This window comes from Mustela putorius, unplaced genomic scaffold, assembly GCF_011764305.1.
Source record: "Mustela putorius furo isolate JIRA1106 unplaced genomic scaffold, ASM1176430v1.1 tig00003983_pilon_pilon_pilon, whole genome shotgun sequence".
Taxonomy (NCBI): Eukaryota; Metazoa; Chordata; class Mammalia; order Carnivora; family Mustelidae; genus Mustela; species Mustela putorius.
This window is the reverse complement of record NW_025422123.1, coordinates 14,046,972-14,119,060: the sequence shown is the minus strand read 5'-3', so window position 1 is coordinate 14,119,060 and position 72,089 is coordinate 14,046,972. Positions and strand designations below refer to the sequence as shown.

At 39.4% G+C, this 72,089-nt stretch overlaps 1 protein-coding gene and 1 non-coding gene across 2 annotated transcripts; one reads left to right on the top strand and one right to left on the bottom strand.

The window, feature by feature from the left end:
- Positions 1 to 36,550: 36,550 nt before the first annotated feature.
- Positions 36,551 to 64,696, bottom strand: OPN5 (opsin 5). The gene is made up of 6 exons (XM_045071221.1): positions 64,567 to 64,696; positions 60,542 to 60,661; positions 56,722 to 56,892; positions 52,816 to 53,150; positions 41,469 to 41,710; positions 36,551 to 38,269 (listed from the first exon to the last, which is right to left on the bottom strand). Exons 1-6 carry the CDS (start codon positions 64,694 to 64,696, stop codon positions 38,206 to 38,208), a joined length of 1,062 nt encoding a protein of 353 aa, XP_044927156.1. The 3' UTR covers positions 36,551 to 38,205.
- Positions 42,831 to 42,937, top strand: LOC123389539. The gene has a single exon (XR_006604154.1). It is a non-coding gene; the product is annotated as a U6 spliceosomal RNA (small nuclear RNA).
- Positions 64,697 to 72,089: the final 7,393 nt, after the last annotated feature.

The window sequence follows — 72,089 nt, the reverse complement described above, 5'->3', positions numbered from 1 at the left end:
CACGCTACCCAGACTCCTCGTTATTGTTTGGACATGAGAACTACTCTTTTATCTTGCCAAAAGGCAATCAGAAGTCAGTGTGATGCTGTCTTGCTCCAGGACAGAAGTTTTAAGAAGTAAGGTATTTTTAAATGATGTAGTATTGCAGGACACAGGTTAGCCCTCACAGGAACTTCACATTCAGGTAAAACTGTATTGTCAGTGTGTTTCTGTTCTTACGAGTCTGGGGGAGAAAAAGGGATTTACAGTTTCCTGTTGATCACATCCCATTTCCTATAGGCAGCACAATACACCAGCACCTGGTTAGCACTACTCTGGTACAAAACTATTGAAAGAAGAGAAAAAGTCATTGTTCTGGAAACAGATGAAATAACACCGATCATATGGGATTTTTTTTCAGGTGGGGCAATACTACAATCATGCAAATTCTTGTGTCTAGAATTTGAGTCCAGAAGACTAAAAAGTTCCCTAAGCAACTTTGATCATAAATTTTGTCATGCTTCAGCTTTTGGCAGTTTTGTTTCATCACTGATTACTAAGATCATTATTGAAATATGAATATTGTCCCTTCTCATTATGAAAAACCATTACAAACATGTATGGATTTATATAAAGGTTGATGACTATATGCTTTTTTATATTAGAAAACCATGTGAAAACAAAATTAATCAGATGAATGCTGTTAATTATTTTAACTTTTTTATTAGGTATAAAAATGTTCATAAAATTATTCTCTATATAACTTACCAAGATTTATCAGCTTGTGTAATTTTTATAATCAGAGGAGTCTGGTTTTCTAATTAAAGTTTTGTCAAAGAAAATGAATTATATGGCTCTTTCCTTCTTTGGAGGCATATTATTAAAATGCCAAAAATATTGTCCAGGTTTCTCTCCTCCACGGTGTGGTATGCAAATGAAACTGTATGCAGCCAACACACCCAACTTAGGACTATTTTAAATTCCCATTACAGGGAAAAACAAACCAAAATACTCTCATGCATATCCGAATACCATCAGAAAAAGCTAAAGCCGGAAAGTCCATGCAATTCAAAGGCAATCCTATCCAAGGCCTGACCACATTAATTTACAAGTCACTTTTTCCTATCTACTTCCAGCTTGGAGAAAGAGCTAACACGTTGTCTTAAACATTATCACCCTTCCCTCAAATAAAATGGGCAAATTTCTACATTTTTAAGCTTTAATTATTCCATTCCCAACCCCAAATGAAGAAATCCACTGTAATTAGAAATACAATTACTGCATCTCAAATCCCTGTTAGTCCAAGAAATAATAAGAGCAACTAAACTGTAAGAAAAGACAAGCATGACATCACACACATCAGCATTGTCATTGCCAAACTTCCCATGAAACAGATCACTAAAAAGGAAAATATTATCAGATAGAGCTTTCAGGTGAAAACTTTCTCCTCCAAGGAGTCTGCCTTACTGAGTTGTTGGAAGCAAATTGTATGAGATAAGTCATAGGGCAGGCAACCAAGAAAACCATCTCCAAAATTATCAATTTCAGGACCAGGTACCATTGTAATGTCACATCTTTGACCTTTGATCTTGAAAACTTACCACTTTAGGAGTTCCCCATGCAAAAGTCTCTGGAGAAAGTGATATTGTAGCTCAGTAGTGATCTACAATAACATACAATAACAGCTTGGTTATCCCTTTACTCATTAGCACCTTAGCAGGGGTCAGCAAAAGTGGGAGTTACTTTTTTTTTTTTTTAAATATTTGAGGGATGATGTGTTACAGTTCTAACTGGAAGAAAAAGAAAACTTACAGAGAGTCACAGTTCACTCCCCTCCTTTGTTTACCAAAGTCTGGAATTCCTTTTTTTTTAAGTCAATTATATTTTCAATACAAGTTATCTGTCTCAAATAACCAGGTCTGCTTGATTATATGCCACAGTGGACCACAAGGTAATTATCTGAATACAGAAAACACTACTCAAGCTATTAGCCGACTACTACCTACCTTACATAAAAACTGAGTTAGTTGTTCTTCCAGGCTTCTATTCTCAGTGTATAACCTCTAGGTCCATACATCATTCCTTATACACTAAACAGCCCATACATCACCCGCAGTGAGTGCTTAGTTAGGCTAAACTGGGCTCACTGTAATCTCTATTCAGGACCAGTGGAATTCCTCCTTGGAGAGCTGGTAGCCCAGGGGAAAAATTGACTTACTGGTCAAAAAAGATCTTGGTAATTGCTATTTGGTAAAGTAGCTATTAAAGCTTGGTGAAATATAAATCTAGTAATAAAGATAAAATTAATAAATATCTAAGCTATCTCAAAAAAGAGCCGTGAGGGGTCAGGGGGATGGTCTAAAGGGGTAAGGGAGAGTGAGCGGCACAGGCTTCCAGTTATGGGTTGCATAAGTCATGAGGATAAAAGACACAGCATGGGGAATACAGTCAACGGTATTGTAATAGCATGTATGGTGACTGATTGGAGCTACACTTGTGAGCATAGCGTACACATAGACTTGTCAAACCATTATGCTGTGCAACTGAAGGTAATGTAACACTGTGTGGTAACTACACTTCAATATTAACTAATTAATAATAAAATGGTAAGCTGTGGGGACCACGCATTGATAAAAATGATTAAAATCAGGATGAAAGAGAAAATGAATGTATAAGCAATGTGCCCCTATAGTCAGACTTGCAGAAAACATTTTAGATAACATTCCCCAAATCTTACTTGCAAATTGCTTGGGCTCAGCACATTCCCATGGTTGGAAGCCTGACAGTGTCAACAAATGAACAGAAATGAATCTTGCTGAAGTGAGGTATCATCTGCAGCCCCTAGAGTCAAGCATTGTTTTACATCTTCATTATTGATTCAGAACAACTGATAAATCGAATCTGCAACTGATAATAAAGTAGTCAGTGTTCCTGAATCTCATGAGGGAAGAAAGTCAAGAAATAGAGACATAAAGATGTTAAAGATACAAGCATTAAAGAGCTCAGATGACTTTAGTGGAGAAACACACAGGGAAATTCACCTGAAACTTGAGTTTGGAGGTGGGTTTGGAGAAACATTAAAGAGAGAGAGAGAGAGAAACCAACAGAGATAAATCAACACAGGTATGAGAAAGCAAAATGAGACTACATGTGTAGTATTTATAAAAAATAAAATAAAATAAATAGGCCAGTGCTATTTGAAATGACATGCAGTATGAAATTGAGAGATGAAAATAGTTTTTACATACCACTGAAATGGGAGGATTGGCCATTTTTCAATCCCCAAAAAAGATTAGGACCAATTGGAAGGATCAGTAGTGAGAGGAAAGATTGGAAGCAATTAGAGGAACACTTACTGAAATAAGCTGTGGCTCAGGAAAAATACAGCAGTGACACACAGTGGTGATGGAAATTGGGAGGAAAATAATAGATCTGAGCCAGTAAGCCCAAAATATGTCCCACTTGTTCACTCTCGGGCAGTTCTCATGGTGACAGTTGCTTAAAAAAGCAACTGATGGTGTTTCTAAAGGCAGAGAGTGATTTTATTATCTCTACTATGAGAACTGGGGGAGAAAGAAGACACTATTTGGCAACAACCAAGGTTTCTGAATTTTTAGTTGTGGAATCCTCTCTTCCAAGATCAGTGCAAACACACATTCCTAGAGCAGATGAGTAGAGCAGCTCTGAAGCCAGGAGCCTGTCACACATTCCACTCTGCTTCTAAGCCCTCAGGTCTACTGGTAAAACTTTGAAGGCCATGGCTAGATGAAAACACAGAGACCTTCCTTTAGCTCTGCCTCATGTGGTCAAGACAACATGTGATCATGAGGTCTAGCCTCATCTACAAAAGGAGTGCATTACATTAATTTTATCTAGGGCACCTTCCATTTTAGGTCCCTATGGGTATGGCCTTTGCACATTTGGCAAATGGACATCATCCTATTCTACCTTAACTCTTACTGACTGAACTATGCCAAAAACAGAGACATTTTTCTTCAACCTGCACTCTGCACTAGCCTCTCTACACTCTCTATTGTGTGACTTCCTACCCAAACTTAACAATCCTTTCTCCAAACATCTAGCCTTTGTTCACACACTTCTTAAAATGGCTCCCTTGTAAGCCAATACCTTCTATCTTTTGATAATTATTAGAAAGCTTCTCTTTATACTGATCTGTTATCTGTGTCCACCTTTTGGCCCAATCAGAATAAATCCAGCCAATCTTTCATATAACAGATCCTCAAATATTTGGAGAGATCTTCTTTGTTCCCCTACGGACTCTCACCTTCCAGAAAAATAAGATGAAATACCCAGCCCTTCAAGTACTGCTCTTATGACATGATTTGCCACATGGTGGCTTCCCTATTTGAACATGTCCTTGTTCATCTGTAACTGGACACAGAATTCAGCTGCAGTGTGAGAGACCATTTATTAATATATGGTAAAAGGGACCATATATTATTACCTCATGCATGCTGCCTAAGGTTACATTAGCTGCCTCAGTAGCCACACCACACTATTGGCACAGGCATGGCACCTTATCATATGAGCAGAGCACTATTCTCAAAGCTCTTCAGTGACCCTCTTACAATAATTAGATTCTGGGAACCCACTCCTCTGTGATTTACTGTTAGGAAATGGGACAGGGAAAGCCCCAGGTGGCCATGCTGTGGTGAGGTCCTAATTTCTGGAGAAGCCAACTCCAGCCACAGGAGAGAAACTATTCCCTGCCAGCTTCCCTGACTCAGAGCCTATGTAACGTCCTTCAGAGATTCAGCTCAGAGCAGTTGCAGTGCCCACAGCTCTATCAGGAGTGAGTCATTCATTTATTGAGGCAGCCAACATTTATTGGACATCCCCACCCACATTCCACATTTGGAGTGTTAATTCCTGATTTGAACAAATACTTTCATAATTTCTATATAGAAGAAAATGAGCACTAGAAAAGTCCCCCCTTCTGTTTCTATTATATGTTTACAATATCACAGTACATCCAACCAGTTCTCTTTAAAGCAGTACTATATGTTCCCCTTGCTATCTTGTTAATGGGAATAGTCATTACATATCATGCCTGCTGCATCTAAAACATAAAATGTAGGTTCTGAAGTATTTGTTATGAGATACTGAAAGAAGTCATCTCCTATCTCATATGTGAAAAGCTTCTCATTACAGACTTAGTCCATAATGGTGTCAGCTTTCTAGAAGGTATTGGCCTTCTGATTCTCCCAGACCTTGGGGCATATCCTAACTCTATACTTTGCAAGTCATGGGATAGATGGCTAGTTGCCTAATCTCTCTGAATTTCTTTTACTTCACACATAAAAATGGGTTTTTAATAATTATATACCTAGAACTTAGTATTCTTTGATTTCTTTCTCCTTTCTGCTCCCTGGAATTTTATTTCTCAGTGAAGTTTAACCAGGTGATGTACCTACCTCATTATGGGCTTCAAAACCTAAAGACACAATATCTCACTTTCAAACATTCCCATCACAACCGTGCTGCAGCTTCTCCTGGACAGGGCGGGCTGTAGGGTGTGTAGAAACCCTACAACCATCAGTAGGCCAACTTCCAGAACTGCTCCTTCTTCCCTTGGTCCATGGAGCTACCATACCAAAATGTTTGTTTAATCTTTTATCCAGCCATTACACCCACCAGTCATTAATTGAGAACCTACTTCATCATAGGTGAAGATGATGAAGCACCAAAGATATGAAGACTCTGCCCTAAGTAGCATACATGTTAACAGGAGGAGTCTAATGTGCTAAAAGGAATAATATATTATTTGGTTGAAGTCTGCACAAAACTATGGAAGAGTACTAAGGAAAAAATGTTCAGTTCTACCCGATTGGAAGTGGGGTATGACAAGGACTTCATAGACAATGATTCTAGACTAGACCATATATTCTGTGGAGAGAGATCCTATTTGTCCCATTTGCTCTTTTCTCCCTGGAACCTAGCAGAACTTTCAGGTACCAAAGAAGATTGAGACATAGATTTTTTTCTACAGTTCCAGGCAAAGTTATAAGGAAAGAGAAACAGAGGCTTACCAGAAGACACAGAGTTTGCAAATCTTTTCATAAGGAGAATCTGGGAAATTTTCTACAGTCAGGCTCTAGTTAGAATAACCCTTCTGTAGCTACTGACACCAATCCTACTCTCAACCCTCACCACCTTGCCCCTTGGCAAGGGATACCTCCAGAAAACAAGTTTTCTTTGGTAAGTTTGGATACAGAGGTAAGGAAATTATGTGGCCTGAGGGATATTTCCCTCAGGTTATGATAAAATCTAGTTGGCCATCATCTGCCACTCAACGTAGAACCGAGTACTACCTGGGTGTCAGCCGCCCCTGCATGTGTCCTTTGTTCTCTCTCAGACCAAGCCCCAAGTAGGATCGGCACATCTTTCCATTCCTCAGAAGAAACAAAATCTGCTCACATCTAAAACATTATTGAGTAGTAGGATCAAGGGGAGATTTAGAAAAGGGTATGAAGATTTTTTTTACACTCAAACCACCATAGCACAGGACTCTGTGATGCTCTGAGCAATATTTGTGCTGTTCACCTGGAGTTTTTTCCTCAGCCATTCCCCAAGGAGCCCCCTCCCAAATTGTGGTCTTCTCTCAGGCCTTTTCAACACTTTGCTTCTTTTTTCAGAGAGCAATGATTTATCTCTATGCCATGTCCTCCAGATTCACCTGCTCTTACTCAAGCATGGACCCATAAGGAACCTCTTGGCTACCTGGGCCTACCTACGTCAGAAGGAGGTTTGGGTTTTTTTGTTTTTTTTTTTTTTTATTTTTTTTTTTTTATAAACATATATTTTTATCCCCAGGGGTACAAAGGAGGTTTATAAATAACATTCGCAAGAAATTGTGTTTCCTTTATTGTATGCTGCTGAATAACACTGAAAATTTGTCTGATGGAAGTTTCTTTTTTCAGCATTCCTCATTTCCATATTTCCAATATTTACTCTTCTTACACCACTGCATTATGTCCTTCTGAGGCATATGATTAGGTATATGAAGTTAAGAATTTGAAATACAGGTTTCCCCTGCTATCTGGAAGTAGAACATTCCTTTGAAAGCTTTCTGAAACCAAAATGGTGTAAAATAAAGAAGCGATCACCATTAATATGTATGGAAAATTCTTTTAGCATTCTCAGACCTCAAAAATAACATCTCTTGGGTTTCTTTGATGCTTTAGGACACACCTTGCTAAAGGCTGCACAAAATAAATGGAGATAACGCAAAGACGTTTCCAGACACAGTCCAAAGCTATGGTGCCTTGATGCTGAGATGCTGAGTGTGGTTCCTGGGAAAGGAGCTTTGTGGTGCCATTCCCACCACTTGGGGTACACACTGCCTCTACAAAGGCTTTTAATGCAAAACCAATGCTGAATACCATTTTCACTTTCTGCACTTTTTTGAAGAAACAAAAGTCCTGTTAAAGATTTCTTTCAGATAGTGAAAACAGGTATTATTTTAGGTCTTTCATAAAAGCAAAGTGGCATAAAGGGAAAAAAAAAAAAAAGCAAGTGGCTTTTTTTTTGGATAACACAAACACTCACAAAGTGGACATACCTCTATCTGGATTCATTTCAAATCTTGCATCAGCCGTTCACCTACTTGAGTGTAACCTTGGGAGAGATATTTAACCTCCCCTGCTTTGGTTTCCTAGTCTCTTAAAATGCAAATGCATTATTTCAACAAATATATATTAAGAGATTAATATCTACTATTTGTTTTTTTACTTATTCATCAACAATGTATTCCCTATATTCTTACTGATATTCATAAGTTTATTTGGCATAATTAATGCAAAAGTTTTAATACAGAGTTTATCATATAACTGTTGAATAAGCCATTGCTGTTATTACTATAGGGTTTATAAAAATTTCCATTACTTTGAAAATTCATTCTTGTTGATCTTTGAACTTGTATTCACTCAATCAATTTGCCTTCTGTTTTTCCTCTTCTGTTCATCACAGGATCAACCTTGAAAAAACCAGGTATATCGAACTTTATGACTCCTTGTATTTGTTAACTCATATTTTCAGAGTTAGGAGATAATGACCTTCATTTAATATCAATGCTCCACTAATTATAGAGTAATTTTTCTTCAGTACCTTGAAGTCATAAGCCAAAATCCAAATATCACTGTGTTGTGGAGATATGGGAGTTGAAGTATCTCATTGATTATACTACAGACTGACTGATTTTATTGTCCATTAATTATCAGGAAATAAAATATTTTAGCAACTCATGTGATGGGTAATGATTTAAGTAATAATCCCAAAAGGTCACTCAGAATTTTCCTTTCTTTCAACTTCATCTTTTCATTACACCTATTGAGCCAGCCCAGATAATGCAGCTGGAGCCAAAAATTAACTTTCTCCATGGATGCAAGCCCAGATGGCAGATTCCTGAGGGGGAAAAAAAATTATTGTTTTTTTAAACCACTAAGTTTTGGACTGGTTGCTATGCAGTAATAAATAACCAGCATACCATTAAACTGTAATATCTAAAATCATATAAGGCAGAGCACCAGTATTGAAAAACACTCTGGAGGCTATCTGGGTAGACTTTTGCTTTTTAGAAATAGAATTATCAGGCCCAAAGAAATTGAGTGACTTGCCTATTGTTAAGACAATAGAAATTACTCAATTAGAACATACAATTTTTATTTCCTTTCCATGATTTAGGACCTTTTCTTTGGCTGTCTCCATTCTTTTCCTCTCTAGTATTCTGTAATGGTTTTCACTTATTTAATATCTCCTTCTTAAAATAATTCAAGGTATGTTTTGATTCTAGTTAAACATTTATAAAAGGGAGAACATTTGTTATACACGTATTTGGGTTTTCTTTTTTTAACCTCAGTGATCCACAGCTACAACCTGTTCTGTACCACCTATAATAAAGCCAAATCTGGCAGAAGTTATTTTCACATGATTTCAAGTCAATACTTTTTCATCCTTAAGGCAAAGCCATGAAGCTTAATGTTCCCAAGAAAGAATTATGACAAAGGGAAAACACCCTGTCAGAAAGTGAGAAGCAGGGAAATCCTGCTCTTTCTAGGCTAATTGAAGTGTGAAGAGAAGCAAAAGTTGAAGAAGGTCATAGAAATATGTATCTCAATTTCCCTTCTTTGTACCAGTATCCCAATTGGGGAAAGCATTTTATATAGGCTTAGGGAAAACTGAAAGCAAAGGAGTTTTTTCTGCTCTACTTTGAAACCTTGGGAAGAGTTTGCAGGGATGATTGACTCAAAGCCAGAATGAGGCACTATAGCACAACAGAGCACCTCAGGGAAATGACTAGAGAAATATATTCCTTGTTCCCCACAGCCTGCACAGGGCACGTGGAGACAGTGAAGCTCTTGATTATCTTGAGAATGGAGGAAGGAGCCATTGAAAGAACCAGTAGTAGTCTGATGGAAACTGATGTTCTGATGGAACCAACTAGGTCCAAATAACTAGAGAATTCACTATTTATAGCAAATGGCCAGGACCACAGCCTTCAGCAATTGGTATCAGATGGGACAACTTGCACCACACCAGTCACTAGTCCAAGAGCCAAACCAGACCAGCTGCAACTAGCAAGGATTCAAGAAGATCCAAGGATGCTGTATGAGTCCATAGTCCCCTCTCTCATCATATATTCTGAGGCCACATTGCCAGGAAGGAGAAAGAAACACTCAACACTGAGCATTTAACCAAAAGAAACCAAATGATCCCAAAGAGATTTTTCAAATCTCACTGATAAGGAGTTATATTTAAATTACTAGACATTTGACCCCAATAGGCTACATCAATCATAAAAGGCTGACTTATTGAGTCAATGTATTCTGCTTTATAGTGAAACATGAACTCAAAAAAGATCAGGGATGGCCTGGGTGACTCAGTTAGTTAAGCATCCAACTCTTGATTTCAGCACAGGTCATGATCCTTGTACATGAGGCACACACATGCACTCTCTCCAAAAAAAAAGAAAGAAAGAAAGAAAGAAAGAAAGAAAGAAAGAAAGAATCAGATACAATGAAAGATCATACTTCAGAATAAGCAAAACATGTGGTTTATACTGGTTTATACTGACATATAAATTATTCTTCATGAAACCTAAAAGCCTAAAATCAAATTAAGAAGACATTTAAGATAAAAAGAAGGCATATATCCATAAGGGCAAGTAGGACCAGACAGATAACAATAACAGATAAGAATGTCAACAAAATTTTGGAAGCTTAAAAACAGATGGAAATTTGATAGCTGATTTAGGAGACACAGTAAGATGGGAAACCAAGACTGTAAGGAAGACCACTAAGAAGAGGCACACTGATTTTTGCCATGGAACTCCAGACAGTTTAAGGATTGAAGGAGTAGATAATCCAAGCTGGTGTTGTGAGTGGGTCAAAAATGAAAGTTGAGCTAGTCATCCATACCCAGTCATTCTCCAGTAGCCTAGTGCTTCCTTTCCCCAGCATGGGGCCAGCTGGAGCTGAAACCAGTAAGACCTGAGTCTGCAGACCCCAGACCAGATTGAAAGGGTATTTGGTCTTGTGGGAAGGAAGGCTATGGGAGGTAAGAAGAAATGGGAAGGTGGGAACAGAGATAAAAGAAAGAACTGTAAGGAAGCCATGAGGACTGGGAAGTACACAGAGAGAGGGAAGGATGGAGTATCCTTGTGGGACACCCTCCCAAGACACTGACACTGTTCTGTGGTATGGAAAAAAAAAATAAGTTAAATGTACAAGACATCCCTAGGCTTTTGATTTTGTAGTGTTTCAAGATACTAGCTTGAATCATTTGGTAAAATGATTTCTCAAACTTCTACTGCATCCATTTGCACAGATAAGAGCTGCTCATTAATCCCCAACTCTGTAGCTCTCACACAGACACTGATGCATCCACCACAAATTAATAGGAAAGCGGTAGGACTGGAAAGCAAAAACACCAAGTTTGAGACCTCTAATCTAATTATTTTTTACTATCCCTACTCCAAAAAACGCTAACAACTGTTCCTGCAGATCAGAAAGAGTCTCTGATCCAAGAATTACATTATATTAAAATTATTATAGTTTTGTATTTCAAAGCAAGCATGGAGGTTGAAATCCTTAAAACTAGTTTTAATGTCAACTCTGATACCACCTACTTCTTCATTCATTTGCTCAGTAAACATTTAATGAGTACTTACTATGTGTCAGATACTGTGCCAGACACTTGGGATGTAGCAGTGAAAAGGTAAACAAGGTCCCTCCCTTCATCAAGCTTAGACTCAAAGAGAGAAAGAGAGAGAGACACAATAAGTGAGGACATGTAATAAGTGAGGATCATCATCATCATCATAATGGAAATTGAGTGGTGTGAGAGAGGAATTTAGGAACTGGGAAAGTCCTCTTTATAAAGATGGCAATTGACCTGGCCCCTGAGGGAACCAGTCTCACAAAATATTAGGGAAGAGAGTTGCAAGGAAAGAGTACAGCAGAGGCAAAGGCTGTGGGGGAGGAAAATGCCAGAAAAGACACCAGCATTGCTGGAGTACAGTGAGCAGAAGAAAAGTGGTATCAGAAATTCAGGAATGTTGAGGAAGCAGATACCATAAGGAATGTGGATATTATTCTTCTAAATACGGTAGAAATCCACCAACAAGTTTTATGTTGATGATTAACATACTCCTTTTTAAAAAATATTAAATAACTGGGCAAAGGAGGAATTGCCAGAAAAGGAAAATGTAAAGGGATGGTCCAGGAGATGTGTGGAAAGTGAAAAGAGCAAGGTGACCAAAGACAAAGCCAAGGGAAGAAAGAGAATTTATTTTTGGGTGTAATGCAGTTAAAAATCTTGAATGGAATGAAGACATAAACATGTTTATTGCAAGATTTGGCAAAAGCAAAGTCACTGGAAGATATGAAAACAACTCCTTGAGTGGATTGGGGGGAAGAAACCAGATGGCACTGGAGTTGACCAGTGACTGGGAAGTAAGGAAGTGACAGCAATCAAGGGAGACAAGCCTTTCAAAATCTTTGACTGTAACAAAGAGCAGAGAAACGAGGCAGTAGCTCCAAGAGGGATGGATTCTGGGAAGAAGGACATATAAGTACCAAATTTCTTGCTGGTGGGGAATTTCCAGTAGAGAGGGAGAAGGTGATGATGCTCAAGAAGAGTGAGTACAACTCCAATGACGTATCATTGAGAAGAAAATAGACACAGAGGCATTTCACACATTGTAAAATTGAAGGAACAACTAAGAATATGTGCACAGAAATATGTAAGTGTAGACCTGGCTTAAAATATAAGGAAGTTTCTCTTTTGGTTTACATTTCCTCTGTGAAGAACGTACAGAAAGAGATGAGAAATGGAAAGTTCGAGGGGAAGAAAATATGAAGCTGTCATTTTAAAGAGTAGAAAAGTGAATAATGTGGGTACAAATCTCATCTCACAGCATTGTTGTAGAGGAAATGCAACTTCCTATAATCTTCTACAGTGGAATTTAATCTCTGACCTAGGACCCCACTCCACTAGGTGAAAGGACCTCACTATCAGTTCTGGTTCTTAATCTTTTCCTGATGCTTACATTTGATTTCTCAGATGGGCCGGGATTTAAATAGTGAGGGGGCATGAAGGGTGTGAATAGTAATGGAAACCATTCTGGCATCCACCAAGATGTTTCTATTTCTGTTTTTAAGTGTTGAGTTCACACAAATCACTATAACATTGTCCCAGACCTCTAGCTACAAAGCTTTTTCATGGCTGGATCATCATTAACTTTCTCCCAACATGAAGCAAAGAATTATTCTGCAGCTGAAAGTGAGGATTTTAAGAGTGTTGATGCCAAGGATTGGGAGGTGGGATGGAAGAAATGATCACTGGGTGTATGGACACTAAAGAACTGATAGCTCAGGGTGTGACTGGTTCATTTATATGGATCTCATGTTATCATAATTGTTGACGGGATAAGATAAAAATGAGGAATTGAAGGTTCCATGGGAAAAGATGAGAGACAGGGAGACCAGTAGTCAGCAGCAAGGATAAGAAAAGAGATAGAATATTGAATGCCCTTAATTTCAAAGGAACTGGGTTTTTGGTTTGGGGCGGGGGTATTGTTAGTTTCTTCTGAGGAAAGAAAGAAGAGATATGGCTTGGAAGCAGCAGTCAGGGATACATCTACACCATTTTCTGGCCTTGAGGTAGGATGTGAGAGAGAACTGGAGTATTTATTGAGAGTGCCACAGGAGGAACTCTGTGATCACAGAAAAGCCAGGTTAGAGAAAAAGCAGGGATGTGGAAGGAGCATTCAGAGAACAATCTGAATATAAGAGAAATCAGCAAGTCACAGACCAGTGAAGAGAGGAGGCTAAAGGTAGGATCAGTTTGGGGGCTGAAGAGAGTAGCAGGAGATGAGCATCCAGTCGATAACTGATGACAGAGAAGGCATAAGGGCATGACCTTCCCAGACCACTTAAACTCCCTGAGCCTGAATTACTTCTGTGGAAAGTGGAATGTATATATGCACTCCATTACACATGGAGATGTGAAAATTAAATGAAACTTACATGAGGGGTAGCATAGAAGCAGATATGGGCACCCTAATCACCCAAATCAAAACAATTTGAGACAAATGTTAAGATAGAATCAAGTTTCAAATTCAACAACAATGTCCAAGGGCCAAGGACCTTCAGAGAAAAGAGAAGGCAAGAAGAGCTTTGGTGTCTTCTGTGTGATGGTTTTCACATGAGGTAAAAACTGACCCAGGGCCAGAAAACAGGGAGAGATTAATATAGCGAGAAAGAAGAAAGAACATTCCCTGTAAACTAATCTGCAAATTTCTTTATTCTCTTTGCTACTCACTTTTTGAGGACTAATGATGAACTTTTGAGCCCTCTTACATGTGGTTCTTTCATCTGAGTGCCTTGGAAGGATGCTCTCTTTTATGATTTCCACCTTTTCTCTACATCTAATCTTCAGATCTAATTAGTTCAGCACTTCAAAACCAAAAAGGCTTTACTCTGTGCTGTCTTTGAACATCCGAACATCTACCAAGAAAGTTCTTTCTCACACATCATTCTTTTTATCCATAGCCCCTCTTTTCATTTATTTCTTTTTAGATATACATTTTCTAGTCATGTATTAATAGGGTTTGGTGCTATACTTATTACAGACAGACACTTGGTTTCAAACTCTAAAACAATCAGAGGCTATAAAAGCCCCCCAAAATCTGCAAATATTTCTTTCTAAAACTTGAGAATCTCTTTTCATCTTGCTCTCTTTGGAGCTCATGATTAAATTAAAGTAACTGTCTCTCTCCTTCAATCTCACCCTGTGCCAGGCACTGGGTAAAATGCTTTCCACGTCCCATCTCATTTAATCTCCAGAAACAAGTCACCAAGTAAATACTACTCTTACTCTCATTTTCCTGGTCAAGAAATTGAGGTTCACAGAAGTTAAGTAACTTTTCCCAAGATCACACAGCTGGGAACGTTTGGAGCTGAGTCTTGAACCCAGAGCTGATGACCGAACCTATCCTCTTAACCACACTCTATGGTTTGAGAATCAGTACCAGTTGTGAAAATGTGAGTCCCTGCCTGACACTTATGAGTGAAGGTGAATGCATGAACATGCTTGGGAAACTAAGGCAATCCAGATCAATTTTCCAGATCTTCCAGGCTTTGACTAACAGATCAGAACAGGGGACTGGGATGATTGAAGGGAAGTTGATGGAGAAGCCCCTTGGGCTTTTGAATATATGCCGTAAGGTGTCACTCAGCAACTGTCACCAGCTGAAGAGCACTGACCTCTCTCATAATTTTGCTAATATATTCTAAAGCCATTTGGAAAGTAACACCTAAAATAAAATTAGAGAATCCTAGGAAGAACAATTGTGCTCTGCCTCTGAGATCATACTTTCCAAAGCATTACTCTTCGTGCATCAGTCTCATTCTTGTTAGTGGGAAAGAAAGAGAAATCTGGCCATGACGGGCCCTGAAACTTTTGGATCTCCTACCTGGCAGGCAATTTTGCTTTCTTAAGCAATTTGATAAGTTAACTTTGCTCTCCTGCCAAAAGGCTTCTGCTGAGAACACCCAGTTATTAGTACAAATCTAAGGAGCTATCACCATGTCCTATTTTCAGTTGAACTTGACCTTGAAGAAATATTGAGGATGACTTGTTTAGAGGGGAGGAGAAAAGAATCACTTCATTCTCCTGCCTCTGTCAGCTCTTCTTAATCAGAAGAATTTCACACCAAGAGGAACCTGTGACATAATGGATTACTAAAGTGTACAATCCTCCAGAGGTGTGCTGCTGCTTCACTGTTATGGGGCTGAAGATGTACTACTGTAAATAGATTTTCATAAGCCATCCCCTGTCACTTCTCCTAGTGAGATGAAGTAATTTCCCTATCACTGAATCTCTAGATTGGACAAAGAAAGAAAAAGAGAAAATGCTTGGATCTTTTTTATAAGGGAAGCTTGTTATTCGATTTCACCTTCCACTTGATCTTCAAATTATGTGAAATCCATATTACCGACATTTTATAATAAAAAAATAAGAAGGTGGCAATTTTATTGACTACAGACAGTTCTAAATTTTTAAACTAATATTTTCATTTGATATTTGCCAAACTCTATCAAAACTCCCTCTGTGGAGAGCTATATGTTTCTGATTATCTTTCAGAATCCCCCACATTTCACTCATATCAACCCCACTTCAAATTCGCCTTCTTTTTGCTTTGTCACCAAGGACAACATCTCAGTGTCATTGAGTTTAAAGCCATCTTTAGTCAGCATTTCCAGCCAGTCCCTGGTCCTCTCCTATGTTTTTTGTTTGTTTGTTTTGTTTTTAAGATTTTATTTGACAGACAGAGATCACAAGTAGGCAGAGAGGCAGAGAGAGAGAGAGAGAGGAGGAAAAGGAAGCAGGCTCCCCGCTGAGCAGAGATCCCGACAAGGAACTCGATCCCAGGACCCTGAGGCAGAGGCAGAGGCCCAACCCACTGAGCACCCTCTCTCCTATGTTTTTAAATATGTTCCACACATACCCCTCTCTTCCTTTTCCAGTACCATCACCCGTCTCCTCATGTGGCTCTACACTTTTATACAAGACAACTCTGCCCCTCTGAGCCTCTAGTACCCCAACACAAACAATATAAGGGCCAATGCCTCAAAATCACTTACAAAGCCCCTAGTCTGGCCTCCTCATGTTCCAGCTCCAGCTCCTAATTCTCCCATCCCCCAGATTCTATCCTTATCTTACACAATTCTGAATGTTATTTTTAATTATTGACATATATGGAGCAGCAAATCACTAATTTTTTCTCTCCCTGATACATCTCAAGTCTTCCACCCCAGACTCCCATCCCCCGCCCAGCTGCTCTCGCTGTGCACTCTCCACACTCCTGGGTTTGAGGCTGCTCGTTTGTGCCCCTGAAGCCAGAGATTCTGGACTGTGTTGCTGCGGACTTGCTCACTGTTCCCCCAGTAGAGTCTAAGGTCCATAAGAAAAAGAAACCGGGTTGTTTGTTTGTTTTATTTTCCAGACATTTATCCTTGGAGCCTGACTCAACCTCAAATATACAACAGGCTCACAATATGTATTTCCTAAATAAATAAATGTGTGAATGAACTAAATAACTTCATTATCTAATACTTAACTTAAAAATGCTATCCCCTGCCAGTTCTCTCTCCCCATCTCCTGGTATCTGTGATAGGCAGAATCATGGCCCCTAAAGATGTCCATGTCTTGGAACCTGTGCATATGACACATTATATAGCAAGGGAGAATTAATATTACAGATGGAATTAAGCTTGTGAATCAGCGGACCTTAAGGTAATTATCCCAAATGATCCCTATGACCCCAATATAATAACATGGAGATTAAATAGGGAAGAGGGAGACAAGAAGGTCAGAACTGGAGAGAGGGCATCCTGAGAAATAGTCAACCATCCATTGCTAGCTTTGAAGATGGAAGACAAGGTCCAAGAGCCAAGGACTGTGGTCAGCACTGGAAGTTGGAAAAGGCAAGAAAACAGATTTTCCCTTACAGCTTCTAGAAAGTAATGCAGCCTAGGTGACATCCTGATTTTAGCCTGATGAGACCGATTTCAGACTGTCAACCTCTGGAATTATGAAATAACTTTGTGCTGTTTTAAGGCACTAGGTTTGTGGTAACTAATTACATCAGCAACAGGAACCTAATTCAGTCTCCTAACAAATTTTCATCTTGGCTTGACTTTCCATTATGTGGAAATGTTTAGCCACCTCCTTAGTCTGTTGCAAGGCTTCAGACTGTTTTATATGTAGTGTCTGTGTGTATGTGTGTTGGATTGACACCTTGGAGTTGAAGAATATACATCAGATACACCCTGGAAGCTCTTTCAAAATCCATCATGTTTAAACCAGGCAGTGTTAGAACAGTGTGTCAGAAACTGTGTTGGTGATATTTTCCAAACTACGCAAATGCCCCCACAAAACTCCCCTCCCTCCACCGCCACACACACACATGTTTATACACAACAGGGGACCTTTGCTTCAGGGTCTGTGACTAATGACCATCTTGTCCTGGGATTGAGACCATTTCCTCCTTTCAGAGAAGGGAGTGCACTATAGTTCCCTATCTGATAAGGACTTTTAGGAATGAAGCTCAAAGTCAGGTTGGGAGAGGAAAATGCCCTGTCTCCTAGATTGTGGGGTCAGGGGGCAGGGCTTGTAGTGAAGAGTAGGGGTCGGCTTAAATGACACGAACTACTTTGGAACACAGTATAAATGCAAGAGATTATGTACTTTTCTACTTTAACGAACAAGAGATTTTTTTAAATTAACATATAATGTAATATTTGCTTCAGGGGTACGGGTCTGTGATTCATCAGTCTTACACAATACACAGCAGTCACCATTGCTCATACCCTTCCCAATGTCCATCACCCAGCCTCCCCATCCTTCCCACTCCCCTCCCCTCCAGCAACCCTCAGTTTGTTTCCTGAGATTAAGAGTCTCTTACGGTCTAACAAGAGATTTTTTTTTTTAATTTTATTTATTTATTTGTCAGAGACAGAAGGAGAGAGAGTGAGCGAGCACAGGCAGACAGAGAGGCAGGCAGAGAGGCAGGCAGAAGCAGAGGGAGAAGCAGGCTCCCGGCCGAGCAAGGAACCCGATGTGGGACTCAATCCGAGGACCCTGGGATCATGACCTGAGCCGAAGGCAGCCGCTTAACCAACTGAGCCACCCAGGCGTCCCAAGAGATTTTTTGAAAAGACATAAACATTGATGAGAATTCAAACATTCCTAGAAATGGCAACTGCTAATTCACTTCACTGGCTGTTGGTACTGAATAGGTCAGGTCTCTCAGAAACCACTGAGTCCACACAACTCCATTTTGGTCAATGGAAAGTGGAGGGAAGTGATATATAACACTTCCTGGCATCCCATATAACATCTCACCACTTGAGTTTCCACTCTCACTTCCTCCTTTTGTAGGGATGTTGGAGACAGCCCTTGAAGATGGAGATGCCACCAAATGGAAGGAGCCTGACTCTGAAGGACTGTGTGGAGCAGGGTTCCTCTGCCCATTGGCCCTGAGTTGTGCCATGAAAGAAATGTGCATTATGTTAAACTACTGAGGGGGTGGGGGGTGTTTGGGATTTTTTTTTGCTTTGTTTGGGTTTGTTCAGGTGTGTCATTACTAGGACATAGCATAGGTTTTGTTTTAATAAAACTTAGCAGCAATACTTTCGAAGATTTTAAAATGGGGCTGTCACTACATAAGAGCTGATTAATGTCTGTCTGTGTTAATCCCTCTTATTTGTGTACACATCTCTTTCTGTCCCCTAGACTCTATACCCTTTCTCTCTCTCTCTCTCTCTCTCATGCACCTGCTCTTTTTTCCTTTTCTTCAATATTCTTTCCCATGTTTTTTGTTTCTTTCTTAAATAGCCATAACATAGGACTGAGATGTTTGCTATAGTATTGAGTTTATTGGATAGTATGTCTTTCCAAACTTCAGGGACCCCTCTTGCAATATGCAATCACCTCTCTACTTCTCCAGAAAAGCTGGAGAACCAGCTTTTCTAAACTAGACAATGCTGCTTCCCAAGATGAAGGTAGAAAAGTTACAACAGAATATTTACTCATTGTTCCAATTTTAAGAGGATGATCTTGGGGGATTTACTTTTGTTTAGGTGAGGAAATCACTGATATAATCCCCAGAGATCGTCTAAGTTGCTTAGATAACTGCTAGAAGAGGAAATCACTGATATAATTCCCAGAAAAAATCTAAGTTGCTTAGATAACTTCTGGGTGAGGAAATCACTGATACAACTCTTGGAGATAATCTAAGTTGCTTAGATAACTGCCAGTGCTACCAAATGTTTAGAAAAATTCCTAACCAGTAAGCATTTTTACTTAAATTTTGTAGTTTTAGAAAAGTTCACACAAATCACCATAATGGGCACATAGAAAGTTACTGAACAGTCCAATTCAGCTGGTCCCTTTAAGGTGAGGTAACTTTATTTCAGTTCTGTCAAAGCCTCTCAATTATTACCTACTGTGCTACTGAATCTTTAGATTTAAAATAAACAATACCAATAAAACCAAAATGATTCAGAGTGTCAGTGCAGTATATTTTCTTTATTGAAAAAAATACACTTGACTAACACAGCTGTGGCTTAAAAAGAAAAGAGAGAAATTATTTTAAATGTGTGGATAAAGATAAAATGACAGAGATGAGAAGAATTAACCCATTTTTTTTTTTTAAGTGCAGGAGCCAAAAGTGCTCTTCAATTCAACACACAACTGGGTTAGAGATAATGAAACAGAAACTAAAACATCTTCTGAATATTCTCACAGAGAGCACTTACAAATGCTTTGTACAAGTTGACTTGACAGATTATGCTTCTAGAATATTCCAGATAATATTCAGATTTCTAACCATCTAAAGAAAGAAATAATTGGTGGTTTCAAGGACATCTTTACAATAATAAATGCATCAAGAAGCTCAACTGCTGTCACAATGAATGAAAAGCTTAAGTTACCCATTGCCTTCCCATTCCTTAGAATGTCCTTTCCCCCTTGGGTCATTATTTTTTCGTCATCTCTGGATATTGAAGAAGAGCACGTAACAATATATGATACATACTGATGATTCAACTTCAGTAACAACACTTCAGTTGGCATTTGCCATGTATTATCTCAAGCTTAAAAATAAATGCAAATAACACACTAAATACTTTTTAGAATTTCAAAAAAATATATATTAGAACTTGATACTCTTCCTGAAACTCTGGTGAACAGGTGTAGGCTACTTTGGTCTCAGAACATAGCTTCTTGTTTCTTGTTACAGTCATTATTATTACCAGGACTCCTTCCCTCAAGATCACAAGTACTAGTAAATTTGTACCTGCTCTGTTTAGAGGATGACAACATTTTTGAGATGCAATGAATCCATTGATTTTATCATCTATTCAAAAGATTTCCATGTCTATTCACAGAGAACAGAACAATATGGACACCATAGTCCGTGAGCCATACTTTCTGAGGCCAGAATCTTGTTTATCTATTTATTTACATACATCTCAGTAATGAATACTGGGGTAAAGATGGTGTGTTGTTTGATATTTTACAAACAAGCTCATTTAATGCCTGCCTAGGTAAATTTAGGTAGGTCCTGAGGATGAAACCCCAACAGGAGAGAGAAATAAATCTCCAAGGGTAATTTCTGAACCCCATTGAATTTATAGCCAGAATAGCCTATTGTATTGTGTCCCACTAACAAATGTGTGGGCCACATTTAAAATAGAAATGACTGTTAAATTTTCTGTAAATAAAACCAACTGTCACAATTGTAAGAAATATGCAACTTTTCCATTTCAAAGAAATCCAGAAATAATGCAATTATTACTCACCACAATGTCCTTACAAAAAAATTTGTATGAGATAAAGGCTTATTGGATGCAGGTGTACATATTTGTATATAAAGATGTATATACATACACAGGGTTATATAAATAGATGAATGAAAAGGAGGAAGGAAGGAAGGAAAGAGAGAGAAGAAAGGAAGAAAGAAAAAAGGGAGGGAGGAAGAGAAAGGTTGTTTCCTCAAATTCTACCATGGAGTAGACAGATACATTTTGTAGCTTTAATGGTATTTCTCATCTCACAATTTGGATAGCACATTGAAAGTCAAAAGCCCCAAATAACTCAGGCGTAATGGAATTATACTCCATTGGATTCAGATTAAAATTTATCTCTGCATGAGAAATTAGTTTTCATTCCAGCACTTCCCTGTGTCAAATCACTAGGCAGAGGTAGCTACATGTCTGGAATTGAGGCAGCCATTCCTCTCCAGGCTCAGATGATAAGATGCACACCTCATGTGTTCCCCGGGACTTCCAATGATACTCCACTTCTTTTTAATTTGGAAAGATGATATAGGCGACCTTTTTATCTAGGATTCAGTTCCTGAAGATTTTATCATTTCTTTTACCAAAGCTCCACAAATCCCTTGAAAAGTTACTCTCAGCATATCCCAGCATGTACACATGCTTGCAATGTTTTAAGGTCTCTTTTCTTTAACAATATTATTTTTGCAAAGTAACCACCATGCTCAGGATATTGTACAAAACACACATTTAACTTCCAATAGGTAAAGCAGGTGGAAAAACCCTGATTCACGAAGGCTTTTCTAGCTCTATCACTAGCTTCCTGTGCCTTCAAAGTAATCTCTGGGGCTCTCTGAGTCTCAATGGCTCGAGGAGTGAAGCATGGATGGCTGGCTGACTTTGAGGGCAACTGGGTGCTTTAAACATGCACTGATTTGAAAGTTTGGTGTTAGCAGGGAACTCCCTAAGAGCACAGGATGGAGAGTTTTCATTCGGATTATTGCAACCTAATTAAACCAACCAGAAAATAAATAAGATTTATACTCTCACGTCACATTAACCACTGACTACTGTTATGCATTCTTGGAATTAGGAACAAGACAGCCAGGATAAAAAAAGCAGCTTTTTATCATCTTTGTATCACAGGTCCCAAAGTCAATGCTTACTACTTCTTGTAGGTTGGTACTATGTGATTGGCTCTTCTGTTAGTCTCTGGCTTATTGCTCTAGGACTGGCTGACCTTCCTCTCACTGATGAAATTGGAGGCAGCCTAATGGGCTCCTGTTTCAGAAGAGTGGGTCTCCTGCTTGCATACTCCCAGATAATACACCTTTTAAAGGGGGCTCTGTTGTCATTTTCTGCTGCCTTTCTCTTCTGGCTTTATTTCTCCATTTTTTAACCATTATTATTAGTAGTAATTAGTTTCAGAATTTGTAGGTCTATATATCATAGTATTTGATCCCAGGAAAAACATGTTAAGAGTTTATTATTATATTCATTTTCAAATAAGCAACCAAGACTCAAACAAATGAAATGATTTTCCTAAGGCCATATTGTCAAAGAATTGATTCTTTAAAGTGGGTTGTCTAATCCAGGGACCAAAGCTTTTTTGCTGTTGTTAAATCATGATGTCTCCATATTTTAATAAATTTTAAATTTATACCTTCCTTAATCATGAGAGGGGAATATAATGGACAATGAGATCATGGTTCTTTACTCTGTATCTCTCCCCTTTTAATCTGTCCAGAGACATATATTTTACTTACCAGCAGTGAATAATTGTTTGTTATTTTATAGTCTAGATAGATACAGGACTAAAATGTACTGAATCACCCTTGGTAATTATAGCATGGGAGAAAAACCTCTCGACCAACATTTGCTCGACCTACTTTAACGAGGTGATAATGTTCAATATTAGCAGCCACACATCCAAATTCCCTATCTCCATGTAGGTATGTCTTAGCCAGAATAAATGTCCAGATAATCAGAGGTGTTTTAGTTTATCTCAGTAAAGTTCAAATAATGTTGGTGCTTAATTTTGTGTAACCATTACACAACTGTCCTATTTCCCATGATACATTTGAAAACAATCACATAATTTTTAAATTTCTCTGCATAATTTTGTACTCAGGGAAGAATATACAAAACATATACTCTAGAAGACAATACTTTGATCTTGATGAGGAAAGTGAGATCGATGAAAAGTAGCTGCTCTCCCAGCTATACTGTGGACACCTCTGTGAAGGAAATGCTATGGTTCCAAAGAGTCTCTCCCATCACTGACAAGACATTGGCCAGAGTTTCCAATACAGGCTGGGGTCAGAGGAGTGAGGGTAGCACAAGGAGCACTGGCGGAGTTCTCCTCGCTCTAAAGGAACAAAGGGTTTTGATAGTCATAGGTTTTCCTAAGAAAACTAAATCTTTAGATTCCTCCTTCCCTACTCTAAAACAAGAAAACTATGATCTAGATACTGAGGGAAGCACCAGACCTTGCCTGTAGAGTATTTTGAAAATAGCATTATCACTAATTCACTCTTCTCCCTCAAGTAATTCTGGATTGAGGCAGTCTCCCCAGATACCCCATTCCTTTGCCTCCACAGTTTAAACCAACTAGAACAAGCCAAGAGCCAGGGTCATACATACTCCAAGTGTCAATGCAATATTTGTGGTGCAGTCAAAATAAAATTTCCTGGACATAATATCTAGGATCTAATTCCAACTCTGTAATGAATCTGCAACATTGGCCAATACATGGACCTTCTCTGTTCATCATTGGCTGAAGAGGAATAACACTAATACTACCCTATTTGCAAGGTATTGGGAAGTTTTTATAGGACAACAGATGTGTGAATAATCTAAAAGTACAAAGCACAATGGAAATAGAAAATATTAAACAGCCTAGTGATTCTGACCAAATACATTTTTCCCATACTTTGTTTCCCTTGTCACTACAAGAGAAGAACAGGAACATATCAATGCTGCTAGAGGATGTTCCCATCATCAGTCGTAACTGTCACTTCTTCTTCAAGTGTATATGTAACACAGGGGTTGAGAGCTCAGGTTCCAGGGGTCACACAGGATTAGGAGTAAATTCAGCCCTGTCTCTTCCTTACTGTGTGACCACTGTCAAGTTATTTCATATTTCTGAGCTTTAATTTCTTTGACTGAAAATGGGGTAATATATTCAGCTACAAATCTTATTTCAAAGAAATATTATAAAGATTAAATAGAGGAATGCATATAAAAATATTTTACAGAAAACTTGGCACATAGCAAGTGTCTAGGAAATGTAAATATTATCTCTTAACATTTCTTCCATATGATGTAAATAGGATCTGCTGGAAATAAGAGTTCTAGACTCAAACAAGTTTGGAAGATACTGGCTTAAATGAGTTCTAACAGAACAATTACTGTGTTAATGTATGCAGGACAGGATTTTTATAGATCATGTCTTGGGAAATTTTGTTCTCAAAAATCAGATACTCATAAAATTGTGGTGAAATCCTAGGGTGTTAGTTGCTCCAAGCAGAGAGGGGAGGGAAGGAAGTGGATATGGGTGTACGTGATACAAGATGAGCCATGTACTGATCAGTATTGAAAATGGGGGAGATGGATACATAGTTGATCAACACTATTCTTTCTCTTCCATCTATGTATGAAAAATTCCATAAAATTTTTGAAAAGCTATTAAGAAACCCCTTCAAAATATGTATATACATACACAAAGTCTAAGAGGAATGGTTAATCTTCTGAGGTTCCACAGATTCACTCAAGCAAAAGTAAGTTCTTTGCTTCTCTCACTTACTTGGAGGTGAAGCTCTTTATGTACCTGATACAAATCAGGGAGGTCACCTATGTCGACAGTAGTCAAGGAGAATCTAGCTAGCTTAATCTTTACTCTCCTATGCCTACAAGAAGTGCTATAATCAGCCCCCAGATGACAGAGAATTGAATATATCAAACATTCAATTGACCTGGTACAATCATTCCTAGGCTTGACTTACAGACTCATGAGCATCTCTCATTGTCACAAAAGCTGTCTTTTGGGAATACCAAGGTTTATAGCTGCCAGGGAATTTCAAGTGACCAAGAGTTGGCCTAGCACCTGTTTCACTTGCCAAAGTCCCCAGTTTTTTATATTAGGATAATTATCTCTACTGATAACAATGAAACCACCAAGCAACTATCACTTTTTTTTGGCTTTCTAGACAAATTTTCCCTAATTGTTCTCTTGTTCTAAATGTCATTATTTTAAACCTACCCCATTATTTTTAGTCATGCTCAATTAAAGGTACTTGACTATTTGCATCATGCAGTTAATGGTTCAAGTTCACTTTGGGGCATTAACAAAATCCTATTATTGTTCATTTAACCTTTAGAGAGTCCACAGATAGCTGCCCCACCTGTCACCAAGATTTGTGTTTATGCATTAGTCATTTCCCAACTAGACCATTTCACAGCCTCCTGGCAGGCCTTTTTATTCATCTCTTCTGTGTTTACAGTCCATTCAAAATTTATAAGGTGCTTAAATTTGTTTCTATCCTCTAAATTTCCTGTTTCCGCTCTTCTTCTGGTCAGGCATAATGACTTTCCTTCTTACCTAAGAGTTACCTTTGAACTTAAGGATAACTATTCTTATTTTGTTTCTATTGTGTAGTCCAAAGAGAGAGAGAGGAAGAAAAGAAACAAAAAACAAAAGCTATCCTACTGAGTTATCAGAATAAGGGACCTCCATTTTGCTCTTTACCAAAAAATTGATTCAGGTTACCCTGGTTTCATTTCTTACCCTCCAAAGAGTTCTAACTAGAGACATTCCCAAGATCCTTAAGCAGGAAAAAAAAGAGCAGAAAGGAATTCAGTTGTAAGAATCAGACCATTTTTGCCTACATGGGATCCACATTTTGAAAACTGCAGCTGGGACAGGGCACTAACCTACACAGAAACTATAATGAGTAGGCACACTATGAGCATAGGAGGCCCACGCTATTCTCACTGAAAATGGAGTTGGTCCAAAGCCCCAGAGAGGTGAGCAGATACTGTGGTAAATCATCAGGGCCTAAAATGATCAGGACCACATTCTGCCTCTCTAATCTGGTGACCCTTCCTATCAACAGAAGAGCCTTCGCACTGCTTTTTCATTTACAAAGATATTTTTTTCACCACTCTACACTCACTTCTGCCCAGCACCTCATCTGCAAGAGAACAAGTCAAATTACAGGTGTGGAGTGAAGCTGCTCCAGGTAGAGGTTCAAACCAACCTCCTCTAACCTGCACCATATCCTGACCAGCTGCTTTCCCAAGCTCCAGTTCAGTAGGAAATGAGTCCCTTACAGACTAAACTGATGTGAGCATCAGAGGACGTTGGAAGCACAAGTTTCCAGCACTCTGAAGCTGATGACTCTGCCATAGAATGGGATCATTCAGCTAATATATTTGACTTCAGTATTCATAGGGTGCATCGTTAATTGAGTATTCCTTGTAGGGACGCCTGGGTGGCTCAGTTGGTTAAGCGGCTGCCTTCGGCTCAGGTCATGACCCCAGTGTCCTGGGATCGAGTCCCACATCGGGCTCCTTGCTCGGCAGGGAGGCTGCTTCTCTCTCTCTCTCTCTGCCTGCCTCTCTGTCTGCTTGTGCTCGCATTCTCTCTCTCTCTCTCTCTCTCTGAGTATTCCTTGTTAATTAATTTCTCCTGACAAGGTAAATAGAGTGGGACTGGGAGGCCAGAGAGCTAACATTTGTAAGCGAACCTCTCTGTAAGTGCCAGACCATATAAGAGCACATTAGATGCACTTTTCATATCCAGAAAGTGTGTAATTCTCTTGTAGAGAAGAAAATATTGAGTTTCAGAGAGAAGCATACACTGGTAAGTGGACAGATTCCAAAACTAAATTCAGACCCTAATCATACCCATTCCCCCTGCCCCCACTCACATACACACACGAGGACAAAGATTGGGGATTATCATCAAGAACAGCTACTCAGTGCACTCCATTCCCCTTCCTCCAAGACGCAATTAATACTGGACATTCGTGCTTTCTGGATGCATATCATCCTGTTCCCTTCCTGGACATTCTATTTTAGTTCTGGCCCTTTTTCTTATCCATCCACCTCCATAGTCTCCCAACTCATTTCCTTGCATTCTACTGCTACACATCACCTAGACTGAAATGCAACATCCCAAGACTAACCCAGGAGGCCCTCTAGGATGTGCTCCCTAATCACTTGCACAACCTAATTTTCTCCAACACCCTCTCTGATCCAACTAATACAAACTATTCTCTATCCTCCAGGCATGCCTCTGCAGGGACCAGCCCCTCTACCTCCTCTTGGGTCTGAACAACTAATCTAACCTCTAAGTTTATGTTCAAACTATACTTCCTCCTTGAAGCCAAATTGTCTACCCATCCCCTGATTCTGCTTTTCCTGTTAGAAAATAAGTTCCTTGAGGGTTGAATTCATATGTTATTCAACATCACTACCCTGCTTGTGCTGGACCAAGATCTTGCAATTAACTGGAGGAGACCCTAGTTCTTGCAATGTTCTTTCTAATAAGCATGTTGCTTGGGAGCTTTGCTGGAAACATGTGCTATTCTCTTATGCTATTCAGAACAACCAAAGCAAACTACACCTTGGAAAGTGTCTTCCTCACATACATAGGAGAGATTTCTTATATCACTTCTGGATTATCTATGGCAGATCAGCTTGTGGATTTGTGAAGTTTGGGAATTTCATTTGGAGGATCTGATCAATAGAAGTGTGGGGTGATAAAAACCATCAATCAAAATTTTCTCCAAAAAAAGAAAGAAAGAAAGAAAAAAGCTAGTATGATGTTAGTTTATAAACAAGCCTTCACTAGTTCTCTTGGGGCCCATCTGCCCACAGATCAGACTCCTTAATTTGATTAAACCACTCTTCTTGCCAGGCTCCACATCCTTCACATTAGCATGACAACTACAAAAAATAGAACATATTATGTATCAGGATCTCCATTCCGATAAATAGACATTCCAACTTCCAATAATTCAACATTGGATTATTATTATTCCAATAACCCAATTATTGGATCTCCATTCCAATAAATACACATACAACTAACTACTCTGGACATAGTTTTGTGTTTGGGGAAATTAAATTGAGTGCTCATATCCAGACATTCTGGCTCATTTTCAGAGTGAAAAAGAGTAAAGCTGCTAAGCAAGTATCAGAATTGACTAGGAAGAAAAGGCAGAAGGAGGTGCAAATTTAGGTGGGAGAAAAATATTCTCTGTCTCATTTTAATTACTTAAGTCAGAATTTTTTAATCAGGAAGGACATTTCCTTTGCCTTTGCCACCTATTATCCACATCCAATTTATTAGCAACACTTGCTATTTTTCAATTTCAAAATACTTCTAAAATCCATCTGTTTCTTTGCAACCCAGGTACAACTACTCAGACCCTCTTCAGCCCTCAACTAGATTAATTTTCCCCCTACTCCCCTTAAAACCACCCTTCAATACTTCTCAAACTGTGGAGTGTATAACATTCACCAGGGGGTGAATTTATTTAAATTTGCATTTAAATAAACACCACTCCATCTAAACATCGCACAGTTTTAAATAGGTACCATCCCATAGAGATTCTGGTGTGGGAGGTATGGAGTAGGGCCAGGTGATTTACATTTTAAACAAGCATCCAAGGCAACTCTGATATAGGTACTCCAACTGCTGGGTTTTGATGAGAACAAAGACCACATTGACCTCAAAGTACATGGTCCAAAATGGAACTCTGAAAACAACCTTCATGTACCAAAAACACAAGTTTCCCACAGTCAACTGGAAAAAAAAAGAAGCTATTGTCCTTGATGTCATGACTTTACAACCCCTTCCCTATCTCTACCCAATTTCTTAGAGCCTCTGCAATATATCACACCTTTACATAGAGTGTATTTTTCCTCACAAAGTTCTGTGAAGTTTTGGCAGAATCCAGCAATTTCTTCTGACCAACTCCTGTCAGAATTTTCCCCTTCCAGTACAGGTCTCATCCCTTCCCACACTAATCTGAATTAGGAGAGCCCTCCTATGCTCATACAGCTCACTCTGCTGCCTCTCTCACTGTACTCCCTACAAGGCAATCATCCTTTACTCATCTGTTTTTCCCACAGACCATGACCTCTTTTCATAAAAGAGCATGCATTCTTTTTTGCATAGCTTCCTAGGTAGTAAATGCTCATCAAATAATGTTTCCTTGAGTTTATCCTCACCTGTTATCACCTTAACGCACCCACATACCACTGATTTCCTTATAATATAAACACAGTCATGACTTGCACTTGTTCTGGGACATCCTGACTCTATAAAAAGGAATGGAATGGAAAAGGAATGAGAATTGGTTGAGGGAATGGAATGGAAATTGTTTTTGTTTTTTAATTACCCATTACTTTTGTAAATTGAGCAAGGAAGTAAAATTATTATAAAAAAAAACCTAGAGTAGGATTTTAAAGCAAGCAAGACGGAAAGAAAAATTTTAAATACAGAACAAATCTCTGTCAGCCCCTATAGTAGTAAAAGAAACAGTTCTGGAGGCAGCCTGAGAGAGCTGGAATCCCATCTCTTCCACTGACTATGTGATTTTGAGCAGGTTGCTAAAATTCTCTATACATCAGTTTCCTCATAGGGAACAAAGAACATTCCCTGGAGTTTTTAAGACATGTAGAAGAGTAAAGCAGATTTGGGTAGATTTTTTTCTGAGAAGTAGATTTTTTCATATCATAGGCTCTTCAAGACAATCTCTCAACACCCCAAAATGGATGGGAAGCAACTATAAACAATATGTAAACAAAAGAGTGGTTGTGTTCCAATAAAACTTTATTTACAAAAATAGGCGGTGGGCCAGATTTGACATGAGGGCTGTAGTTTGCTGACCTTTGCACTAGAGCAATGCTTGTGACATGTTAAACTTAATGATATTTTGGCTGTTATTATTTCCTTTGGAGAAATTTACTTCCCGGTAAATAACTTGAATTTTAACGTTTTATATGACCCTTAATTGTGTAGCTTCCACTATAATGAATACACATTTCATCTATTTGTATTAATTGGAATCAACACAAAATGTATGCCACCTGAGACTCACAAGCCTCGATGATTTCCCACCACTGCTCATTTGTTTTGGTCAACAAGAAAAAAAAGAACCAGAAGAGTATTTTCTGGGAGAATATAGCTGCCCCTGCAATTTCAACCATCCTGAAACACAGAACTTAATTTGAAAAAAACTCATAAGACACTATAACAGGAAACATGCAGCAATAGTAGCAGCCTGACAGATTTGAATGATTTTGCTCATTTGGAAATCACTTATATTGAGTGATAAACTATTTTAATTAATAGTTGCACTAAATTAAATCAAGACAACATTGAATATGGAAAATATAACTCCCTTTCTGCACTCCAGTATCAGATTTATACTTATAGTGCCAAAAATATACATGTCCCTAACCTTCAGATTTATTCAATTATTTCCAAATAGCAAGCCATGGCATTGATGCCACTACCTAGAGAATGTAGAGTACCCAAGGGGTGAGGCCAACAGGAGATGTTCTAGTTGGAGTCTTGTGTAACTAAATTGTGAATACAGTGATTAACCAGTGATTTAACACATCTGATATTTTCTTTAGGAGCTAAAAATAAAAAAAGAAAAAATAATAATGAATTTAAAGGGGTGCCTGGGTGGCTCAGTGGGTTAAAGCCTCTGCCTTCAGCTCAGGTCATGATCTCAGGATCCTGGAATTAAGCCCTGCATTGGGCTCTCTGCTGGGTAGGGAGCATGCTTCCCCCTGCCACCTCTCTGCCTACCTCTCTGCTTACTTGTGATCTCTCTCTGTCAAATAAATAAAATAAATATTTTTTTAAAAAATGAATTTATGAATTTAAAGAAGCCACATCTGCCTATTTTCTATATCAACTTTTGTGAGAAAATGTTTTACAGAGTTTGCCTAGAAGCTGTTGCTCTGTGCCCACATAGTCATCAGCTAATTAGATCTTCTAAGAGGTTGTGTCCACCTACAAGTCCTGAGATAGGAAATTCCCCTTCTGATCCACTCTCTCAGTGTACCTCCACTCTCTCCCTCTCATTTCTGCCTTTCCCACTCAACCCATCACACTTCAGGGGCTTTGAGTCTTGCCACAAACAACTTTGAGCCAGTTACTTCTTACTGAGGTGCCTACCAAGTCTTCTGGCTCCCAGGCTAACCTGACTACTGACTTCCAGAACTGTCATTCTACCAGCCCACCCACTTCCACTGCAGGCTCTTCATTGATGCATGCCCAGCTACCTCGGCTAAAAATAGCAATAAAAGGCTCAAAGAGGTGGCTGGTGTCTTTTCTCTTACACTGAACCATCTTCTCCTTCAGAGAGGTATCATCTTTGGAGAATGCCTGGTTTCATCCCCATCCTGAGTCAAGGAATTCACATATGCCCCCACATTCAGACTCAACTGCAAAATTGGATTATCTTTTGGATGGTTGCCCTGCCAGTTCCCCTCTGGCAGAAAGTTCCTGCAAAACACTAGTTTGGATGCACTTGTATAATCTCCAGGCCTGGTCCTATATTTAGAGAAGGGTGCCAGTTTCTCCACTCGCTGGGAGTATTTAGAGTGACTTGCTGCTTTAATACTATTATTCCTCACTTTCAATGCTTTAAAGCTTTTTGTCAGTCTGGGCTCATGCATGGCTTTGCTTCTACATGGATGGAGTGTCAAAATTTGTAGATTCAAATATAATTCTAGGCAGTTTGGATAAATCCCACATGCTTGCTGCCAAACTTGGCTCATTTTTCAAGTGGATCAGATGCTTTTCTTTTCCTCTAACAAAATTAGATTTTGTTCATTTGGGTGTGTGTGTATGTGGGAAGGGTGGGTGTTACAAGTGGATGACTCTTTTAAAATAGATAATACCAAAGTATAACTCCTGGTATTAAGAAAAAAATACCCTTCTCTGTGAACAAGTTAGCTCTGGGTAGCTAATCCCTACTAATACTGCTGTATGTGAGGAATATGCTGACTCACACAACAGCCTCTTATTCTTCTCCCCTAGTTTCTTGGGGAGAAGAATGGGAGCCTTGTACTCAGCATTTCACAGAGGGCTGTTGTCTTAGATTTCTTCCTCCAAGACACCTGGTACTATAGTATATCCTTATTCTGAGAATAGAACACAGATTAGAGCATGTCCTTCTCACAGAAGATTCCTAACCCCAGTGTCCAGTGATACTTTCAAGATCCCAGTTCCCTGCTCTCACACCAGCGGCCCATTGGCCTTCAAGTTCTGATTGTTACCATGTACAGTGGGGAAAGACTCATAACCACATTGTTAGTCTTAACCTTAACACTGACTTCAACTTTAATGGACATGCAAATCACCTTGTTAAATTGCAGATTCTGACTCCATAGATTAGGGTTTAGGCCTAAGTTTTGTGTATCTAACCAGCCCCCCCAAAATACTCGGGCTCTGGTCTGAAAACTACACTCTGGGCAACAAGGATTTAGACCACACTATAAACAAATCATACATAGATATTAGTAGGTTAAAAATCCCAAGTAAGCTTTCAAATACATTCTCTAGCTAGAAACCAAGGGTCTGGTAACTATTTGAGAATTTCTATAACTAGCTCAAACCCCAGAATTTCTGACCCTGACTCTTTCCCACAAAGAAACACAGTGGAAAATTATAGTGTTCTCACCTCAGTGAAGTATCTACAAAAGGCTAGTCATCTTGTCCATGAGAGGTATTCTGGCTCCCTTATTCCAAGATGACTCCCATTGGAATAGAGCAAACCTCTACTCTCTTGGTCTAAACCACTACCTGCTGCCCCCAACCATGGCTCAGATAGGCCAGCATCTTTCCAAGATGACAATTCTTAACATTAGCAGCTCCCTGTACCAGAGATACCAGAGGCCCCTCCCACAGAATCTTGGTGTCATGTTTTTCACTTTCTCAAATAGCCTGAACATCTTCCACATCTACAGTGACCAGACATGTCGAAGAACACATTTGTATTACCTTTAGAAAAGAGTTTACGGCTATCACTACAGAACTCACTAGGAATACTTATATGGTTCTTCAATTGGTGCTGATAATAATAGTTTCCATCAATGGGTCAAAACTATCCTAAGAATCTTACAGACTTTATTCAAATTACTCACAACAAATCCTAATTAGGGTAAGACTATCCTTATTTTACAGCTTGGGCGATTGAAGACACTGAGAGATCAAGGGATTTGCCCATGTCCACACAGCAGGTAAATGACAGACCCTGAGTTTGAGATCAGGCCTAGCTAACTCTGTGACTGTATTGTACTTCTACATAATGTGCTCTCTCTGATGTTCTAGTCTTTGAGAGCAAATGTACAATTCTCTGTGTACCAAATCACCCGGCCAGCCCAATTTTGTTGTATTCTGGAAAGAAAATAGATGTGTGAACTTTCCCTTTGCTCAAACCAATCATTCAAACTCCTAGAGATTACAGGAGATCCTTGACCCAGCAATGAATGAATTTGTCTCTGGAGGACTTGGCAGAAACTCCATATTTCTCTCCTCAACTGGGGCACAGAGGCATATATACAAATCAGTTCCCAGGATTTGTCCTGACATTTTATAGTTTCTCAAAGTATCCCATCAAAATAAAGCCTATTGGTGTCTATGGATTCCCATCTATATTTATTCCTCCACAAATGTAGTACAGTTGTTGGTCTAAACTGTGTTGCAGAAGACAACCCAAACTAGCTTAAGCAAAAACTGAAATTTAGTTGCTTTAGTAAGTGAGATTTTCATGGCAAAGCTGGATCTGGGATTAAAATGATACAGTGAAAAAATAAATAAAAATAAAAATTATTACTGTTAAAATCATTTGCGATATAAAGAGAAGTCAAGACTTTGTCAAACCTCCAAATTCTTAAAGAACACATCCTCCCCTTCTTTTGTATCTCAAAACATTCAAGACTGTGTCTATTGCAGACATTTAATAAAAGCTTCCAGAATTCAAAGCTGAATAAGTAAATACAGTATTTAGGGCAAAAGCAATAATAATGCAAATATATAATTTAGAATAATTTTTGCTCTCAAATATGTTTCATGTAATGTATATAATGTGTGTTTGCCTTTTCTAGAGCCTTTTGTACATGTGAGAGTATATGTACATGTGTGTGTACATGTGCATATATAGATAGATAGATAGATAGTCTATGACCAAATTGGAAAGGTCCCTATATACAATGACTATAGTGTCTCAACTCTCTGGCATGGTTAAGAAAACCAGGTTCAAAGCAATCAAGAAAAGTACTTTAAAAACCAATGCTTATTCTGATTTAAATCTCTTGGATAAAATTATTTCAAGTATATCTTCCTGAGAGTTCCACAACCTAATGAATATCGAAAGTTGTAAAATCTTTGAAAAATCATTCAAGGTCACAGTGGTAACCGGTGGCTTTGCTGTGTGGGCTTATGGCTTGACACTGGGCCTCCTGCCAATGTTTTCTTACCAAATCTCTTATAGCCTGTATATTTCTTGCCATTTGCTCCTTTTCACAAATGGAGTGCAGAAAAGTCAATCCTTTGGCCTTCTGGGCAACAGGCCTGCTTCGCTTTCTACAAAATTAGTTATTATCAAAAGCTCATGCTACCTTCACTAACCTTTTTTCGATAATGGCATATATCCTCACCCTGGATAAATCATCCTCTGACATTTCAGCAGAATTTAAGACATTTTATTCTGCAAGCATCAGCAATCTCTTCAATATCCCACCCACTCTCCACTTCTTCCTCTCTCCCTCCCCCTGCTTGTTCCTCCCTCATTTGCACTAACTTAAATGGAGAAGCACTCCCATTGGCCGATTTGGGGATCATATTACTAAAAATCATTGAAGATGATACTGTGTTTTTCCAGGATAGCATAAATGAGACAAAAATTCTAGTTACCATTTCAGTTCTAAAGAAGGATAAGGCTTGATTCTTGAAACAACTGCATTTCTTGAGAGTTAAATAATTGGGTTTGATGTATAATATATTCCTATCCCCTCACTCTACTTGGAAAAAGAATCAAAATATTTTTGGATTAAGTTATGATTCTTGAAATCCAACCTTTGAAGGTAATAGGGCATTTCTATTCTTAATCCTCATTTCACAATCATTTATTCATTTATTAATGAGATTAATAATTCCAATTCTAAGCTAAAAAAGCAAGTGAATTTAAAATAAAGCATAAATTAAGGATCTAGAATTTTACACTCTAGATAAGGTACTCTATTCCATACTCCCACATCTCTCCCGATTCAAACCTGAGAGCTACTCTTTTGACTTGATTTCCACCATTCAGTTTCCCAGGGCTCTTCCCATGACAGGCACAGACCTAAAGGGGACAAGGCATTGTGTCTGCTCCAGGTTTCAGAGTTTCTTACATACAGCCTCGCCAGCACAAAATGTAATATGTCTTTTTTCTAAGCTAAAGTAAGCTTAAATTGAATTTGTAGAAGTGTTTGGGGACTACATAGAGCTTTCTCAAATCATTGGAATCCCCAGGGGAAGGGGCAATTATCCACCAACAGCCTGGTGTATTCAAGCCAACCCTCAAGAGCTCATTCTTTTTCTTCTCCATTCTACCCTGAGGACTACCTTTCTCCTTCCCTATCAATACTGGTAACAACTCTGGTGTCTCCCAGCTCCCCAAGTGTCATTCAAAAGATGAAGAACCAGTGCGTGTAGAATCACTTTTTAAATCATATTTTTCAAATGGAAGCAGAAGTCAATTTTCAGATCTTCCCCCCAAGCTCCTAGTGTTTACACTCTTCCCTCTGCCCCCCAGGACTATACTAATCCTTTCTTGTCCGTCCTTTCCCCAGCTGTGTAAAAGACCACACCCTAGTTAAACAGTCAATGAATGACAAGAGGTGTTCTACTTTCAGGAACCTCTGTACAATGTCAGTGTCAAATTCTACTTCCTAGCTACTAATCCAAATGTTCTGTCCTACCTCCATCCATCATTCACTTCCATAATTATTCCTTCAAAAACAGAACAAAAAAATCTTCATTTTCTTGAGGTTTTAGAAAGCAGCAATTTATCCCTTAATGTTCATTCTTTTCCTACCTGCTTAACTTGCAAATTCTAATCCCCACACATCAGGTACAATTTTAGATTATGTTTACCTATTATTTTAAATGTCTTCATCTGTCTTGTGGACAAATAATACAAATAGGATTTGTCATCTGCCCCCATCCCTCTCCCCTCCCGCACACTGCCCCTTTGCAGACACCACTAACCTCACTGTTTCCTAAGCAGATGTCTCCCTGTCATCCCTGGTTCCTCCACCTCCCATCCAATCAACTGTCAAGATCTCCCACTTAAAATATTTTAAACCTGTATTCTCATCTCCATGTCTGTTACCAGTCCTTACTTAATTCAAGCCCTCATAAACTGCCATTTCTTTATAAAAGCTGCCTGATTGGTCTCCCAACCTCTACTCTTGAACCCTATCCCCTTGTAAATCGATCCACCTTCCACACTTCCCTCAAACTAGTCACTTCTTTTTCCTGCCTAAAATCCCACAGGGTTCCTATCCCCTTTGAGCTGAGATTCACATTAGTGTCAACATAAGGTCCCAGCCTGACCATAAATTTGTGCCTCAATTCTGACCACCACCATGCATGTTCATAATAATTATAGGAATTGCTCTTAGGTAAGGCTACTTCCTCCATTGCCGTCATGGCGCTAACTGATTTACATGCATATTTTCTCATCTAAGCCTCACAGGGACCCTCTGAGCAACATGTTGTTACTATCCCTGTTTTACAGGTTTGCTGAAGGGTGGTGAGCTGCAGACACAGGCAGTCTGACTGTGCTCTGAACCTGCGACTCCCTCTACCTGAGATAGCACACTTTTTCTCTGTATTTTACTCATTTACCTATAAGTCCCTTGCTGTCCCTATTCTAATGGTAACCCTACCTCTTTTGTCCCCACTTGAGTAACCAGTTCCAAGCCCCAGGCAGAGTCATCACTTCTTTTGCTTTAATCAGAAACTGTTTTATACACACATCTATTGAGCCCTTATCATACACCAGGGATGCACATCAACTCCCTCTTCACTCCAACTCTGGAGAAAACTAACAGGCAAAAACCCAAGACCATATACCAAGGGCTGAGCCTTGGAGGAGATTCTGATCTCCATACAAGCTCAGAAGGAAGGAGTGGAGAAATTATCAAGGGCATGGGAGGGACCTCTCCCTTCCTTTTCCCTCTTCTCTCACCAGCTGTTATTAGAAAGATAGGATCAGGATTTAGGGTCATAGCAGAAGGAGGAGATGAATGGAGCAGGGAGCATGGGGGACATCTGCCTAGAACTGGAATGAAAAGAACTGCAAGGGAGATGGCCGTATTCCTTGTATTAAGAAAGATCAGATAGACCTGTCTTGAAGGCCAATTTGGACCTAGTATTTACATGCCTGCCCCTTTCATTAGTTCTTAAGGGGCAGACATCTGCCTTTTGAAATCATTCTATCCCATCCTTATGTGCATTTCTTCACCTGTACACCTCACACGATGTTTGTTGAAAACAACCGATGAACAAAAGCAAGAACAATGGTAACAAAGAATAAACAAATAAAAAAATACTTATATATAACTATTTTCACTAAATTTGCTTCTTGAGTAGTTATAGCTAGTAATGCCCTATTACATCCACTATGTTAGTAGGTATAATAACTTAAAGGGAAAAATTCATGTAGGTAAAATTATCATTAGTGGGAATTGTTTTTGCTCTCAAATTCTGAGATAACAAGTTTTCCATTAGGGATTTAAGGCAAAATTGATTTCCCTAGAGGACTGCTTTTTGGAATTACTACCAGTAGAGTGTGACCCTCTGTTAGCACAAGAGAGGAATGGCTGCAAGAATCAGAAGATCCACCAGTCAAAGAACCACCCAAAAATCACCCACCCATTTGAATGGACCCCAAAACTGCCAACCTGGCCCTACATTAAAAAATAATAATTATGATATAATGAAATTAAGTAACATCTTAATAAATAAAATTTTGAAATATTTTTCTTAGTATCTTGGACTTAATACTTTGGGTCATGACAATTAGGTCTTAAAATATAATAAAAGAAAAATTCCAAGGAGACTTATCATAGTAATATTTCTTAAATAGTATCCTATAATATAATTTCCATTTGGCCACTGGAATTTCCCAGCAAATCCTGGCTGAAGGGAAAAGAGGGAAATTGTACAAAATATAAAAATATAATATAAAGAGAAAAGTGTAGTCACAATCAAACATCAACAGCAGTGAAGAGGCAAACAAGTGAATAATTGTGTCCATGAGTGATGCTGTGTCCATCTTCATACCTCTTGATGGATTTCCAACACAGCAGAAGACTTCCTGACTGTGGTTACAGTGTGCAGCCTAGACACAGGAGAAGGAAAATGTAATAACATATATATACACACACACACACACGCACACATACACATACTGTGTATGTATATCATAGCAGGCACATCTACCAAGAAGATTATATACACAAGACTTGAATTAGGAAAGAAAATAATAATAATTCACTTTAAAATATTCAAAATCAAGAAATCCCTTGAGTGGTGCTTTCCAAAAACAAGTCACTTGTTCATGGCACATTTCCTATGCCCCAGTGAGTTTCCCATCCTTAGAACAAAATTCATTCCCTCCCTATTGACCTGCCAGTCAGTTGGCCCTGTAAGTTACCTACAAAGATTGTTCTTTGTAAAGATAGCATTCAAACTAAGGTAGTTAAGAGAGGTTTATTAGAATGGCAACGCCAGAATTTAGGGCTTTGTTTTCTGTTCCATATCATTACTAAAATACCAGGAGAGTAAAATGTCTTGGTCCTTCCCTATGTACCCCCATAGGGTACACGTATATTGCATCTAAGATTGGTCCAGCACCTGAAGTCTGGTTCCCTTGTCACTCAGTGGTCTCTGTGTAGGTTGGGGGAGAGGCCTCTGACTAGAGCAGCCCTCCCAATGTTTTTCTTTCCCAGGTTCTGGTTCACTGGTTTTCAACAATGGCTAGGTATCAGAACCACCTGGGAGAATTAACCAGTGAAACAAACAAATGAAACTTGGGCCAGTCCAGACCAGCTGAAGCAAAATCCCTGCAAGTGGGGTCAAGGCAGCAGTTTTTCAAGGTTCCCTACTTGATTCTAACCCATAGTCAGGGTGGAGAAGCACTGTTTATGAAAATACTGGAGACTATATCTGGATACCCAAATGGGATGAATAATAGCATTTCAAGATGGGCTCTTGGCCATATTTTTTGCTGCAGCTCATCAGCTTTTACTAAAATCTCAGGGGACCCAATTTAGGGGGGGGAAATATGAGTTAACTTTTAATGAACTATAAAAATTACTCAAAATATATTTCCACAATCTCATATTCAACACATTAGCTTTTTTTATCTGAATTCAGAATACTTCCCAAGGGGGTCTCCCATTATAAGCAAATTCATTTCAGAGCTCAGAAGAGGAAAAAACAAGGGTATCAATTAAAATAGGTTAATTTGATTGAATTGTTCTGATAGTGCCTTAACAACTCTGGACTGGCTTCAGACCACATTGCTTCAGTCTATCCGCTCAGTACTACCCACTTTTTTAGCTCCTTAATAACTGCAAAGATAAACAACAACAACAACAACAAAAAAAAAAAAAAAAAAAACTTTTTTTTTTTTTTTTTGCTTCTTCGGAAAGTTCTTCCCTGAAAAAGATCCTTCTAAAAATCAGCAACTCACACCTCTTCAATATTCCAGATTTGAAAATCCAAGGGCTCCTTCCTGTTTAAGTCCTACCAACTGCCTGCTTTCTACACTGAAAGCTTCAAGACTCTGGAGTAAGGAAACAGCACTTGTCTTCCTCCAGCAAAGTAATTGTTGTAGTTCACAGAAATGGCTAAGGGGAGCAGGTGAATTGAACCGATTCTTGCCTGGCTGGCTTCTCCAAAGGTCCGCGGCCCCAAGTCACCGACTTCCTCATAAATTTCTCCTTTTCATTATTGAGCGTTGAATATTTATGTGCTGCTCACACTTGAGAGTTAATGTACAGAACACAGAATCAGTCCACGGCAAAATTATGAGGTAGGGAGAATTTGCCATCAGCCATTCCAGTCAAATTCCCATCACCTCTTTCAGAGGAAGGGATACCCATTATCTTCTCCCACAACTGCTCTATGAAAAATACTCTCTCGAACCTGTGTTCATAATAAAGTATTAATAGTTGATAAGGGCAAAGTGTTATTACTGCCAAAATAGATGCATTTTAGAATTTGAACTTATTCAATTCAACAGAAAAGGCATTAACCACCAACAATGTTTAAGAAAAAAAAACAAACCAGTAACATTTGTTAGCTAGCCCTTTCTAAACATGCAGTTGGTGTAATTCTTACAGTTTCAAAAGATGGGTGTTGCAATCAGTTCTTCTCGATTCTAGGCTCTTAGTACTTCATTTTCCCAAAGATATGGAAAAATAAACCAAACACTGGTCTTGTACCTCTAAATTGTATATTTCTTCCCCTGTACCACAACAACAATGATGTTTTTCTTTATGCCTTTTTTTTTTTCATTTGATCCTGTACCCTAGATGGTGAGGAACCTAAAGGTCAAAATATTTGTCAATATTTGTCAAAATATTTTCCCTATGCTCAAGCATAGGGAAAAAATATCTTCCTCAGCTAGTTCTACCTTTTGTTCTCTTCTGTTTCCTGCTTATTGAAGAAAAATAGTATGGAAAAATAACTACATATCTATTGAGTAAGAATTAATAGAAATCAGAGAATCCGGACCTTTTCCACACCCCTCACCTCAGACCACGCACCCAGGTGTCTGATCCACACTCCACCACTAAGACTGGCTCTGCATGGACACAAAGCCCACACATCATTCTCAACACTTTACTCACCCTCGCCTATAGGAAAAATTGTGGCTCTCCAAACTCTCTTTTTCATTTTATAGCAGAAAGAGTGTAGATTGTTTCAAAACCCAATAGACCTGTTTAAATCTCTGTCCTGCTACTTCCTGGTCGTGTAAGCACAAACAGCTCACTTAACCTCACTTGCACCTCCATTTCCTTATCTGACAAAGAGAAGGTACAATAGGGGTCCCTGTGAAAATAACATAAAGAACCTGACAGAGAGTAAAAATGTCACCTCCTTTCTCTCCTTCCTTTGCCTGCCCAAATCCTATACTCATAGCTAATTGTAGAAACATCCCAAACAGGAGGATCTTTTCTGTTGTGAGAACTTAATTTTGAATCAATGCCATGTGGAACCATGCTCTTGGAGTAAAATGGATTTGGTCCCAGATAAGAAAGAGTGAGAAATAGTGACCTCTCAAATGGACATAGCTTCCTATCTTAGTTACTCCACAGTTAAAAATGGAATTAATTTTCTCATTATCTACCCATGACTCCCAACCCAACATATCTGATGACTTGATTTCAGGAATTTTGATGAACAGAAAATTCTCTTTAGGCTACTCCTAAGTGATGAGCTCTAACCCTAAAAAGATAGTATATCAGAATGGCTTGAACCCCACAGGATTCTGAAACAATATTATTCATTTCTGGCTTCTGAAATTTTACCTGAAGTCTTCCAAAGATTTCTTCTTAGTTGCTTTCAGACCACCAGTTTGGCAACAGGCAAATTTGTAATCAATGACCTGGTAAATGATTGGGTTGTACATTGCTGCTGATTTTGCAAGGAGGGTTGGCACCACAGAGAGTTGTATGGGGATGGAGTCTGGCCTTCCAAAAGCTGACCACACAGAGACCACGGCGTAAGGAATCCAGGCTATCAGGAAGCCAGCGCAAATCAGCATTGCTACCTGGTGAGGGAAATCAATAGAACAGAGTCAAGATGCCTGGTGGAAATGATGGGTGGGAGGAGGAGCAGTAGCTCATTTACAACCAAGAAAGTCTATTATTTGTCCATTTATCTTGCCAGTAGGAGACATTTTCTATGTGGACTTCAGAGATGTTTAGCCAGAAGAAGTTATTACAATGACTTATCTGATTTACCACATCCTATCCATTCTTCACTCCAGAAGTTGAATGTACCAAAAGACCCAAAGTTTAACCCTAAAAAAACTGTCAGATTTTACATTGGGTAGGAAAAGACGCTAAGGAGACATCTGTGCTCCTGAAATTTCTAGACTTCCCAACCCATGTTGTTGGAAAATATATTCCATTATATTTGGTACTAGATAGAAAACATGTTCACCATGAAGAAATTTTAAAACACTCATTTGCCTCAGAAAACAGAAGCTCTGCCCTTGTTGGAAATTTTAATATGAATTTTCTTCAGAGATTTCTATTAAGTGTACTTCTTCTGGCTCATTTTCTCAAGTGTGAGGCCTAGATAGTGGAAAGTTACTAGATATAAAGTAAAATAGAATCACCAAGATTTAACTATAGTGACACAGTGGCATAAAGCAAGACTTTTTCCAGAAAATGCTTTTCTCTCTCACAAAATTATAATTACCTTAGGACCCTCTTAACTTTCAAATCAAAGAATAATTAGAAAGAGGATTTGTAAACACCCTCACTGGTTTCTCACCATCTGCAAACCAGTCCCTCTACTAATGTTGCCCTAATTAGTGCCCTGTAACTACATACCTGCCCTACAGATTATCTCGTTTGAATTCAACAATCCCTTTTTACCAAGTGCTTGGTGCCAGACACAATGCCAAGTACTGTTGGGGACACCAAGACACCTTAGTATCCAGCTGTAGCCTCCCGGAATACAAACAACTACAGTAAAAGGAAGAATAGAATTTAAGTAACAGCAGAGGAGGACCAAATTCCCTGGTACAGGGCAAATTCAGAACAGTTTCATGAGGGACATGGCATACAATCTGCATGTTACAAGTTGAAATAATGGAATAGTAGCAAGATCAGCATGAGCAAAGGCACAGGTATGTGTGAGGTTGGTATAGAAACTAGCAAGTGCTTGCTCCAGTAGCACATATGCGATAATTGGAACAATACAGAGAAGATTAGCATGGCCCCCGTACAAGGATGCCATGCTAATTTGTGAAGTGCTCCATATTTTTGAGAAAAAGAAAATAAATTAGCTAGCAATTTACTTTGGCACACGTGATAAGGCTAGAAAGAAAGATCATATCCATGTATTATGGGTTTTGTATAACTTGTGATCGGACTTGTACTTAATTTCTTATGTTTTGAGGCACTAATGGGTTTGCGAGCAGGAGACTTAATGAGAGCTGTGTTTAGGAAGATTTACCTGTAAATTGGAGGTAGAAAAATCACTATTCATTCATTCAATCAACAAGCATTACAAAGCATCTCCTATGCGTTTTGTGTCAAGGATGAAGCAATGAACAAAGCAGACACAGGTTGTTTAGGTTTGTTGAGGCAACAGGCTAAACAAGAAATGAAAGGGTTCTTTCTTTGACTACTGACACTGGCAAATGAAGTCTAAGCTTTGGTGTTTATTTTAAACATGAGCTCTTTCAGATCTTTGTTAAGAAAGAGTGTACTAACTTTGAAGTATCTTTATACCATTATCTATTATTTTTCTGTAAGATAATGAAATGACATTCAGATTAGCACTCCATGTAGTGGACATCTGCTCTTGCAAATCCACCGTATGTCTTTCATTTCCTCGTAAACTTTAACATCCACAGCAACCCTTCTACTCCGAGCTGCTGTGTGGAGCCAGCATCACGTGACCCAAGCCTGACCAGAGGACAGCATGCCTCGAGCTACAAGAACAAGAACAGGGATGGGCATTTGACTAGAAAGAGCATCAGACTCATCTTTGTGATTTTATAAGGGATTTGTAGGAAAGGGGGAGTTTCCTTCTATCTCTGAGTTCCCCAAAATCCAGGAAAGATGAAAAGATGAAGCTATCTGAGACAGGCACCACTTCTTCTTCCCTTATCCTCTTATTTAAGAAAGAAAAGAACAGTCTTCCCAACGTAAGGGTCATGACTCGCTGGTGTAGAGGATCAAGGATAAGGAATGTTTTATTAGTAATAAAACATTATTTATTACTTTAAAACATTATTTATTATTTTATTAGTAATAAAACATTATTACATTATTACTCAGCCACTTAGAAATCCAAGTGGCTGAGTTCTCTTATAACAAAGTCGTTTCTGTGCACGTGCATTCCAATTTGCTTCCATGAAAGCAGAGCTATTGCACGCAGGGAATGGACGGTCCATAGCCCTATTTGACCTGCGGAACAGCCTATCAGGAGGGTGTTTACCCTGAGAACCCCACATGTGTGGCCTGTGTCAAGAAAGAAGCTTGGAAAATCCACCATGTGTCTTGGGTTATGAAATTCCACCGAAGAAGTTCAAGGCTCATCTCTAAAAATTAACTGCAGCTGAGACACACCTCAGTTATACCCATTTCACTCCATTTTCCAAATAGAGTCTAAACCTCAAACAGATGAATGAAGTGAGCCCAGATCTCCTACTAGTCTTGATGCCCTGTGTCAGGCTCCTGCAGCCCTGCTTTACAGTCCTGAGCCAAAATTCTTACCTGTGCGTAGTAGCTATCAACCAGACCCAGACCACATGCATTACTCCCATTCGCTTGCTTGCTTTTCCGCCTCTCTGCAGAGGGTTATGCAGGAGAAACTGTATTTCATTTGGTCTGTGTGACTTTTGTTTGTAAATGGAATGGATGCCTCAAGGCTCAAAATGAGGGTCTTTTTTCTAAGTCCCCAAATAAACAATAACTGTATAAATAAAAGTCGCTTTAACAGATGTCTGGGATCTTAACATAGCACCATCCTTTCTCTTTGGTGACTCATGTGATGATTTCATGTATCTCAAAAGCTGTTTTCTGTGTTGCTGTCAAAGTCATTGACAAAAAATAGATTAGAACTTAGTCCATAATATTTTCTAACATTCTACATATTTTCTACTTTTATGAGAGTGTGCAATGGGGAGAGGAAGGACTTCAAGCATTTGTGTTACATTATCCTTTTTAAAAGGACATCAGAGGAATGTCTGGGTAGCTCAGTGGGTTAAGCCTCTGCCTTCAGCTCAGCTCATGATCCCAGGGTCCTGGGATCGAGCCCACATTGGGCTCCCTGCTCAGCGGGGAGCCTGCTTCTCCCTCTGCCTGCTGTTCCCTCTGCTTGTGCTTTCTCTCTGATAATAAATAAAATCTTTAAAATATTTTTTAAATAAAAGGACATCAGAGAATTAACCATGCTATGGTTTTTAAACACATGGCAAATGAATAATCGTGGTTTTTCTGAGTAGGATAAAACTAAATGCCTTAAACTGAATGATTAGAAATCAAGTTTAGCGCAGAGAGATAAAAGCTTAGATCTAAAAGCACTGCAGAATATTACTTATGTATTTGAAGTGAATACAAAGTTAACATGAGATTCATTTATTTTTTACAATCTTCTCCTATTAAAATATACTCCCCAAAACACTAGAATATTAAATATTAAAGGCATTTTAAAATAAACTCCATAGAAGTTACAAAACTTACATGTTACACTCATTTTCCCAGTGCTTTCTAGTCAAAGTGGAGTGTGTTTAATCTTTCAGCAGTCTGTTCTTTCTTCATTTCTGAGTGTGTCCTCATTTTCATTTTCCAAAATTTCTATTCCAGATATCTTTAAACCAGTTCTAGCACAGACACCTGTACCTGTCAACTTTTTTTAAGTTGTTTATTTTTTAATCGCTTCACTTGTACCACTGCCTTTTGGTTTACTGGAAAAGCAGGAAAACTTCAATTCTTAAATTAGGCAATTTTTGTGGGAGGAAATTCACAGAATGTGTGCTTTGCTTCTACAAAAGAATCACACATCTGCAACCCAGTTAACTTTAAATATATCTTGCAGCAGAGCACTAAGGGATATCTGTAAGTTCCAGCTACAGTTCAAGCTGGCACTAATTTAAGCGTCGCATAGGCAATATTGCTCATAACTGATCAATTCTAGTGAATTAATCATTTAAAGCCATAATAGAACAATGGGACTGAAAGTAAATTCTCCAAATTACGTAAGGCTCTGTCTTTGGGCCCAATTCATCTGAACCATTCCAGCAGATACGGTTTCCGAGAAACAAAGTCCTTCCCTCTCTCTGTGCTGAGATAACATGGATAACATCATGAGTAGAGTTACTTGGGTTTGGATCCCAACTATGGTTCAACTCCACCGACCAGTGTGAGTGAGACAGAACCCCTGGTTCTCTAAGAGCTGGACTTTCAGTTCCTTGCATCAGGCTCCTTTGCTCAGATATGAGTAGGTCTTCAGCCGGTGTTCGGAGCTGTGCACTACCTTGGATAATGAAGTGGATGAGAAAAGGACATGGAATTGATGTAGAAGCGAAGCTTACAAGGAGAGCCAACAAGATGGATTAAATTCCCCACCAGTAACAAGAGTCACCAAATCAGTAGCTAGACCACTGAAAACAAGGGTATTGCAGTGGCTGGGATGAGACAAAGTCACAGGAAGCAAAATCACTCCATGTGTGCATGGAGAAAATGGCAAGGGACCCACAATGGACCAGAACATAGGGATAAGGAGAACTGGTTTTCCTATCTTGAGTCTAGCTAGCAAGCATACAAATTTGCTCCCAATGAATAAAATTAAAAAAAAAAAAAAAAAGAAGGAAAGAAAAAGATATGAAAAGATGATAATGCAAGAGTAAAGGCCAGTCATGAGGCCACTACCCCCACATGCGGGCAGCCTGCCGCTGACTGACATTACCAATGGCGAGGAGGAAGGGGGTGACTTAGCAACAGTGACCTACCTTCATTGGCCCTCAGTTCCTGATATGTATAAAAATAAGGGTGATATTTAGCCTTCACACCACCTTTGAAGAAATAAAGTAATGTGACAACTCAAAGCAAGTCTAATTTGAGTTTCTTCCTTCCTTCTGTTTTATCAATAGAATGACAACTAAGGCCAACTGTCCCAGACCCCTCATCATGCACTTAGAAAGAAAACAATTCTGAGAGCTTTGTTGTGTCTACTATCATGTGAGCCCTGGGGGTGATCCAAGTAGAAAATATTAATTTGTATTTGGAAAAAAAAAAAAGAGAGACCTGGAAGAAGGAGGGGTCTGCACTTCCCCGCTGAAATTTTCTCGAATCTTAAAATACCACTCTTCTATAAACAAGCAAAAGCTGTGATTGAAAGGAGAAGATGTAAATTAGGTCGTGTCACTCTGTACATCTGTGTTGCAGGGTTTGGGTCTAAAACGGAACACAGCATTCCCCAGTGAGGCAGTGGCTGGCTTAAAGAACAGGAGATACAAATCTGTGAGTATCTGGCTCAAAAAATGAGGGAGACTTGGTTCATTATAACTGAACCAAGCCCTTAAAGTGAGGAAATTGCCACTCAGTGGGGAAATGTAGTCAGGTAGAGAGACCAGGAGGTTTTAGCAGTAAGAGCTATTGCCACCAATCCTCAAACGATCCAACCAATCTAGCCATTTTTATACAACCTGAGAGTTTTAGAAGATAACTTAGACAGCATTTAGTTCCCTTCCCCCACCTCCTCTCACAGGTGAGAAAACCAAGACCCAGCAAGATAGAGTGGTTCACCCAAGGTGAATATTCAGAGTTGCAAGCAACAGAAACTGACTTCAGCCAAGTAAGACAGAAAAGGAATAGGTTGGTTAGGACAGAGAATCCTTGGGAACATTGGACTCAGGATTGAGACCAAGCAGACAGAAATGATGCCCAATGTGATGTCCCAAAGCAGCTCTGATGCAGAAACCACTGTGCTGCAGCCATGCCCCGGGGAGACATCTCCCTGTCCCTTTGCTGGGATCACTATCTTTGAGACCCACAGGCTGGAGCCTGGGGTCACAGCCATATGCCACCTACATGGGAATCTTGGAAAGTCAATGACTGGTCCTTCTGTATCTTTTAAATTAGGAGTCAGCCTTTGCTCAGACATATTGCCCCTCCGCTCCACTTCCCCAAACTCAAAATGTTGGAAATTCCTCAACACAGAAATTCCAAATGGAAAGGGGTTCAGCCACTGGCAGCCAAAATAAATAACAAATGTCAGCTAGGTGAGACTTTCAGTGGGTTCATGGCAAAAGTGGTATTTACCCCAATTTGAAATTCTTTCCTTCAACAAATATAGATGTAATATGTATATTTATTTTATAGATTTTTTATATTTAATTTATGTTAACATAATTAATTATATAGTATAGGATTTATTTAATATTATAATGTTTAATGTATCATTTTTTAAACTGTGCTATGTCCTAGGGACACAAAATGATTGAAATGATATGGTTGTCACTCCACAGGCCTTACTAACCAACGCTAAAGCCAGACACTGGGCAAATAATCACAAAAGTAAGTGTGTAATTATAAATTAATTATAAATTATGGCCAGTTCTAAGAAGAAATGATAAAGACAGCATTGCCCCATGATGATAGGAAGCTCTGAATTCAATTTGGGGAATGCTTTTCTGGGAAGCGGCATTTAAGCTAAGAACACTTATGAAGAACTAGAAGAAATGAATTAATTGGTTTAAAAAATAAAAAAGCAATGCAGCTCAGCTTTCTCACAAACTGCCCTTAGAGTCCTCCCAGGGGGTTCTCTGAAGATGAACCTCCAAGGATAAATTGACTGGATGGCAGTCAAAGAGAGGAATCACAGGAGGAAAGCAGAGATTTACATTTATAGTTTTTAAAAAGGCTTCACCACCAATGTGAAAGAACAAAGCAAAACAAAATGCCTGCCAGTTATAAAAGGGACAGAGGAACTCAAGCCAGGGGTCAAGGGAACACTTAACACTCATCAAGGTAATTAGATTAAATTAATCTACCCAATTATATATTCATTATAGCAATCTTGATTAAGCTTCTAGTAGGCACCAAGCAGTGAGGCTCAGAAGCAAACAGGACGTGTAACACTTGAGTTCACCTACCTACTACTTGCAAAGAAGGACAAGGGCGTGGCTCAATACAGTGAACGTGTCAAGTGCTCTGATGGCCTGTTGCAGAGGGACTTAAACTAGCCAGAGGCGATCATGAAGGCTTTTTGGTGGAAATAAAGGAAATTAAGAGAAATCCAGATGCCCAAAGGATCTAGACACTGCTTGTAGACATGGAACCCATAGATAATCTATTTGTGCTAAATGAATAAGTATTGGGTACTAGTCCATACAACATCATAATATTTGGAAAAATTAGTCTACGCGTCTGGTATTTTCTTCCTGTGACTCCACTACCCTCCTCATCAAAGCAGAAGGAATTGTGTTCACTGCAGTGTGTGAAGATTTTTTTAAGGAGAAATACCCCAAAATATAAAACATTTATTTCTCAGCCTTGTGAGTTTTAAAATAGAAATCTGAAACTTACAGGATGGAGAATATTTGAGAGAAAGGTGTTTTGAGTATACAAAAAATGACATCGAGTACCCACAGCCAGAAACATGAAGTGGACCGTTTAATTAATCTTACTCAATGGGAACAATTTTAGAGGAATGCACACGATTACAGGTTTCCCACCCTAGATAGGTAAAAGGGTCTACAGCTCAAAGGTGAGGGAGGACCTCAGAGGAGCTGGTAACTGACCTTAAGAAACTGTCTTGTTGCTACTCCATGGAGCAGAACACAGGGAGCCAGGGATGATGCTGAGGGAGCAAAAGACCCAAATGCATTTGGGGATCTCAGAGCAAAAACTTATGCCTTGCTTCAGAGGGTCCCAGCCAAGCTCCCAACATACTGATGATGAGTTGCAGTCAAAGGACAGGGAAGTAGCTGGAATTGCTGATGAACCTGAAGAGGGTTTCTGGTTGGAACAAAAAGGATGCAAAGTGACCCATAACAACTGGTGACTGAGACTGGGAAGAAATTTAAATATCTCAGGAATATCAGGGGCAAGACATGACAGTAATCAAACCAGGAACCCCCATCCACTGGCATCCTGGGATTATAAAAGCCCCCCTAGAATTTATACATAGCCCTGGGAGGACAAGGAAGACCCCAATTCAACCGAATTTATCCTGATTGTGTAATATTAAGTTTGTTTTACAAAGTTAAATGCAGGCAAATGAAAATGAGATGATACTGAGTCATAGAAACATAAAGAGAATTTTTCTTTGCGTGTTGGTCTTTATTTCTTGGGGTTTTTTGTTGTTGTTGTTGTTGTTGTTGTTGTTGTTGTTTTGCATACCTCTGTTGGCAATCTGTGAAGTTTCAGCCTGGTACAAAAGTTTACAAAACTGTCATTCTTAAAAAATTAATTCAAGGGAAACTTCAAAGTAGAGAGCTATATGTAGGTGGGATGTCAGTTTTCGGGTGGATAAGACCAGACTAGCAAAATATAGGCCAGATAATAACCCAGCTGGAAATCATTAGCGTACCCAGAAAAGTAAATGATTTTGACCCCAGAATCCAAGGAGGTAACCTTTAAGTAATAAGCTTTTAGACCAGACAATTCTAAAAGATCAGAAGCACCAAGTGAATAAGCAGACTGTCAATCCTGAGAGATAACTGAATGGAGAAAAAACTCCCTAAGACTATGAAAAGGTCCAGTGTGAGGTTGTTTTTACTTATTTTTACTCAGTAGGAAAAAAATCAAGACCAAAATTAAATGGTAATTGAAAACATTTTAAATTTAGCAGAGAAGATGCCGAAATAGAAAGTTGTGTTTATCAATGTGTGTTGAATTTTGATTTATGTTTTTTGCATAAGTGTTAATAATTAGAAGCATTTTATATTCAGGTTATTTTAATATAAGTTTTATATATACAAGTGAGATACAGACATATTGTATGATATATAACGTATAATATGCCATATAGACATTAATATAATACAATGTCATTTAGTATATGTCAGAAGAAGACGTGTATAAAATAAAATCATACATATAAATACCTATAACTTTTCATTTAACATCTCTTTTGTTAATCTGGACTGGGTGAGCCTTGCTACTTGACCTATACAGTCCAGCCTGTGTCAAGGAGACTGATAACCACAAAGCAAGTTAAATGGTGTGTGCCAAGTTTCACCTTGTATGCATAATGAGCTTTAGAATCACTCACTAAACAAATTACCCACTGTCCAGAATACACAAAGAACCAGCGGCTAAGGTATTTATAAAAGCTAGCTGTGGGTTGAGTTAGGCAATTCAACTAACGGGAGCACAGATGATGAATAACACGCTCAGAGAAACTGGAGAAGGCCTCATGGAAATAAGGATCTGAACTCATTGAGCAAGACCATCAAAATGTCTTGAGGCTAACACCATTGGAGGGCAGCAAGGGAAAGGAAGTCATATGACATCTCAGCAGCTTCCTGGTATGCCAAACTGTAGGATGACAAGGTAAATTCAAATCCACCTAGCAGTGTGACGGACATCACATCCTTTGCCTGGACACACTTCCATAAAGTATTGAGAAGGAATATTTTTATTATTTTTGCATTCACCCTGTTCCTAGAGCAGTATCTGGTTCTGAGTAAGGTTTGGTTTAAATGTAATCCAAATTTAACTTGGACTGATTTATTTGGATTAATATTTTTTTTTTAAGTCACAGATAAGAGCTAAAAGGAGAGCTAGAAATGAGCTTAATTCATGACCTTGGATTTTATGGAATGTTTTTTCTTGGGTCTTTGTCCAGGTAGAACTGCTCTATTATTAGATTATGAGCATAGATTTAGAATACTGAAGACTTCCTTGGAGCTTTCTTTTACTCAGCATAAGGTCAGCTGGAACCATGAAGACTCTGCAGCTCACCCTGTACAACCAAGAGATCCTTGTACCGTCTCGAAGCATCTGCACTGTGCAGAGAGGAATATTACTAGAACGAAGGCCCTGACTTACTAGAAGTGATCTCAGGTCTGAAGGGAACGGTTACTAGATAGGTCCTGAGACAAGGGGTCTTCAAAGTAGGAAGTAGCGTGAAGGTGCAATATCAATGGTATGATTGATTTAGATACCAGAAGGAATGGTTAGAACTTCGATCTACATTTATTTATTTATTTATTTTATCTTTAAAAGTAAAGTAGAAGTTAGGGCATGTGAATGTTAATATTAGGGAACAGTTGGATGGTATTAGCTGCATGTCATTTATGTTGAGGTATATCCTGGAAAAAAATTTTTTTTCAATGTAAGGGTAAGACAAGATGATGATGGAAAGACCACTGTCTTACACTTTCCCAGAATTTCTAGAAGTTACGAGAGAATGAAGGAACTACAGTTTATTTAACACCTTCCATGCACCAAATGATAGAATAACATATTTTATCTCATCGAATCTCCACCACAATCCAAGGAGACAGATGTTACTATTCTTGTTGCACAAGTGAGAAAATAGAGATTCAAAGAAGTTCCGTATCTAGGTCTGGATCACAAACTGGCAAGTGTTGGTGATGGAATGAGAACCCTAGTCTATTCTCAAATTGTGTGTTCCTTTCCTCACATAACAGTCTCTAAGGAGGTGTAAATTCTGAAACTAGCATTGACCAAGGGACTCAACCATGCAGAAACTTCTCTTGTATTAAGACAAGTTTCCCATAGGATAGTAGATGTGGTAAGCTCTTACTCTGTAACGTGAGCTGACAGAATGTTCCTAACCACATCCACCAAAGTCCATACAAAACAGTACAAATACTGGGAGGCATTTTATGATGCATAAAAGTTACTATTTTTATGACTTAAATAATTTTTGAGAACCAAGAATATCTTATTCAATAGAGAAAATAAGCTTCCAGTAGATCCACCATACATACAAATTCAGTAGATATTAAAAGTGTGTGTGTGTGTGTGTGTGTGTAAATGAGAGAGAGAAACAGTGAAAAGAAATATTACAAAGGTTTAGATAAATAATAGCAAAGCGCAGAAATACATATAGAATAGAGATTCTAAGTTCACCCAGTCCCCAATATTCCCTATCCTCTTTGCCCTATGAGGTTTTAATTGATTAGAAAACCCCTCGGTAAATTATTACTGTAATTACCTTGGTCAGTTTCATTTCCAGCACATGGCTGCTATGTATCCGACTGTCGAAATGAGCTACTTCTTTAGAGGAAGACTTAACCTTAGCAATGATCTTCACATAGGAGAACACAATCACAGCCGTTGGGAGTAAGAGGCAGAAGAAGAGGATGTTCAGGATGAAAATCTGGCCACCCACGGAGGCCTGGGCCAGCCACCAGTCCAGTGTGCACGAGGTTCCGAAGGGCTCAGGTGCGTAGTCCCCCAGACCTACCAAGGGCATGGTGGTCCAGAAGGAAGCATAGGCCCAGATGACTGCCAGGCAGATGTAGGCGTGCTTTCTTTTCAGCCAAACCCCTGGAGGTAGAAGAAAAGCATTACCGGGATGTAATCTGCCCTACACCCAAATACCTCCCCTCGATATGTCAAATTCCACATCCAAAGAGTTATTCCATTGGATTCTGGGAGAAGTGGTCAGACAACTGAATTCTGAGGGAGAGTGGAGTGAAGGGAGAAAAGTTCCAGAGCATGGGCCTTTTTCCAAGCGAATAAAATCAGAAGTGCTTTCACAGGGAAGGTTTCCATAGGCACGCAGGAGCCTTGGGAAGGGTAAGTGATAAAAGCTGAGGAAAGGGGACAGTAGAAAGAAGGATGCCAAAGACAATGAAGGAAGGATCTTAAGAAAGCATCCAGTATGACCTTTGAGATCCTATCCAATACAAGGCCAATTGGTAGAACAGAACGACCAAGCCCCCAAAAGCATGTATTATTGGTTCATCCAAGGTGGACTCCTTCAGGGAAGGTGAGAACTGGTGACACATTGCTTGCACCTTTCAATACCCTTCTCCCTAAAAGCTTTCTCATCTCATCTCATTCATCTTCCTAAACGCTTGTCAGTGGGGGTCAGTGGGCCACAACCATGACTGAGTGCTGAGATATTAAAGTGACTGATCCTGCTTCGTGGGAGCAGGTTTTGAATCTTCAAACATGACAAACACAACAGTCAAGCTCACACAGCCATACCAAGAGAGGTAGAGAATCTAGGTAGGTTGCATCATGTTCTGCAAAAGTAATACTGTGAAAATACTTTCAGGAAAAAAAAAAAATGAGCTCTAGGTTTTTCAGAACTAATTTCCATCAACCAAAAGAGAATTCCAAGAAGAACTGGTGTAGTCATATAAAAAAAGCTATAGAACACTAGTGATCACTTTCCAAAGTTTACCATAACCACCCAAGACAGGGAAGCCTGATCTAATGCTGCAGCCTGCTTGTGGAATTACCTCCATACTCCACTTATCATCTCAAAGAGAAAGGGCCAGAGAAGCAAATCCTTACTGCCTTGGTTTTAGAGTAGCAGACAAGAAATATCAGGACACAGTCAACAAAAGCGAAATGGACTCTTCAACACAGACACAAGGCGCGCTTCCGCTCAGAGCCATATGCAGTTTAGGAAGTCAGTAGGGTCTACTTCTTCTTGTTTCTAGTGTTTGACCTTCTTCATGTACCCTTTCTAGATGCCCACATTCTTAGCAGTAAAATGGAGGAAATAAGAATACATTGCTTACAGGTTTTGATAAGGGTTCAAAGAAATAATGCAAGGCCTGATTTGCAAACTACAAAGGACTACATTAACACAGATTTTTACTCCTATGTTTGTCTCAGCACTAACAAGAAATATAGATTGTATCTATGCTCTATGGTCTCTCTTTTTTTTTTTTTCCAAATACATGGCATTTTGTATCAGAAAATTCAAATTTCTCAAGCCCAACCAGAGAGAGGTAACAATCATGTAGCCACAATATTTATCAGCTCCTGATTATCCATTATAATGGATAAAACACTGGCACGGATAATCACATATATTTAGGGGAATGTGCATACGCATACGTATAAGCATTTATGGTTAGGGTTACTTGGCGAGGTGTTGTATACTTACATTCGAGTATGGTGAAATGCTGTCAAGTACAGGAGGGAGTAGATTAGTAGATTGGTTCTGTGTTGCTCCAGAAGTCAGAACTAGGACCAATGGGTGGAGGTTACTGGGAGGCAGTTTTGTCTCAATATAAGGAATAACATTGTAACAATGAGAGCAGACCAATCAGAGAATGGGCTGCCTTGTACAGTAGTAAGCTCCCCGTCACTGGTCACTGGAATTATTCAAGAAGAGGCCAAATGGCTGTCTGTCAGGGATGCCTTAAAACAATTTATCACATTAATGGGAGAAAGGTCTCCATGTTCCCAAGCGGTCTTCTAATTCCAACATTTTAAGACACTGTAGATGGTTGAATCATGAGTCAAATCAAATGGTGAAACCATTCTACTGAGGTTCAATCTTAAAAGAAGATGGAAATATATATACAGTTCCCATATAGAGTGATGCCCTACAATGATTCTGGGGGTGGACAGTACCACCTCTTTAATGGACACCAAGCCTAAATTCAAGGCAATATTTAAAAAGCAGTGACATCAAGGAATTCCTCAAATATCCCCAGGAAGCTGAAATTCTGCCTTCTCCTCTATAAAATCTACATTTATGATCTACTTGATGTGACCAAAAATAAGTTGGTAGTAAGTATAGGACTCTGAAGTCATCCAGGATATACATAACTGAATATTTTTTTATATTTTTGGAAATTCTGATTTCAGTTATTTCCATTGGAAGTGTTAAGCTGTTTAGAAAAAGAGATGGAAATTTATAAAGAAAAAACTGAGTGCTAGTTTGCGAAGATGATAGTCCATGACCTTACCCTCCCCTGCATGGTTTCCTTGGAGTCTGGGACTATAAACTTCTAAATATAAAGGAAAAGGGATGTCTGAATGTCTCCATCAGTTAAGCATCTGCCTTCAGCTCAGGTCATGGTCCTGGGGTCCTGGGGTCCTGGGATTGAGCCCACATCAGACTCCCTGCTCAGTGGAGGGTCTGCTTCTCCCTCTCTCACTCTCCCTCCCCCTGCTGGTACTCTCTTGCTCTCTCACTCAAATAAATAAATGGAATCTTGAAAAAAAAAAAAAAGCTTTAAAATAAAAAGGAAAATTCCACCACATTGAGAGTATGAAGTTGACTTGATGCTTCCCACCTCAGGCTCCAGGCCATCCTCCATCTCCACGGTCACAACTGTTCTGATTGACAGATTAACAAACAGAGCAGCGTTTTCCAGAGGGAGCAGATACTATTCCCTGGGCGCACCTGGTTCTCAGTATGAAAGAGAGGGACCCAAAGTCTTCTCTTTGGGATTCAGTAAGTTCCCAAAAGCCCAAGAAACAAATGTAATCAAAGTTTATTTTTAACATGTTGTTACTATAAAACAAAACAAAACAAAAAAACCCTTGAGCCTGAAAACTTTTTTATAGCTTGGCTCTCCCCTTATCAACGCTTCTAGTTACTCATCTTCCTACCTACAAAACCACAATAAGTGTGTTGACTGATATTTCTGCATGTGTCCTTTCTTGTCAGCACCTGCACGGCTCTCTAGCTTGGAGCTGGAATCTTTGGAATTCCTCATCTCTGAAATCACAGGGAGCCTGAGGCCTAACGGAGGATCAGAAACATTTTTCTTATAATTTCACTTACCATGTAGGGGACAAGCTAAAATATCTTGGGCCTGACATCCTTTCAGTGCATCTTATTTCTTGGTTTGCATGGCAAAACATGGGAGAGGCTTACACAGATTATACAAGGAAATGATGCTTGCCAAAATCATTGTAGCCAAACACCAGACATTCCTATAAAAGTAGTATTAAAAGAAACCTACATCGACACAGGTTCAGATTTTTTAAACTTAAGCTAGAACAAAATAGGCTCTAAGTAGAAATACTCTTGGTCTCTTAGGTTATTAGCAATCTTTGTTCATTACCTATCGGTACAATATTTACAGTCTGACAATCCACTAGTTTTGACTATCGGGGAATGAGAAACCTTCATACTTACCATACGATAAATAGCAGATTTTCAGATACCGATCCAGGCTGACAGCAGTCATGGTGATGAGACTTCCACAGCCAAAGAAAAATCCAGCCCATCCGTACCAACGGCAGCCAATCCAGCCAAACACCCAGCGGTGACAGAAGCAAGAGATGATCGTGAACGGTTTGCCTACAACTAGAGCACCAAGCAATTTGTCAAGGGAAATTCCCTCTAGTTAAAATTACCCACCTGCCTCAACTCACTGTTGAGTCATATTCTATTCAGACAAGAGATAGCTATTTTAGTTAATGTTAGGTTTAATCTGATTGCAACCAGACCCAGATTTCTGGGATTTAAACTATTCCTCAAAACAATAAAACAAGCCAAAGTCAGACAGGGAGACAAACCCTAAGAGACTATTCATCATAAGAAATAAACTGAGGGTTCCTGGAGGGGAAGGGAGATTGGAGATGGGGGATGGGATAATGCGGTGATGGGCATTAAGGAGGGCACGTGATGTGATGAGCCCTGGGTGTTCTATAAGACTGACGAATCCCTGGCCTCTACCTCTGAAACCAATAATACATTAGATGTTAATTAATTGAATTTAAATTTAAAAATACTGAATTGGAAATAAATAAATGAATAATGAATAATAAAAAAAAAACTATGCCTCAGCTTCTGTTAGTGTTTTTGTGTTTTGTACTTTCTAAAAAAAAACATTCTTCTACTCTAATTCAAGCCCTGCACTCTTCATATTCAGCTATTATATTTAATCTTCACCCTCCTGGAAGGGAACATGCTGAGGAAGCTCTTCATGAGCTCTGTGTGATTGATCTATCTATCTATCTATCTTTCTATCTATCATAAGGCTCCTTAAATTTATTTCCTTAGGAAAACCAAGGAACTCATACTCAGAGGTGCCAGCCCTGCCCCATCCCTCCCAGGTGTGTCTCTTCTTCAACAAACAGAGGTACAAGTTATAAGTTCCTATTAGTGCAGTCAGGTAACCTGTATTTCTCAAGTGCCTTCTGTAAGCCAGACACACATCTCCCCTAGTTTGTTTTGTTGTCTAGATAGCGCGTTTCACACTCCATCTTTCTGGACTGTGCACCCCCCTATTAGGGCTCCCTAATCCCAGTGGCCTAGCCCGATTGTCAGTGAGGAAACTGAGTATAAAAGGACTATTTCTTATTCAGCAAATAATTATTCAGTGCCTCTTATGTAACAACCACAGAGCAAGGTGATAGAGGACAAAGTGGAGGTCAAGACTGACAAATGTAATTTATAGTAGAGGGTAGATAAGAGAAATATATAATTGATAATATAAAATATGATACTATGGCATGATAGTCATTAGTCCTGAGAGGAAAAATGAATTGGAAGGAGATAGACAGTAATTGTTGTTTTATATAAGGGGATCAGGGAAGACCTCTCTGAGAATGTGACATTTAGGGAGATGTCTAAATCACCGGTAGAGATCGCAAACAAATGTCTAGAGGGGAAATATTCTAGGCAGAGGAGACACAAACTCAAAGCTTGAGCTAAGTGTCAGCTGTGTGGGTGCTAAAAGCAGCAAGAGACAAGTGAAAGTGACTGGGATGGAGTGAAATTAGTGTCTGTTGTGCCTGGGACTATTTTAAGCTTCCTTCTGGAATGGAACCTTTGGTAAACCTTTGGAATGTCATTTAGAATGCCTCTCCCTTCTTCACTTAATAGGATGGTTCTGAACCCGGCTGCACACCAAAATCACTGGAAGAGTTGTTTTGTTCTTTGTTTTTATTTTACTTTAAATATCAATTTCCAGGACTCTAACCTCCAGAAAGTCTGATATAATTTATCTGAAACGAGCTCAGGCATCAATATATTGCAATATACTTTTTCTTTTCTTTTTTTTTTTAAGCTCCCCAGGTGATTCTAATACACAATTGCAAGCCACTGGTATATAAACAACAAATATTAGTAATATAGATGAAATACACCTGGTCTCTACCATGTACTTCAAGGTGCTTAAAATGGAATATAGTTGACCAAGAAAAAAAAACAAAATAGATGAAAATGTTTAAGGTTTATTGTACTGGAAAATGTATTAGAGATACTCATAGTTGAGAAATGATCTGGGTTCATCAGCAAAAGCTATCACATGGCAGAAAATGCCTTCTTACTGAATTACTCTGAAGACATAGGCAGAGTAAGGAGGTGGTTTGTGCAATTCTAGAGCAGGTTTGCTTGGTGGAAAGCATTTTCAGTGTATCAGACCAACTAAAGACATCTTTATTCAAGCATAGACTAATTCAGCCTTAAACATGAATCTAGTAGTATTCGCTGGTGAAGGATGTGGATGGAAATGGCAGGTTTCAGTCGAGCACTTTACGTTCAGTACCAGGGAGAGAGCCGATCGGGGTTCGCCGGGAGAGGGGGAACCCGGAAAGCAATCATTCATGTTGCGACACCGCCATCGTGTGGCCCTTTCTAAAATGGCAGTCATTGTGCCGCCTTGCAAATTGCCTGCGGTTCCTTTCAGCTGTTTTCATCCCAGGAGGCCTGACACAATATGCTTCTCTTAATGTCAGTGTGCATTTCCGATAAGAGCTCTTGATATTTAAACCTGTCCATACTGAGTAAAGCCCCCCAAGCAACGAAGACCACGCAGACCCTCAAGGGCAACACATCTGATGGTGAGAAACAGTGATTCGATAGGTAGAGGCTTCTTTATTGAGCCTTGTTTTTGGAGACTGGCATTGGCAGAAAAATCCACTTATAAAGGGAGAAACAAATGTCAAGAAACATTTTAAAAGAGACGTTTTAGATGGGAAACTGCTAAAAAGTTTCCAGTGGAAAGAGGAATTGCTGTGCACTGTTTACACTCAGTTTCCCCAATTCTAGTAACTTAAGACCATACTCCAAACAACAGGATTTGGGATTCAAAGGCAAGTTTGAGTGTATTTAGACAACCTTGGGACTTTATAGATGAAAGCAAAGGGAGGCTACTTATCCAAAATCATTTATATTTATAAAAATGAATTACAAGTAAAGAGAAATTTTATTCCAATTCCCCCTTGGCAGGATTATCAGAGAAGCCAAAGAAGCAAGAAATAAGCCAGTGGTTTCCAATTTTGCCTGCACATTAACTTACCTGATAATACCAACTTTAAATATCCTGAGGCCCACATAATAGTCTCAACCAATTCAATTAAAAATTTCTGGGTATAAAACCCAGCCATGAAGTTTTTTGCTTTTCTGTTGCTGTTTTGTTTTGTGTTTAAGTTCCCCAAGTGGCTTTTTTGTGCATCCAATTCCAAGAAAGACTGACCTGGAGGCTTCCTATGCTTGCAATTAGTCCTGAAGCCACACTTCAATGAACCAGCAGGTCATTGAAAGATGGGAAATTGAAAGACGGAAAAATCCCATCTTCCTAAACTCACCTCTCAGACTGTCTCTGCCCATCATTTAAGCTTCAAGACCTAGCCCCTTGGTGTTTATTTTAACGGAGTCCCCTGTGTGTGGCGGGGGTGTAAAGGAGCCCAACACTGTGATCTGTAAGTTTCTGTCTTCTCAATCATTTAGCCGGTACACTTTGAGGCTCAGCATTAAAAGGTATCATTCATCATTCCAAATTGTCCCCTTGGTATCTAACACGCTCAGCACACAGAAAAGACTCAACGAATGGTAAATGGATGAGCTCTTTAACCCGATGACACTCCATTGACTTACCACAACCTCGGTAAAGATGACTGGTGAAGGAAGGAGTGACAGGAGGCGGGGGAGGGGTGATCTCTGAGCCAGTGGGGACTTGAGAACGGAGCACAGCTCAAACCCCCCAAAGAAGAAATGGCTGCATTACCTGAAATGCCCAGATCACAGATTGCTAAATTGATAGTCATTATTTCCGCAGGTCTCAGCTTCTTCTTTCGTCTAGAAGACATATAAAGGACATACCCGTTTCCAAATGTGGACAGAATCCCTACAAGGAAAAATATAAATTCCCTTCGTCAGCACTAGGATTTGGAGTTCACTCAGATATGAAACACTTCTCAATTTCAAAAATGGACACCATAGATTTAGAGGGTAGTGAGAGGACTCTAAATAAAAAATCTAAATTAAGAAGATGAAGTAAAAAGCATGAGTTGCGAGTGACAGGTGAGGGATGGGTTGCCTCCAAAGGGATAGGAGTCAGGGATTATAAGACTGAACTTACCCAGAAAAAGGAACTGCTAACTTCCCAGTGAAGCTCAGGAGGGGTGGGAATCCCCATGGTCAGTTCTTGTACTGGCCCCCAGGATGGAGTATTTCCTCCGCCATTTTTACCGAATATCGGCTCTATAGAACTCCCTCCCTCTAAGAAGCAGGGTTAACCCCTTGGCTCTTGGTACACGCTGAAGCTGAAGTGACCCCAACCAGACAAGGTGCTTTCACTATCACTGTGGACTGCTGAGGGAGCACCAGCATTCAGGAGAGGTAGAGGCCAGACTGGGCTGGCATAACCTCCTGAGAGGAAAGGGTCATCTCCTGGAGACACATCTCAGGACATTTTGCCTCCTGAGGACACATGGACGCTGGGTGTCTGCAGCTACTACTGGACTAGGTATTAAGGGGAAGTAGGTGACAGTGGATAATATGGGCTCTCCCCTCCCACCAAAGGGAGAGCAAGTGACCCTCAACCCACCAACCTACCAATAGTGGTATAAATGTGTTCCCACTTTTTTATATCCTTTTATTAATGACTGATTGGCTTTGGCATTACAATGATACTGTTCAAAAGTTCTTACAAACCCAGTTTAAATCCAAAAAGACCCAATCCCTACTGACTTTAAGAAAAGAATACACCTACTTCCATAGCTTAACATGTAGAGTAGATTTCTTCAGGAATTCTTGCTTCATAGTGTAGCTGTGTATAAATGAGAATCTGGTACAGCTGCCTTTAGTAGTAAGGAATAAGGAGAGTATTAACAGGAGAAACCCAGATTTTTCTATTTTAATTTCTACTTCTCCACCACAATTCATTTTGGGGGCAAGGAAAGAAATGTGTGTTTCGCCTGACGGTATGAAACCACCAGGAATGAACTGCATTGTGCTTTTAGGAAATTATGAATCCCTGGGGTCAGTGCTGCCTAGTGGTCTGTTAAAACCTCTTTCGATTTCTTAAGACAGAAGAGGAAAAATAGAAGAGATTACGGAGTTCTAGAGCAAACCAACTAACATGAAACCTATGTCTCAGTAAAGGAAAACAGCTAGCAAGGCACACTGGGAAATTCATGTGAAAACATGGCTTAAGGAATTTGAAACAAATGCCTTCTACTTTGTATTCAAGAAGTTTGAGAACAATAAGCATACATATGTAATTGATACACAAAGCTCCTTTAAATACCCTGTGTCTTCCTACTTCTCTTTTGAGAATATTGATTTTCTTACTCTTCCTTTCTTAAATTATCTTTATTATGTTTCATAAGGCTTTACCCAGTGCCCAAAGCATTATCAAAAAATAGTCAACTCTCTGTGAGCTGCCGGCAGATGATTCCCAGAGACAGTTGTAGGGGATTATCAAGAGAATGCAAACATTCTTGAAGATAGTTAAAGGAAAGCAAGATTAAGAAGCTAAAGGCTAAAGGCAGGGGTGGGGGTGGGAAGGACATTTTTTGATTATCAAAATCCTGAATCTTTCTAGGAATACAAAACGAGGGAACCTCACTTATAAACTGTTAATCAACCAAGTATCTACAGTAAAAGAGTTGAAGGGTGGGTATGGGTCTCTAATGTACTTCTCCTCTATTCCAAACTCAGATGTATCTTTTCATCCTCCAGTTTTCCCAAAGACTTTCAGTATTTAACAAAACTCGCCAAGAATATCATTCCACTCTTTTCGCTTAAAAAGATATCTGGGCATATCCCCATACCTATCCTAGAAGGGGTAAAACCCAAACATAGCACCAAGTCCAAGACTGGGTCTAGATGAATCCAAATCCCTCCAAAGGACCTGGCCTCATCCTGAATGACCCTTCTGGAACATGGCTCCGCCCCATCTCCCTGAGTCACCTGATGTTACCTTTGTTTGAGGACTCTTTGGGGACCTATTTTTCTAGCTTCACCTCAGCCATGCCCATTTGAATCTGACTCTGGATTTTCCATCCATCCCCACATGCAACAAGGGAGCAGTTTTCCTGATCCCGCTCCTCCCAGCCTCGTTGTCTCTCCTCCTGAGATTTCCCATGCCTGGGCGGGGAATGGAGGTGATCCCTCTCCCTCTTCTGTTTATCTGGAGTGCTCCTTTTTAACTCAATTCTTGCAACTGATCGAGACAAATTCAGTTTATAAGATGTCAATTTTTCCGCCTTTTCTGATCATTGGAAGTACTTCTGTTCATTGAAAATGCAATGTGGGTTTTACTACCAGAGAGTCCCTGTGCAGAAAGAGACTTTGCCCATTTTGTTCACTGCTGTATTCCCAGAAACTTACAGTGGCAAAGAATGAGCACTCCATATACACTTGGGTTGGAAAGGACGCGAGAGTCCATTTATAAGAAATAGAATTTAAATCAGTGTCATAATTGCTAATCATAAAGCCAAGGACCCAGGGAATCCCCTTGCAGTGAAATTTCTGATTCAATCTCATCAATTCCTTTTGCCTCAAGCACTGACCATAGAGGTATCTCCAGACTTTTCTAATGATATTTGCTAATTTCAGGAGGTTAAATGAAATTCTTAGCCCGTAATAAAGAGATGAAAAGAGAAGGAGGGAGGAAGAGAGAAAAGGAGAAAGACAGGGAGAGAGGGAGAGAGAGAACTTGACCCAAATCTGAAAAGATTAAAGGCAGACACACCTAAAGAAATAACCCACCTGTGTACTGGTTACCCAAATTTAAAACAACAGCTTTAAATTTAAGAAGTTTTATGCTCAAACTCTAATCGCCTAGACTAATGTTGTCGAATAGAAATACAACGTAAACCAGAAATGTGAGCCATACATACTTCAAACTTTTTCCAGTAGCCACATTAAGCAAAGTAAACATAACACTAAATTCATTTTAGTAATATATCTAGCCTTATACAGGCAAAACGTTACAGGTTTGATGTGTAGTCAGCTTGTTTTACTTAGTCGTGAACTATCTCACAATATTTTTGCTAGGGCTAAGTCTTCAGTGTCTCACGTATACTCACACTATAGCACTTCTTTTGGACAAGTCACCGTTCAAGTGCTCTGCAGCCACACGTGGCCATGGCATTGGAGAGCATAGTCTGGAAGCAGGTGCACCATGTTTTGGATGATGCACAAATTTTTGACCCTGGGCTGACTCCCATTTCATTACCAGTATGTTTTTTCAACTCTCACCAAACTCACTTAGTAATGCCAACATAGAGCAACTCTCCTTTAGGTGCAGTAAATTTCTTGTGTCCGTTGTGACCACAGCCTGGGGACAGTTTCCTCAGTTGTGACAGGAGGAGGCTGAACTAGGAGATTTCTAAGGTCTGTTCTGAGCCTATCATCTTGTGATTATATTAAAAGCATTTTTTTTTTATGTAAAAGCACTCTATTTAAATAAGATATCCTTATCATTAGTTTTGTGATTCAGAAGACAAACCTACTCTTAACACAATATAGTCCCAGGATAAATGATTTTGCTGTAAAACTTCTTTGATTTTCGAGGGAATAGCCATCACTAATAATAAAGATCACCAAGTCATTTTTTTTTTTTTTTTTTTCTATAAAGCAGTCACTGAACCCTGCAATGTGGCCCCATCATCTACCTTCCTCCCACTCTCCACCCCCAGTCAAAACATCTATGTAAGGATGTGAATCCTTGTGCAAAATCAACATATTAGCCTCTGAATTTTCTAGCTGCAGCATTTGCACAGAAAAATTAAGGAAGCTTACCAATTATTGTTAAGTAAAAGCCAGCCACTAGATCCGCTTCCCAGGAAAGTTTGGAAGCAAAGGGGTCCCCTTCTCGGAGGTAGTGTGGCAGGTGCTCATCCTGGGGCAGGGCAGTGTGGTTTAGTGCCATGCTGTGCTCAAGCGACCAGGAGTCTGGAAAGCAAATCAGTAGAGATGGCAACAGACCCGAATGAGCCAACTTGAACCAGCTCATAACCATGCCCCCCGCTTTTACAGTGAAAATGCAAGTTTCCAGGGCCATGCTTGGAAATTCCCTAATTTAAAAATGGTGGGTATCTTCATACTTTTCTTCAACGACCCAAATATTCAGTATTCAAATATTAGTATTCAACTATTCAGTGTGCAGATTGAGTATCCACGCCTACATTAAGTAATTTCTTTATCATGCTACTTACTCCGTTGTGTCACTTCACCCCTCCCTTGGGTGAATAAGACATTGAAGGCCACACCCCAACCATTTTACTGTTGCTTAGCAAGTTTTACAAAGGGTTGAGCTAAGAGAAGATATTTATAGGGAATATACATTGTATCTGTGTGTCTATCTAGATCTCTGTATCTATACAGCTGTATCTATATGTAAAGGGGAAGAGAGGGAAAACATTCCACCAATACTTAAAATATATCATAAATATATAAAATGTTTAATTTGCCAGAGTATGACATATTTTTAATTACCCAAATTGCCCAGAAGAGCACCTCTATTGGTTATATGTTCAGTGAGCATTAGAGGTTTTCCAAAAGAAGAGACAGAATCATTAGTTATTAGAGCACTGAATACAAAAGAACATAGATCTTCACTAAGTGAAATTAAGAACTAGGAGATTTTAAAGGATATATTGAAATTTTTAGAAAAGAATTCAATCTTGGCTGTGACTCACAAGGCTCATGCACAGGAAGGTTTGGGTTGCAAGTTTCCTAAAACAAAAAGCAATTTCATTATTTCCCACCACCACCCTTGCAAATCCATTCCCTAAATTCACAGCCCTGCTCCAGGATAAAATCCTGAGCGATGAGAAACTCCCAAAACATGCAGGACCTGGTAGTGTTTCTACTGAATTTGGATTTTAAAAGCCTTACAGAAGGCTTTGATGGGTCCCATAAGAAGAAACACACACACACACACACACACACACACACACTATATATATATATTTATATTTATATTTATATCTCACACCCTACCCCCAATACTAAAAGTTGACTGGTGTGTTATTCCCAAGATAAAGCATACTGCTGATGTCATAACTTCCTCTGGAATGATTGTTAATTTTTTGCTTTGCAAGCGGGTAGAAATACTAATCATGATCTATCACTTTTGAACTTGTTATTTCAAATTGAACCAATAGATGTCACTGTTCAGCCCTCTAGGAAGCCATTTGGGACAGAACCCATCAGCCTTCAGGTGGAACTTGTGTCCTATGCCCCACAGTTGGTGACCCACTGATAAGCCGAAGTATAAGGATGCCATTCAGCCTCTCCAAAAGACACAGATTTAACCTATTCCTAACTTCCAACTTACAGCTTAAACAGGACTTCTTAACCCACCCGTGACATTCCTAGTGTCTAGTGGCTAAGGCATGGTCACCTTCCACACACAGTTTGAGGACAGTCACGTGCTTATTGTCCGTTCAAAATCCTTCTTCCTGGGAGCTCTAAGAAGTGGAGCTGCCAGAAGGAGAAAGCTCTGGCTGCCCATCTCCCTTCCTCTACACCCGCCCCCCGCCATCTCAAGTGTTGCCCCAAGTCCAGATTTATCTTTAGAACTCCTAATTCCCTTTTGATTGTGCCTCCTTCTGGAAAATTCTCTCCCCACCACAGATTCCCCATTCCCACTGCCTGACCGGTCCTGTCCTCTACTTCAGCTTCAAAATCATAAGATGAGGGTTTGAGTCTGGCTGTAATACCTACCCTCTGATCTGGAGCAGATCATTTCAACTTTCCGGACACCAGTCATTTCATCTATAAAGTGAGTAATATCATTCTTACCCATCATTCATGCTTCTTGTAGAAATGATATGACATTGGATGTGAAACACATTGCAAATGGGGAGTACCATCCTGGGATACCTACTTTTCCCAAACTTGCCCATCCATGAGTATACAACTATTGAATGACAAATTTCCTCTGGGGTCCTATGCCAAATAAATGTGTGCTTGGGTAACAACTGAAGTAATTATTGAATATCTACTATTAACCCAGGATAAGGTAGAATAAGAAATATGTATCACAGACTTACCTAGACTTAATGAGCATAACTATCATTTTGGACAGGAAAAAAAAAAGATGCAATTAATGATCAGAAAATAATAAAACAAGAATATAAAACAACAGAATGCTGACATATTTGGTTTTAAAGCAAGAAGATAATTATGTGATTTGAGAAATTAACCAGATGGGGAGTTTTAATGGGCAGTGAGAACCGCGGAGTATGTTTTCAGTAGGGGAATGACATAAGCAAGGATCTGGAGGTAAAACTGAACACAACACACCAAACGGACAGGAGCGATCTGCTTCTCTGAAATAGAGCCCATGACAGTGAGAAGTGAGATCTACCTTGGCTTGGTGAAATGGGGTCTTGTCCTAGGGGGTCTAAAATGCTTGGCAGGGAAGCTACTTTTGATGTATCATATGTGGGCTTATTCTTTTCTGGATCCACTGAACAGAATCTGTAGTATTCAAGTCTGGCAATAAAACATTTGCAGGTAGGTGTTTCCAATTCTTTTTAACAGTACAGCTTAGGTAGTTCCCGGAGGCAGAATGAGACAAAGTAGAAAGTCCTAGAAAGCAGGAAGTAGAAAATCCTAAACCTACTGGTTATTCAGGGACTGTTCCTCATACACTGCAAGCTCATTTTCAGCTCTACACCTTGCACATGGGGTTCCCCCTACATGAAGCATTTGCTCCCTGTCTTCCTAGTCTTATTCAAATTCCACTTGACTGTCAGGTCCCTGTCCACCATCCACATCCTTCGGAAAGTCAATCTGGCTCCTTAAGTATCTGCTTGAGAAAGAGCCCTCTTCTCTTCACTCAAAGTTCCTTGAGAAGTACTTCATCATGCTTAAATTACTTAATTCTTCATGCTTACCCACCTAGGTGTAAAATAACTTTCAGTCCTAAACGGAAAAGGTGGAGGCACCAATGCATAGAAACAGAACATCACGGGCAATGGGTTCATTCTCATTACCCTGCAGGGGTGTTGTTTCATCTCTGGAGTAGGATGAAAGCAGGATGCAGCAAAGGGACCGTCACAAGTGTTTCTGTAGAACAACACTAACCGTTCACAAGTGTTTCTGTAGAACAACACTAACCGTACTGCTTAAAATAATGAGCGCAGCCCACAGACCCGATTCTACTTGTCCAGAGATCCGCCTTAGGGAATTCCTTTTTAAGTACTGAGTGGGCCTGAGTGAGTTACTTCACTGTATAAATACGGTAAGGCTGTTTGGGTATATGCTTTCTGGTTTTAATCTCCTGTGCTGAAAAGAGTGCCTACGCCACATGGCTTCCCGTTCCATCATCCCGTGAGCTCAGAACCCCCACCGCGGAATCTCCCAGTCCCTGGGAGAGCATCTGTGATCAAAACCAACGGTTCTCAGCCAACTGCACATCCGAGTCATCTGCACGCTTTATACTTTTGCTTATTTTGTGTGTTTGCTGTTGGTTGGGTTCGAGCTGTTCTTTAAACACCATGGTGTTTAAAGTCTCTCCAGAGACTATGATAGCTACGGAAAGATCATTTCCAAGAGAGTCCAGTGTTACTCAGAGCCTACCAAATTCTGTAGAATTTGTGGAATTCTAAAAGAAAGTAGAAACTTTCTTTTGTGTCACAGTACCTCATGGGACTAGTGCTCGGAGAGACAGCATACCCAGAGAAATGCTGCGTTAGTAAGCTGCATTAAAGAGTCAAGAATTAAAATAACATATTTGTGACTGAAGATCCTAAAAGTATATGGCATATGAGAAAGTCAGCTTTCAGTTGATATACAGAAGCTTTTGGGATGCTATGGAAATATCGCATAGCACGGGAAGAACTAAATTAAGGCTCTAGTATTCAGGGAAGGTGCAAGAAAATTGCAAGAGAAGCATCGTGTCTAATGGTGGAGTAAAAAAAATAAATAAATAAATGACCTCTCAAGATCACCACTGAATTTATGATTCTCTGCAAAGATATAGAGTAACCTCTTGGAGTAAATTATATGTGATTATTCACCTCATTCACATCAGCATAAGCCTTTAAGCAATAAAATATACTCTACTGCCCTCGCGTTTGCTAATTAATGGTCCTATTGACCATGAATTATGCTATTAAGACTGTTCTCCTAATAGCTTATTACAGAAATATCTGAAAACATCCTCACTCCTCATCACTCATAAAAATTTTAAATATTTTGTGTTACTAAAATTCACCTGAAAAAAAAGTCCTTTATGATTCCACAATAAAAACTGAAAGGCAACTAGAGACATAGCCAGACCCAAATCCTTATGACTAAACTGAACACACAAAACAGCCATTTAGCAGCTATGGGAGACAGCATGGCAAAGAAGCACCTCTGAAGAGGAAATAAACACAATAAATGAGTATTAAGGAGGTCAGGAAAATCCTGTTCACTTTGTTCAGTCTTAGAATTATCTTCAAAAGATGTTAGGCACTCAGTTTTCCCTTTGATCTGCTGAGTTGTCTCTGGTGTCAGGCAGGAGTTAGCAAAAGGCCTGGGCCTGAGGAGGACTACTTATGCAAAATGTTTGGGAGAGTTCTGCCCAAAGTGAGCCTCCCCACCTGCTTTTGGCCTCCTCTGGTCTCTGAGACTTTTGCTATTTTTTGCATTAAGGGATTATCACCCCAAGACATATTGCTAGATATGTACTACCTAAGAATAAAATATTTTAGTCTGTCATGCCCCATGAAAACTTTAACATGAGGGAGTTTATGAAATTAATTACTTGATACCTAGCAGCAGCCAACGGAGCTGAAATTAGGTGTGATTCAGCTTTTATCAATAATGGCACAGAGGAAGGAGCTGGGAACGGTGTAATCCATGGGTATCTCTGAAAGAGCGTGAGTGTGGTGAAATGTCCAGAAAGTTAACAAAGAAGCAACCAGGAACTAGGAAAAGGATATCAAAGAAAGATGAACAATGGGAATTGAAATATTCCAATTTTAGGGGTTAATTTTCTTAGTGTTAAGCCTGATAAAACGTAAGCAAGGCAACACAGGTTTTTAAAAATTATAGTCTTGGGGCACCTGGGTGGCTCAGTGGGTTAAAGCCCCGCCTTCAGCTCAGGTCATGATCTCAGGGTCCTGGGATCGAGCCCCACATCGGGTTCCCTGCTCAGCAGGGAGCCTGCTTCCCTCTCTCTCTCTCTGCCTGCCTTTCTGCCTACTTGTGATCTCTGTCAAATAAATAAATAAAATCTTAAAGAAAAATTATAAAGTCCTATGGATGGCTTCTATAGGCCTTTGTCAAGTGGGTTTCTGTCCATTTTTACTGCTGTCTTCAAGGATTACCCACAATAACCCCAAAAGAGAGAAGATCTGTGGTTAAATTCATTTTGATATCAGCTCCAGAAATTTGTGTCACTCATTAGGCTAGTGTTTTATGGTGAGGGGCCAACAATACAGAACCAAACATCTTTGCTCCTTAAGCCCAGTGGCCAGCCAGCATGAGTCAATCATGCTGCAGGAAGGAGATTACTACAGACCATGAAGTGAGTTTTCCTTGGCTTCTTCATTCTACTCTGTCCTCCTCACCCTCACACTCTGCCTCCCAGTGGAGCACAGGTGTCTCCTGCCATGGCCCCTTTCCTTTCCTGTCAAATTCTTCTCTGAAAAAAAAAAATAGATCTGATACATTTTATCGACATAGTAGGATGTTCACAAGATAGCTGGGGAAAAAACTAATTACTGAAGAGCTATGAAATATTTTAAGAGAAAGAAAAGTATAGAAAGAAATATTTAGAAAAATATATGTCGAGGGATTCAATCTTTATTATAAATACTGCTTACTTTTTATGAATAGCGTTTACTAGAAATGGATAGATCCATTTTCTAATTGTGTGACATTGCTGTTCTTTTCATCTTTATTGTCTGTATTTTTAATAAAGGACTTGCTACAGATTATTTATAACATAAATGAAAATTCTATACTCATCCACGCGTTCATTTGTATAAATACATAACAACCACAGATTACGCGGCAGGTCCCTACTGAGTCCATGAGTTACTTGTCCTGGGGCTTTGCTGTTAACAGGGCGCCTCGTGGGAGCTGAGTTAGAAGATTTTTCTGCAAAGGAGTCTGCTCAGAGCTCTGAAATCCGAACAGCCCAGCAGCAGCTCAGATCCGGCTCCTGACTGTGATCCAGACCTCTGTTGGTCACCTGTCAGAGCCCCGGGTGACAACCTGGGGATTTTCTCCCCAGTAATTGTGTCTCTTCTTGCTCACTGAGTGTTCTGTAAAGTCATAAGCACAAGCTGTGCTCTTCATAATGATCTCTTCCTTCTGTGTCAGCAGCTACAGGTGCTCACTGTGCACCGAGCCCTAACAATACCCATACTAATGGGTTTCCGATCAAACCTATCACCCAAAGATTTGGATTCTTGGCCATATATAAGGATATTGTAATTTTCTCTTCATATATTAAAAGGAAAACTGCAGCTGTTCAACAGGCAAAGAAGCAATCAAGAAATAAGATAAATAATGTGGGGGAATCAGAAACCCCCAATCCAGGTTCCCAGAGAGGGAACGTTTTATCTATTAGTTGGTGCTAATGAGATCCCTGCCTTCTCTACAGGGAACCGTTCACAACCACAGAGAAATGTTTTGATCGGCAGAGGCTGACCGTCACACAAAAATACACACAGTCTTCAGGTCTTTCTGCCTTGGTTAAATATGATGCTAGAGAAGAAAATAAAATAGTTCAAAATTTTTTCAACCCACTTCACTAGAAATGTGGCAGAAAACATGGGAAGGGAGGGAGCGAGCCAGAAAGGGAGGAAAGAAGAATATTTTTCTCTACAGAACCAAGCCAGCAAGAGGGCAATCAATTCAACTCAATAACGTCTAAGTCATGTAAAAGCAGGCAGAGTTGTCTGTTCAGAATAATAACCACCGGGTCAATTTATTCTTAAGCAGGTTCAGCTTGAAACCAATTGACAAGTCTCAGGTAATAGGAGAATTGTGAACCATGCATGGGAAAGCCCGCTTTAATAATATCTCAGATGGTTCCTATTAATTCTTTAATGTATCCATGGTCATGAAACCCCTATTTCAACCATCTCTCCTCTCCTGAATTTCTGAATAATGAGTTTTACATTAATTACCCCCGCAGTCTTTCCAACCCACTCGCTTCCCTTCAGGTGGAGGGAAATGAGGAAATGAGGCTTATAATTACTATTTGAACTGCAAACCCTCAATACTTTCCACTCACAGAACAAGCGGCCCCTCCAACTCAAGTCCCAGGCAACATTGCCGGACTCTGGCCTGGGGCCCATTCTTCTCTTCCT

Excerpts from the sequence above, each read along its gene's own strand:
- OPN5 (XM_045071221.1), bottom strand. The coding sequence starts at position 64,696 with ATGGCACTAAACCACACTGCCCTGCCCCAGGATGAGCACCTGCCACAC. Across the intron at positions 60,662-64,566 it reads CTTTTACTTAACAATAATTG|GGATTCTGTCCACATTTGGA; the intron begins GTAAGCTTCCTT and ends TTTTCCTTGTAG. Across the intron at positions 41,711-52,815 it reads TGGAAATGAAACTGACCAAG|GTAGCAATGCTGATTTGCGC; the intron begins GTAATTACAGTA and ends TTCCCTCACCAG.